At 44.4% G+C, this 72,089-nt stretch overlaps 1 protein-coding gene across 2 annotated transcripts; it reads right to left on the minus strand.

Moving 5' to 3' along the window:
• Nucleotides 1–27,743: 27,743 nt before the first annotated feature.
• On the minus strand, nt 27,744–49,988 carry LOC142665522 (uncharacterized). Of its 2 annotated transcripts, none has more exons than XM_075845258.1 (7): nt 49,910–49,988; nt 41,313–41,460; nt 40,119–40,286; nt 39,911–40,034; nt 32,977–33,074; nt 32,696–32,810; nt 27,744–28,734 (listed from the first exon to the last, which is right to left on the minus strand). In XM_075845258.1, exons 2-7 carry the CDS (start codon nt 41,433–41,435, stop codon nt 27,803–27,805), a joined length of 1,560 nt encoding a protein of 519 aa, XP_075701373.1. In that variant the 5' UTR covers nt 41,436–41,460; nt 49,910–49,988; the 3' UTR covers nt 27,744–27,802. The 2 variants fall into 2 exon arrangements, with proteins under 2 accessions (XP_075701373.1, XP_075701442.1); XM_075845327.1 differs by having other exon boundaries at nt 49,915–49,978.
• Nucleotides 49,989–72,089: the final 22,101 nt, after the last annotated feature.

Consider the following 72,089-nt stretch of genomic DNA (forward strand, 5'->3'; position numbering starts at 1 on the left):
GGGCATCAGGCAGTTCCTTTATAAAATTTATATATATTTGCCAACTCTTAAAGAGGACCTGTCACTAGGTCATATAAGTTGAACTGGTTATCTGACCTGAATAGCGCTGATTTCTCGATTCCAGCGCTGCTTTTATTTTTTTGTGTACTGAGCTGTGTTCTGGTGCTGTATATATGTACTGAGCTTTGTTCTGGTGCTGTATAGATGTACTGAGCTTGGTTCTGGGGCTGTTTTTATGTACTGAGCTTGGTTCTGGGGCTGTATATATGTACTAAGCTTAGTTGTGGTGCTGGATATATGTACTGAGCTTAGTTCTGGTGCTGTATTTATATGCAGAGCTTAGTTCTGGAGTTGTATATATGTTCTGAGCTTGGTTCTGGTGTTGTATATATGTACTGAGCTTGGTTCTGGTGTTGTATATATGTACAAAATGTTGTTGTGGTGCTGTATATATGTACCGAGCTTGGTTCTGGTGCTGTATTTATATGCAGAGCTTAGTTCTGGAGTTGTATATATGTTTTGAGCTTCTCTTTGGTGCTGTATATATGTATTGAGCATGGTTGTTATGATGAATATAACTCCAGAACCAAGCTCAGTACATATATATATATATATATATATATATATAACACCAGACCAAGCTCAGTACATATATACAGCATATATAAAGTACAGTGAAGTTTACCGCTCAGACGGCACTGGTAACAGTCCAATATCATTCAGTATAGACACTCTCTCCCAGAAAAATGCAGTGGACAGTCCGCAATCCAATGAGGGTGTGGATGGTAATTCTTATCCTTGTAGTTCCACCGAGCTCCTTATCGTCTCCCTCCACATTCAAAGAACTCCTGGTAGGAAAAGGATCTTATGTCTCTAATAGATGGAAAAAGGAAGACACATAGTGCAACACCCTCTGAAAAAGATTGCTCCACGCCAAGTTTAATCCATACTCACAGAAGTAACAAGAAATAAAAGCATCAAGGTAAGTAAAAATCTTTAAAATTTCTAGGCGGCACGCCAAACACTCTCGCCCGACCCTGGGTTTCGCCCTTCCGGCTTCCTCTAGGGCATGTGTGACGTGTCTAATTAACAGGTTTATATAGCCGCATATCATTTAAATTTACATAAATTTACATACATAAAAAATGGTTAAAAAAAACATATACACTCACAATGATCTCTGCAATATATAGAGATAATCTGATCTTACCATCATAATCGTATACATATATATACACTTTTATTATTTTTATATAAATGCCTAATCTCTTTAAAAAGTAAAAAAATATATATAATATATTATGCTAAACAAGCCTATTTGCCACCTTTATAGTTGGTTAGATTCCACATATCATCCCATATCCATTATATTGATTTTTATTTATATTTTATCAGTTGTTTTATATTTTTTCTGTCTCTAATTTTCCACTTAGTCTGAACTGTGGCCAATCTCTAAAGCTTCCAGAGCTTCAGTGAGCTGCAGCTAATCAGAACAATTAAGTTCTGCTGAGACAAGATCCCTTGGTCATAATGCTATGTGTGAACAAGTCTCTTACTAATACTATACATAGGGCATTTTTTGGCATAATTGTTTTCATAACATGGAACTACAAATATGGACCAGAATATCTATCAGATGGTATCTCACCAATATTAATAAATACTTGTATAAACAAAACAAAAAAACATTTTTATAAAAAACACTTCAATTCGAAGTCTGAATTGAGTCCTAAGGGCTGAAGCGTTTTTAATTGATAGATCCAAAAACTTTCTTGCTTGCTCATTTTTTTAATAAAATCCTCCCCCCTCCAATGATTATCAATTGTCTCAATAGCAAAGAATTTAGTGTCCTTGGGATCTTTATGGTGGAATTTACAATAGTGTGCTGACACACTATGGTCCATCTTGCCTTTTCTGATGTTATTACAGTGTTCTGCTATTCGAGTTTTCAATTTGCGGGCTGTACGTCCTACATATAACTGCCCACAGGGACACTGCAATAAGTATATAACCCCTTTAGTATTACACGTTGTAAAATGTTTGATCTCATATTTTCTTTTATTTTCGGCATCCATGAAAAAGGTAACATTCCCCTTTCTTTTATTATACCCCACTTCTTTACAAGCTTTACACTTGTTACAGGAAAAAAATCCTTTTGTCGCAATAATTGGTTTTGTAGGAGCTTTTATAAAACTATGAGTAATTTTATCCTTTATATTAGGTGCCCTACGATGTACAATACTAGGATTTTTGGGCAACCTAGATCCTATAACAGGATCGTTCCTTACAATATGCCAATTTTTTCTAATAATATTTCGTATCAATGAAGAACTTGTGGAATATGTGGTAATGAACGGAGCCCTTAATGTTTTATCATTATCATCAATTCTCTTTGTATGAAAATTATCAATTTTTTTGATGTTATCGCCAGAATGGACTGCGATTTCTTCTCTAACCTCCTTCAATGCTGACGACACCCTCTGTTCCTCATAATTCCTTTCTATCAAACGAGATTTAATAACTTGTGACTGTACATCAAAGTCCTCTATTTTTGTACAGTTTTTCTTTATCCTTTTAAACTGCCCTTTTGGGATATTCCGAAGCCAAGGTTTAAAATGGCAACTTGAACATTCAATATAACTATTACAGTCAGTAGGTTTGAAATAATTTTTGGTGTATAGTACATTGTTTTCTATAAAAATTTCCAAATCCAGAAAGCTAACTCTATTTTTATCATACTCTGAAGTAAAGGTCAGATTACATTTATTGTTATTAATATAATCTATGAAAGTTAATAAATTCTCTGTTGTTCCTTCCCAAATGATAACCACATCATCTATGTAACGTTTGTACAACTTTATGAATTCACAGAAAGGATTATTACTAGAGTAAATAAAAGAATCTTCCCAGACTGCCAGGTACAGATTTGCATAACTTGGTGCAAATTTAGCGCCCATAGCAGTACCGGCAGTCTGAAGGTAATAGACTGCCGGTACTGCTATGGGCGCTAAATTTGGGAAGGAACAACAGAGAATTTATTAACTTTTGCGACAAAAGGATTTTTTTCCTGTAACAAGTGTAAAGCTTGTAAAGAAGTGGGGTATAATAAAAGAAAGGGGAATGTTACCTTTTTCATGGATGCCGAAAATAAAAGAAAATATGAGATCAAACATTTTACAACGTGTAATACTAAAGGGGTTATATACTTATTGCAGTGTCCCTGTGGGCAGTTATATGTAGGACGTACAGCCCGCAAATTGAAAACTCGAATAGCAGAACACTGTAATAACATCAGAAAAGGCAAGATGGACCATAGTGTGTCAGCACACTATTGTAAATTCCACCATAAAGATCCCAAGGACACTAAATTCTTTGCTATTGAGACAATTGATAATCATTGGAGGGGGGAGGATTTTATTAAAAAAATGAGCAAGCAAGAAAGTTTTTGGATCTATCAATTAAAAACGCTTCAGCCCTTAGGACTCAATTCAGACTTCGAATTGAAGTGTTTTTTATAAAAATGTTTTTTTGTTTTGTTTATACAAGTATTTATTAATATTGGTGAGATACCATCTGATAGATATTCTGGTCCATATTTGTAGTTCCATGTTATGAAAACAATTATGCCAAAAAATGCCCTATGTATAGTATTAGTAAGAGACTTGTTCACACATAGCATTATGACCAAGGGATCTTGTCTCAGCAGAACTTAATTGTTCTGATTAGCTGCAGCTCACTGAAGCTCTGGAAGCTTTAGAGATTGGCCACAGTTCAGACTAAGTGGAAAATTAGAGACAGAAAAAATATAAAACAACTGATAAAATATAAATAAAAATCAATATAATGGATATGGGATGATATGTGGAATCTAACCAACTATAAAGGTGGCAAATAGGCTTGTTTAGCATAATATATTATATATATTTTTTTACTTTTTAAAGAGATTAGGCATTTATATAAAAATAATAAAAGTGTATATATATGTATACGATTATGATGGTAAGATCAGATTATCTCTATATATTGCAGAGATCATTGTGAGTGTATATGTTTTTTTTTAACCATTTTTTATGTATGTAAATTTATGTAAATTTAAATGATATGCGGCTATATAAACCTGTTAATTAGACACGTCACACATGCCCTAGAGGAAGCCGGAAGGGCGAAACCCAGGGTCGGGCGAGAGTGTTTGGCGTGCCGCCTAGAAATTTTAAAGATTTTTACTTACCTTGATGCTTTTATTTCTTGTTACTTCTGTGAGTATGGATTAAACTTGGCGTGGAGCAATCTTTTTCAGAGGGTGTTGCACTATGTGTCTTCCTTTTTCCATCTATTAGAGACATAAGATCCTTTTCCTACCAGGAGTTCTTTGAATGTGGAGGGAGACGATAAGGAGCTCGGTGGAACTACAAGGATAAGAATTACCATCCACACCCTCATTGGATTGCGGACTGTCCACTGCATTTTTCTGGGAGAGAGTGTCTATACTGAATGATATTGGACTGTTACCAGTGCCGTCTGAGCGGTAAACTTCACTGTACTTTATATATGCTATTTAGGGTATTTGTTGGATCATACCCAATTTAGTTTTGCCTGCTCCGGTCTGAGAGAGATTTTGTGGGTATTTGAGCCAAGAGAAACCACCATTATATTTACATATATACAGCACCAGTACAAGTACAGCTCAGTACAGAGATAATTAGCAAATTTAGTTTAACCCCTGCCATATAAGTTTGTACGGCATAAAACTACAGCTCCCAGTATAGCCAGAACGATGGTAAGGATATGCTGGGAGTTGCTGTTCCACAAAAAAGAACGATACACACATCATCTCGCTGCAGATCATACAGTGACTACAGTACTGAGAAATCACAGGGAGAATAAACATTTACATTTAGTGACTCACCAGTGACGACTACTCAGATTCTAGTCGTCATCTGGTCCAGAACTCTATGATGCCTTCTGGCCATGACCCATTTCTGTGGAAATGGATACATTTGCTGCTCAGATGTCTTCGGAAGCACACTTTTTCAACATTTCTGCACCTATAAACGAAGAGCAAATTCTTATGGTGCCACACTCTATGCCCCCAAATATAATAGTATCATACACTGTGTCCCCAAATATAATAGTGCTACACGCTGTGCCCCTGAATATAATAGTAACATACACTGTGCCCCTGAATAAAATTGTGTCAAACACTGTAAAGTAATGCACCACACACAGTGCCCCCTGTAGATAGGGCCCCTCATAGAGCCCTCTGTAGATAGTGCTCCCAGTAGAGCCCTCTATAGATAGTTATCCCCATAGAACCCTCTGTAGGTAGTAGCGTTCCCTGCAGATAGTGCCCTCTGTAGCGTTCCTTGCAGACAGGGCCCCCTGTAGCGTTCCCTGTAGATAGAGCCCCCTGTGGTGGTCCCTGAAGATCGGACCCCATGTGGCGTTCCCTGTAGATGGGGGCCTATCTACAGGAAATGCCACATGGGGCCCTATCTACAGGGAACACCACATGGGGCCCTATCTACAGGGACCGCCACATGGGCACGGGGGCTTTATCTACAAGGAACGCCACAGGGGTCTCTATCTACAGGGAACGCCACAAGGGGCTCTATCTACAGGAAATGCCGCAGGGGGCCCTATCTACAGGGAACGCCACATGGGGCCCTATGTGGTGTTACCCTGTAGATAGGGCTCCCTGTGGCGTTCCCTGTAGATAAGGGCCCCCTGAGGCGTTTCCTGTAGATAAGGGCCCCTGTATAGTCCCCTGTAGTTAGTGTTCCCTATATAGTCCCATGTAGTTACTGTTCCCTATATAGTCCCCTGTAGCTACTGTCCCCTATATAGTCCCCTGTAGTTACTGTCCCCTATATAGTCCCCTGAAGTTACTGTTCCCTATAGCTACTGTCCCCTATATAGTCCCATGTAGTTACTGTTCCCTATATAGTCCCCTGTAGCTACTGTCCCCTATATAGTCCCCTGTAGTTACTGTTCCCTATAGTCCCCTGTAGTTACTGTCCCATATATAATCTCCTGTAGTTACTGTTCCCTATAGTTACTGTCTCCTATATAGTCCCCTGTAGTTACTGTTCCCTATATAGTCCCCTGTAGTTAGTTCCCTATATATTCTTCTGTAGTTCTTGTTCCCTGTATAGTCCCCTATGTAGTGCCCTATAGTGCCCACAGTAGAAGGAAAAAAACATTTTCTTACCTGTCCCGTTGCCACTCCATCCTCCAGCGACATCAGTCCTCCTCCATCAGAACGATGTAGCGGTGCGATGACGTCATTGTCATCGCGCCGACTGCATCATCACTAAAGCGCCAAATGGCGAGGCATCATGTCCCTCGCCAGGGCAGCGCTAGTCAACTCAATTGTATCCACATCCTAAGGACATGGATACAATTAAGTGCAGGGGACCGGACCTATTCCGGCCTCCCGCTTCACCCGGTTCTGTGAACCGGCTGTCATTTTAACAACTAGTTCGGGAGAACTGGGGAAAACCGGCCGGATCCCACCCCTGCATATACATGCACGCACATGGGGGGGGGGGGGGGGTGAACATATGTCAGTACAAGGATATTTACTGATGGGGCTCTGTATCTAAGTTATCATTTGTGATACTGTCTGCTGGGCCATGTATCTAAGCCTTTCATGTGTGATACTGTCTGCTGGGGCACTGTATCTAAGTCCATCATGTGTGATACTGTCTGCTGGGCACTGTATCTAAGTCTATCATGTGTAATACTGTCTGCTGGGCATGTATCTAAGCCTATCATGTGTGATACTGTCTGCTGGGGCCATGTATCTAAGCCTATCATGTATGATACTGTCTGCTGAGACAAGGAGGGTATGTGGGACTACCTACAGGGGACTGCATGGCACTGTCTACAAGGGGGATGTATGGCAGTGGGAACTGTATGTGGAACCATACAGGAGGGTTGTGATACTATATACAGGGGGCATTGTGTGGGGCACTCTCTACAGGTGTCTTTGATTAGAGCCTTGAGACATAACTTGCTTGGGGTCCCAGAAATGCCAAATTTGCCCCCGAGGGTTAGTACAATGATACTTACTGCTGGGGCCCTGTATCTAAGCCTACATTCACACGAGCCTGACAGATTTACGCATGTAAAAAACTTGCGTAAATCTGGTCGTGTGCATGCATTTTGCATCCGTGTGCTTTGCGTGTGTTATGTGTTTTTACGCACTCCCAAGCACTTTTTTTCAGTGTAATTGAAGTGTGAAACACGGACAGGGATGTCACCCTTGTGCTGTCCGTGGTTTTCTTGCACCCATTTACAATGGGCGACTAGGTGCGTGAAAACGCACTAATATAGGACATGCAGTGTGTTTCACGCAACGGACACTTGCTGTGCAAAAACTCACGCATGTGTGAATAGCCCCATTGAAATTAATGCGTCCGTGTGTGTTGTTTCAACGCCCAGCACACGGACGAGAATCGCGCTCGTCTCAATGAGCCCTATGTACTGTCTGCTGGGGCCATGTATCTAAGCCTATCATGTGCGATACTGTCTGCTGGGGCCATGTATCTAAGCCTACCATGTGTGATACTGTCTGCTGGGGCCATGTGTCTAAGCCTATCATGTATGATACTGTCTGCTATATACACATACAAACACAGAGACACATACTGTATACAGAGGCACATACTGTATACACACAGAGACACCTACTGTATGCACACACATATACACACATAGACACACATAGACACTTACCATCTCTCCTTGCTGACAGGATCACAGGCTTCTTACAGGACGGGCTGTGGGCGGAGCTTCCTCCTCTGCTCCTCGGCTCTTGTTTACTCCGTGTATAACTAAGAGCAGAGCATAGAGTAGAGGCAGAGCCCAGTGGCGCCCCCTACATGCTGGGATGGTGCAGCGCCCTGTGCGCTCGCACACTCCTAAGGCCGGCCCTGCCTACAGGGGACACTGTGGCGCTATCTACATGGGCACTTTGTGTGGCACTGTGGCACTATTTACAGTGGGCACTATCTATGTGGGCACTGGTATTATCTACAGTGGGCAATGTGGCACTATCTACAGTGGTATTGCGTCACTATCTACATGGGCATTGTGGTGTTTTCCGGTGGCTGGGACAAAAACCCCTAACGAATAAAATTCATCAATTTTTTTAACGTCCATGAAATATGGATGCCAATTGTCAGTGAAAAACGGTCAGACGGCCGGGAAATGGATTCAAATTTTGAGACACATTGATGCAAAACAGCCATGAAAAACTAACATTTGATCCGTTGTTAAAAAAAAAACTAACTAAAAATAGCTGTGATATTCAAAGCCGTTCAAAAGATATTATCGCTTATAGAAGTGCATATCAGAAATGGAAAATTTGACCCTTGGTCATGAAAGGTAATAAAGTGCTAATATGTAGCTGGGGCATCGCAAAGCCCAAAAGGCATGATCAGAGATTCAAAATGTCCATACAGTGTATCCTACTCATCCCCAGATCTTCTGCGGACAAGATTGTGGGCTCCACGCAGGTCGAGCTTAGAAAAGATCTCGGCTGACCGTAACCCTGGAATTAATGGACGAGGGGAATGATTTTTAACATGCATCCCCTGTGTCTCCATGCCAGGGAACTGTAGGTATAACTTGTGCAGGAGGCTGTATGAGGGATCACAGAGCCCCTTATGGCTCTGTGCTAAGGTGCTGTAGACACTCCTCATGCAGGTGGCTATACAACCACATTCACATCTCTCTGTACCACTATAACTGTAAAGTGTCACTCACATGACGAATACAAGTATATCGGCAGAACTGGGGGATACACAAGTGTAATATGATGTAATTGTGTCTGTATTTCCCTCCGTACATGTATAACATCACAGACCACCTTCACACATCCCCCTGTACCACCACCATCCTGTAATATACACACTAGGGAGTCACTCACATGGTGGATACAAGTATAACTGCAGAACCGGGCAATACACAAGTGTAATATGATGTAATTGTATCTGTATTTCCCTCCGTACATGTATATCATCACAGACCATCTTCACACATCCCCATGTACCACCATCATCCTGTAATATACACATTAGAGGGTCACTCGCATAGTGGATACAAGTATGTCTGCAGAACCAGGGGATACCAAATGTAATATGATGTAATTGTGTCTGTATTTCCCTCTGTACATGTATAACATCACAGACCACCTTCATATATCTCCCTGTACCCCCACCATCCTGTAATATACACACTAGAGGGTCACTCACATGATGGATACAAGTATATCTGCAGAACCGGGGAATACACAAGTGTAATATGATGTAATTGTGTCTGTATTTCCCTCCGTTTGTCTTCGGGTACGCGTGGCGATTGTTTGTTCTCAAATTACATTGTTTTGCGGGAAGGTTTGGCGAGAGTTTCTGCTGTCTTACATTGGGTGTTCATGTTGGCTTGCTATAGGGTCACTCATATGGTGGATACAAGTATATCTGCAGACCATCTGACCATCTTCACACATCCCCATGTACCATCATCATCCTGTAATATACAGATTAGAGGGTCACTCGCATGGTGGATACAAGTATGTCTGCAGAACCGGGGGATACCAAGTGTAATATGATGTAATTGTGTCTGTATTTCCCTCTGTACATGTATAATATCACAGACCACCTTCATATATCTCCCTGTACCCCCACCATCCTGTAATATACACACTAGAGGGTCACTGTAACGTCTATGGCCACGGCCCGTCGTTCGGTCGTTAACCCCGACGGCCGTGGCCATGGACAGCTTACCTCCCTGCAGCGTCGTCCCCCAGGCAGGCGCCGGCACTCACTTCCGGATTCTGTGTGTATCCGGCGGGGGCACGCGCCCGCGCGTGCACGGCCTTAAAGGGCCAGTGCGCGCGTTTTTGCAGTAAACCTGCAATCTGGCCCAGGATGCCCTGGGCTATAAAAAGGGCTCTGCCCTCTTGCCCTTTGCCAGAGCGTTGTTAGTTTTCCCATTGTTCGTTTTGCTTATGGTCTCCCAGTGTCTTCCAGCCTCCCAGTGTACCTTGCTCCTGTATCCCGTATCCTGTTTCCGTGCTACCTAGTGCTATTGCCATGCTGTGCTACCTGCCGTGCTGTGCTACAGCCTACGCTGCCCTGCTACGCCTCACCGGACGACTTCCCACCGCCTGGTCCTGGATGTGCCCGTCTCGCCACTGCCTACGATTGCCTCAGGTACACTCGCTGAACTATCGAACTGTGTACTTACCGGTTTGGCCAGCTGCCATCCCGCTACGCGGTACGGCCCAATGGGTTCACACCTCGTACCGTGACAGTCACTCACATGATGGATACAAGTATATCTGCAGAACCGGGGGATACACAAGTGTAATATGATGTAATTATGTCTGTATTTCCCCTTTGTGCATGTATAACATCAAAGATCACCTTCACACCGAGTAAATTTTCCAGGCGTTTGTCTTCGGGTACGCGTGGCGATTGGTTGTTCTCCCATTACATTGTTTTGCGGGAAGGTTTGGCGAGAGTTTCTGCTGTCTTACATTGGGTGTTCATGTTGGCTTGCTATAGGGTCACTCACATGGTGGATACAAGTATATCTGCAGAACCGGTGGATACACAAGTGTAATATGAAGTAATTGTTTCTGTATTTCCCTCTGTACATGTATAACATCACAGATCACCTTCACGTCCTCCTGTACCACCACCATCCTGTAATATGCACACTAGGTGGTCACTCACATGACGGATACAAGTATATCGGCAGAACCGGGGGATAAACAAATGTAATATGATGTAATAGTGTCTGTATTTCCCTCTGTACATATATAAAATCATAGACCCCTAACACATCCCCCTATACACACTAGAGCAGGGGTCTCAAACTCAGTTGGGTAAGTGGGCCGCATATAGAAAAAATGGGAAGTTGACGGGCCGCATTACTTTAAAATTTAATACAATACAAAATTATTGTTAATCAATTAGTTATTTGAACTTCTATAACACTATATTACTATAATAATAGTAGATTACTATAATAATACCGCTAGGTTTAAAATTTGAGATATTTCTCCACGTGCTTATTTCAACACTCCAGTTTTCCAGTTTAAGTGTCGCTAAATGCAGTCTGGCAGCTCAGTTGGCAGCGTTTGGCAGACACACATGTCAAGATTGGGCAGCCCCTTTTTAGATAGTGCCACAGTGCCCTCTGTAGATGCTGCCACAGTGCCCTCTGTAGATGCTGCCGCAGTGCCCTCTGTGGATGCTGCCGCAGTGTCCTCTGTAGATGCTGCCACAGTGCCCTCCGTAGATGCTGCCAAAGTGCCCTCCGTAGATGCTGCCACAGTGCCCTCCGCAGATGCTGCCACAGTGCCCTCCGCAGATGTGGCCACAGTGATGTCAGGGGCTTGCCCAGAGCTGGATTCCCGGAGCAGAGCCGCCTGGAGCACTCTGCCTGGGATTCCAGCTCTGCTCCTGACATCACTGTCCATATATGGACTGAGATGTCAGGGGCAACCCCAGAGCTGGAGTCCCGGGCAGAGCGCTAGTAGGCTCTTCCTGGGACTCCAGCTATGCTCCTGACATCACTGGGTCTCCTGCTCTGGGGAAGCCCCTGACATCATTGTCGATGTATGGACAGTGATGTCAGGGAATTCCACAGAGTCCCGGAGCAAAGCCTATACTAGCGCTCTGCCCGGGACTCCACTCTGGGGAACAACCTGACACACCGTCCATATATGGACAGCGATGTCAGGGATTTCCACAGAGTCCCGGAGCAGAGCCTGTACTAGAGCTCTGCACTGGACTCCGGCTCAGGGGAAGCCCCAGACATAGCATGTCCAAACATGGACACCGATGTCAGGGAATTCTACAGAGTCCCGGAGCAGAGCCGATATTATCGCTCTGCCCGGGTCTCCGCTCTGGGGAAGGCCCTGACACACTGTCCATATATGCACAGTGATGTCAGGGAATTCCACAGAGTCCCGGAGCAGAGCCTGTACTTGCGCTCTGCCTGGGACTCCGCTCTGGGGCAAACCCTGACACACTATCCATATATGGACAGCAATGTCAGGGAATTCCACAGAGTCCCGGAGCAGAGCCTGTACTAGCGCTCTGCTCGGGACTCCACTCTGGGGAAGAACCTGACACACTGTCCGTATATGGACAGCAATGTCAGGGAATTCCACAGAGTACCGGAGCAGAGCCTATACTAGCGCTCTGCACGGGACTCTGGCTCTGGGGAAGCCCCAGACATCGCTGTTCATATGTGGACAGCGATGTCAGGGAATTCCGCAGTCTCGGAGCAGAGGCTATACTAGCGGCTCTGTGTCCCGCGGGCCGCGGATGACAGCCCCATGGGCCGCATGCGGCCCGCAGGCCGCGTGCTTGAGACCCCTGCACTAGAGGGTCACTCACATGGTGTATGCAAGTATATCTGCAGAACCGGGGAATACACAAGTGTAATATTATATAATTGTGTCTGTATTTTCCTCTGTACATGTATAACATCACAGACCACCTTCACACATCCCCCTGTACCACCACCATCCTGTAATATACACACTAGAGGGTCACTCACATGGTGTACACAAGTATATCTGCAGAACCGGGGAATACACAAATGTAATATGAGGTAATTGTGTCTGTATTTCCCTCTATACATGTATAACATCACAGACCACCGTCACACATCCCCCTGTACTATCATCATCCTGTAATATACAGTTAATTAGGAAAGTCTTCACTTTTTTCGCATTTTGTTATGTTGAGGCCTTGTGCTAAAATAAAAAAAAATTCACGTTTTCCCCCATCATTCTGCACCCAATGCCCCATAATGGCAAAGTGAAAACAGAATTATAGAAATCTTTGAAAATGTATTAAAAATGAAAAACTCAAATTTTGCATGGACATAAGTATTCAGACACTTTGACACTTGAAATGTAGCTTTGGGGGCCTTCCATTTATCTAGATCATGTTTTAAATGTTTCTACACCTTGATTGGTGTCCACCTGTGGTAAATTTATTTGATTGGACATGATTTGTAAAGACACACCCTTGTCTATATAAGCTCTCACAGCTGACAATGTATATCAGAGCAAAAACCAAGCCATTGGGAGGAAAGAACTCCCTGTAGAGCTCAGAGACAGGATTGTGTGGAGGCACAGAACTGGAGGAGGGTACAAAAAAATTTCTGCTGCACTGAAAGCTACTAAAAGCACAGTGGCCTCCATAATTCTAAAATGGAAGTTTGGAACAACCAGGACTCTTCCTAATGCTGTCCGCCCCACCAAACGAAATATTCGGGGGAGAAGGGCCTTGGTAAGAGAGGTGACCAAATGGGAGAAACTTCTAGAAGGTCAACCATCACTTTAGCACCCCACCAATCTGGGATTTATGGAAGAGTGGCCAGAGAGAAGTCTCTCCTCAGTAAAAGATACATAAAAGCCTGCCTGGAGTTTGCAAAAAAGCACCTAAAGGACTCTCAGACTGTGAGAAACAAGATTCTGTGGTCTGATGAAACCAAGATTTAACTTTTTGGCCTCAATTCTATGCATCATATGTAGAGGAAACCAGGCACTGCTTATCACCTGCTCAAGACCATCCCTACAATGAAGCATGGTGGTGGCAGCATCTTGCTGTGGGGGTGTTTTTCAGTGGCTGGGACAGGGAGACTGGTCAGGGTTGAGAAAAAGATGAATGGAGCAAAGTATAGAGATATTCTTAAATGAAAACTTGATCCAGAGTGCTCTGGACCTCAGACTGGGCCGAAGTTTCACTTTCGAACAAGACAATGAGCCTAAGAACACAGCTAAGACAACACTGGAGTGGCGGGGGGACAACTCTGCGAATATCATTGAGTGGCCCAGCCAGGGCCCTGACTTGATCCCAATGGAGCATCTCTGGAGAGACCTGAAAATAGCGGTCCACCGACGGTCCACATCCATCCTGACAGAGCTTGAGATGATCTACAGAGAAGAATGGCAGAAAATACCCAAATCCAGGTGTGCAAACCTTGTGGCATCATACCCAAGAAGACTGGAGGCTGTTATCGCTGCCAATGGAGCTTCAACTAAGTACTAAATAATGGGTCTGAATACTTATGTCAATGCAATATTTTAGCTTTTCCTTTTCAATAAATTAGCAAAGAACTAACATTCTGTTTTCGCTTTGTCATTATGGGGTATGCAGTGCAGAATAATGGGAGGAAAAACTGGAATGAGGGGGAAAAACTTATAGTGTCACTCACATGGTAGATACAAGTTAGTTTGTCTGCAGAACCGGCGGACACCATAGTCTAATATGATGTAATTATCTCTGTATTTCCCTCCTTACATGTATAACATCATAGATCACCTTCACACATCCCCCTGTACCACCACTATCCTGTGATATACGCACTAGGGGGAACCTCACATGATGGATACAAGTATATCTGCAGAACCGGGGGATACCCAAGTGTAATATGATGTAATTGTGTCTGTATTTCCCTTCGTACATGTATAACATCACAGACTACCTTCACACATCCCCTGTTCTATCACCATCCTGTAATATACACACTAGAGGGTCACACATATGATGGATACAAGTATATCTGCAGAACCTGGGGATACACAAGTGTAATATTATTTAATTATGTCTGTATTTTCCTCTGTACATATATAAAATCATAGACCCCTAACACATCCCCCCGTACTACCACAATTTTGTAATATACACACTAATGGGTCACTCACATGATGGATACAAGTATATCTGCAGAACCGGGGGATACACAAGTGTAATTTGATGTAATTGTGTTTATATTTCTCTCTGTACATGTATAACATCACAGACCACCTTCACACATCCCCCTGTACCACCACCATCATGTAATATACACACTAGAGGGTCACCCACACGGTGGATATAAGTATATCTGCAGAACTGGGGAATACACAAGTGTGATATGATGTAATTGTTTCTGTATTTCCCTCTATACATGCATAACATCACAGACCACCTTCACACATCCCCCTGTACCCCCACCATACTGTAATATAGACACTAGAGGGTCACTCACATCATGGATACAAGTATATCTGCAGAACTCCATCTATCCTAACAGAGCACACAAGTGTAATTTTATGTAATTGTGTTTATATTTCTCTTTGTACATGTATAACATCACAGACCACCTTCACATATCCCCCTGTACAACCACCATCCTGTAATATACACACTAGGGGGTCACTCACATAATGGATACTAGTATATCTGCAGAACCGGGGATACACAAGTATAATATTATGTAATTGTAAAGGATTTGCCTGACACAGCTTCTGTGTCGACGCCTGTGGTTAATCAGCCTGCATCTGTTCCTAGGTCTGCTAGAGTGACTCGATCTGCTACCACTCAGGCTGGTAGGCTGAGGAGTGGGAGAACCTATCACAGCCTGGCCAGACGGTCCTAGCTCTCACCCTTGGTCTATTTATACCTTAATTTGCTGCTTGTCCTTTGCCTGTGATTCTCTTGTTTCCTGGCTCTGCTGTTCCTGCTATTACCATTGACCTCTGCTTCATATTGACCCTGGCTTGTCTGACTATTCTCCTGCTCTGCTTTTGCTACCACGTGCTCTCCTGTTTTGACTCGGCTCGTCCACTACTCTTGTTGCTTACAGTTTTGCCGTGGGCAACTGCCCCACTTCCCTTTGCTTCTGTGTACCCTTATGTTGTTTTGTCTGTCGTGCACATATTGAGCGTAGGGTCCGTCACCCAGTTGTACGCCGTCGCCTAGGACGGGCCGTGCAAGCAGGCAGGGACTGAGTGGCGGGTAGATTAGGGCTCACCTGTTTGTCTCCCTACCCCGACATTACATAATCACAGGCCCATATACCTTTTCTACCCTGGTCCCTGACACAACTATGGACCCCCTTGAGGCCCTGGCTCAGCAAATGCAGGGTCTCTCCCTACAGGTCCAAGACCTGGCTCAGAGGTACAACCAGCGTGATGCGACCCAGGTAGTGCCCTCCACCTCACCTCTTGAACCCCACCTCAAGTTGCCTGACCGGTTCTCAGGGGATCGGAAGACTTTTTTCTCCTTTCGGGAGAGTTGTAGGCTCTATTTCCGTTTAAGGCCCCACTCCTCAGGTTCTGAGAGCCAGCGAGTGGGTATAATTATGTCCCGTCTCCAGGACGGCCCCCAGGAATGGGCATTCTTCTTGGCTCCTGAACTTTCTTCTGTTGACCTTTTTTTTTCCGCTCTCGGGCTCATCTATGACGAGACTGACAAGACTGACTTTGCCGAGAGTCAGCTGGTGACCTTACGTCAGGGTAAGAGACCCGTTGAGGAGTACTGTTCAGACTTTAGGAAGTGTTGTGTAGCTTCTCGGTGGAATAACCCTGCCTTGAGGTGCCAGTTTAGATTGGGACTGTCGAACGCCCTGAAAGACCTGTTAGTTAGCTATCCCTCTTCTGACTCTCTAGATCAGGTTATGGCTTTAGCGGTACGTCTTTACCGACGTCTCAGGGAACGACGACTTGAACGTTTTTGTGCCTTCTCCTCTGGCTCCCCTATGATGGCTCCCGAGGTTCCGTTGCTTCATTCTTCCACGGAAAACAAACTCTTTGCTAAATTCGAAAAATGTGTGTTTGGGGTGCAGGAGATACCATTTTTGGGTCAAATCCTCACTCCTAACGAATTCCGCATGGACCCTGCCAAAGTTCAGGCTGTGGCAGGATGGGTCCGCCCTGCCTCCATGAAGGCCTTACAATGTTTCCTGGGGTTTGCTAATTATTACAGAAGATTTATTGCTAACTTCTCGGTCATCGCTAAGCCTCTTACGGACCTTACTCGCAAAGGTGCTGATCTCCTCCACTGGCCTCTGGAGGCAGTCCAGGCTTTTGAGGTCCTTAAGAGGTGCTTTATCTCTGCCCCAGTGCTGATTCAGCCTAACCAAATGGAGCCATTCATCGTAGAGGTTGACGCCTCCGAGGTGGGAGTGGGTGCTGTCTTGTCCCAGGGTACTAGGTCTCTCACCCATCTCCGTCCCTGTGCCTACTTCTCAAGGAAGTTCTCCCCCACTCACAGTAACTATGACGTTGGCAACCGCAAACTTTTAGCCACTTCCTGGAGGGGGCTAGGCACCAGGTAACGGTCCTTACCGACCACAAGATTCTGGTTTTCCTAGAGTCTGCCCGGAGGCTAAACCCGAGACAAGCTCGACGGGCGTTGTTTTTTACTAGATTCAACTTTGTGGTCACCTATAGGGCTGGGTCTAAAAATATTAAAGCTGATGCACTGTCACGCAGCTTCATGGCCAGCCCTCCTTCTGAGGAGGATCCTGCTTGTGTTTTTTCCCCATGTATAATCATATCCTCTGTTGATTCTGACTTAGTCTCCGAAATTGCGGCTGATCAAGGTTCAGCTCCCGAGAACCTTCCTGAGAACAAGCTGTTTGTTCCCCTGCAATTCCGGCTAAGGGTACTCAGGGAGAATCATGACTCTGCACTATCTGGCCATCCAGGCATCCTGGGTACCAAGCACCTCATTTCCAGAACCTATTGGTGACCTGGGTTGCTTAAAGACATTAAGGCCTATGTCGCCGCTTGTGAAATTTGTGCTAGGTCCAAGACTCCCAGGTCCCGACCAGCAGGCTTACTATGTTCTTTGCCCATTCCCCAGAGACCTTGGACCCATATCTCAATGGATTTTATCACCGATCTGCCTCCATCCCAAGGCATAATGGTGGTGTGGGTTGTAGAAGACCGCTTCAGTAAGATGTGACACTTCGTGCCCCTCAAGAAACTACCCAATGCCAAGACATTAGCTACCTTGTTTGTCAAACACATCCTGCGTCTCCATGGGGTTCCTGTCAATATTGTTTCTGACAGAGGGGTACAATTTGTTTCATTGTTTTGGAGAGCTTTCTGTAAGAAGTTGGAGATTGATCTGTCCTTCTCCTCGGCCTTCCATCCTGAAACTAATGGCCAAACTGAGAGGACTAATCAGTCCCTAGATCAATATTTAAGGTGTTTTATCTCTGACTGTCAAGATGATTGGGTCTCCTTCAGTCCCGTCGCCGAATTTTCCCTTAATAACCGGGTCAGCGACTCGTCAGGGGTCTCCCCCTTTTTCTGTAATTTTGGGTTTAATCCACGGTTCCCCTCCGTTTCACCTGGTGGTTCCAACAATCCAGAGGTAGATGTCGTTCATCGGGAACTGTGCACAGTCTGGGCCCAGGTTCAGAAGAACCTTGAGGCGTCCCAGAGCATACAAAAGACTCAGCCAGATAAGAGACGTTCTACTAACCCCTTGTTTGTGGTCGGGCATCTGGTGTGGCTGTCTTCAAAAAATTTGTGCCTTAAAGTTCCGTCCAAAAAATCTGCTCCCCGGTATATAGGGCCATACAAGGTCATTGAGGTCCTTAACCCTGTCTCCTTTCAGCTGGAGTTACCCCCGTATTTTCAAATACACGTGTTCCATGCCTCCCTCCTGAAACACTGCTCCCCGTCCTTGGCTACCTCGAGGAAACCTCCGTTCCCTGTTCTCACCCCTGAAGGGGTAGAATTCGAGGTGGCCAAGATTGTGGACAGCTGGATGGTCCAAGGCTCCCTCCAGTACCTGGTCCATTGGAGAGGATACGGGCCTGAGGAGAGGACTTGGGTACCCGCCCGGGATGTTCACGCTGGGGTATTGCTCAGGAAGTTCCATCTTCGGTTCCCCAACAAGCCATGTCCACCTAGGAAGGGTCCAGTGGCCCCTCATAAAAGGGGGGTACTGTAAAGGATTTATCTGTCAGTTTCTGTGTCGACGCCCGTGGTTAATCAGCCTGCATCTGTTCCTAGGTCTGCTAGAGTGACTCGATCTGCTACCACTCAGGCTGGTAGGCTGAGAAGTGGGAGAGCCTATCGCAGCCTGGCCAGATGGTTCTAGCTCCCGCCCTTGGTCTATTTATACCTTCATTTGCTGCTTGTCCTTTGCCTGTTATTCTCTTGTTTCCTGGCTCTGCTGTTCCTGCTATTACCATTGACCTCTGCTTCATATTGACCCTGGCTTGTCTGACTATTCTCCTGCTCTGCTTTTGCTACCACGTACTCTCCTGGTTTGACTCGGCTCATCCACTACTCTTGTTGCTCACGGTGTTGCCGTGGGCAACTGCCCCACTTCCCTTTGCTTCTGTGTACCCTTGTCTTGTTTTGTCTGTCGTGCACATATTGAGCGTAGGGACCGTCACCCAGTTGTATGCCGTCGCCTAGGACGGGCCGTGCAAGCAGGCAGGGACTGAGTGGCGGGTAGATTAGAGCTCACCTGTCTGTCTCCCTACCCCGACATTACAGTAATTGTGTCTGTATTTCCCTCTATACATGTATAACATCACAGACCACCATCACACATCCCCCTGTACCACCACCATCCTGTAATATACACACTAGGGGGTCACTCAAATGGTGTATACAAGTATATCTGCAGAACCGTGGGATACACAAGTGTAATATGATGTAATTGTGACTATATTTCCTTCTGTGCATGTATAACATCACAGACCACCTTCACACATCCCTCTGTACCACCACCATCCTGTAATATACACACTAGAGGGTCACTCACATGGTAGATAGGAATATGTCTGCAGAACCGGCGGATACCCAAGTGTAATATGATGTAATTGTGTGTGTATTTCCCTCTGTACATGTATAACATCACAGACCACCTTTACACATCTCCCTGTACCACCACCATCCTGTAATATACATACTAGGAGCCACTCACATGATGGATACAAGTATATCTGCAGAACCAGGGGATACACAAGTGTAATATTATGTAATTGTGTCTGTATTACCCTCTGTGCATGTATAAAATCACAGACCACCTTTACACATCCCTCTGTACCACCACCATCCTGTAATATACACATTAGAGGGTCACTCACATGACGGATACAAGTATATCTGCAGTACCGGGTATACACAAGTGTAACTATGTAACAGGGGGATACACAAGTGTAATATGACGTAATTGTGTCTGTATTTCCATCTGTGCATGTATAACATCAGACCACCTTCACAGATCCCCCTGTACCATCTCCATCCTGTAATATACACTAGAGGGTCACCCACATGGTGGATACATGTATGTCTGCAGAACAAGGGGATACACAAGTGTAATATGATGTAATTGTGTCTTTATTTCCCTCTGTGCATGTATAACATCACAGACCACCTTCATACATTTCCCTGGACCCCCACCATCTTGTAATATACACACTAGGTGTCACTCACATGGTGGATACAACTATATCTGCAGAACAGGGGGATACACAAGTTTAACATGCTGTAATTGTGTTTGTATTTCTCTCTACATTTATAACATCACAGACCACCTTCACATATTCCCCTGTACCCCCACCATCCTGTAATATGCACACTAGAGAGTCACTCACACGACGGATACAAGTATATCTGCAGAACCGGGGGGGGATACACAAGTGTAATATGATGTAATTATATCTGTATTTATCTCTATACATGTATAACATCACAGACCACCTTCATACATCTCCCTGTACCCCCACCATCCTGTAATGTACACACTAGGGGTCACTCACATGGTGGATACAACTATATCTGCAGAACAGGGGATACACAAGTTTAACATGCTGTAATTGTGTTTGTATTTCTCTCTACGTTTATAACATCACAGACCACCTTCACATATTCCCCTGTACCCCCACCATCCTGTAATATACACACTAGAGGGTCACTCACATGACGGATACAAGTATATATGCTGAACCGGGGGATACACAAGTGTAATATGATGTAATTATGTCTGTATTTCTCTCTATACATGTATAACATCACAGACCACCTTCATACATCTCCCTGTACCCCCACCATCCTGTAATATACACACTAGGGGATCACTAACATGATGGATACAAGTATATCTGCAGAACCGGGGGATACACAAGTGTAATATGATGTAATTATGTCTGTATTTCTCTCTGTGCATTTATAACATCACAGATCACCTTCACACCGAGTAATTTTTCCAGGCGTTTGTCTTCGGGTACGCGTGGCGATTGGTTATCCTCCCATTACATTGTTTTGCGGGAAGGTTTGGCGAGAGTTTCTGCTGTCTTACATTGTGCGTTCATGTTGGCTTGTTGAGGAAGTGTCTAGCAGTGATTTATCTCTTCCTACGGATGCGACTGGTTTTCTCATGTAAACTTACATTTTTGGACAGGAGTGTCATGTGGCTCAATATTTAATCTAAATTTTAACAGTATATAAAGGTGTTGGAATTCTATAAACAAAAAAAATCAATACAAACTTGTTGAACAAAAGTACTCTCAGCTATGCAATTTCCTTATGCGGCTCAAATACCTGGAACTGTGCCTTTTTTCAAAAACAACCTCCAGCCGACGTTTATTATAAGGTCTCATTCACACTTGCGAGTTTGTCAGTATTTTGCATCAGTATTTGCAAGCCAAAACTAGGAGTAGGTCCAAAACTTTGAAGATGTGCAAATCTTTTAATTATACTTTTCTTTGTTTGGTCCCGTTTAAACAGATTTTTTTACGTGGTTTTTGCCACGAAAACTGAGGCAAAAAATAGCCAAAATTGCCTCCCATTGATTTCAATGGGAGGTGGAGGTGTTTTTTTTCCCACGAGTGGAAAAAAAATGCTCGCAGATAAAAAAAGAGACATGCCCTATCTTGAGGTGCTTTCTACCTCAAAAAAACCCATTGAAATCAACAGGAGACAGAAAAAAAACGCAGTGAACGGCCGCAGCGTTTTTTGACGCGTTTTATGCCAAAAATCGCTCGTGGTTTTTTCCTTTGCCTGCTGAAGAGGTAAAAAAAACGCGGCAAAAACCGCCTGTGGTGCAAAACCACTTAAAAAAAAAACGGAACTGAGTTTTCCAGGCAGAATTTTCTGCCTGCAAAAAACTCTGTGTGAACTCGGCCTTTATGTTTCACTCCTAGTTTTGGCTTATAAATACTGATACAAAATACTAACCAAAATATGTAAATGTAGCTTTACTGTCTACTAGCCTCTTATATGGGAGATTATTTCCCACTCTTCCAAGGAGAGCATGCACACACATTTTTACACCCCCCCCCCCACCCACCATATTGAAGGGATTTAGAACCAGGCTTTGACTTAGTCATTCATGAGCCCTCCATTTATTTATTTTTTTCCACCCATTCCTTGGTGGGTTTACTGGTATGGTTAGGGTAATTCTATGTTGCAAGGTCTACTTTGAGCGGAGCTTCAATCTTTCTGACAGATGGTCACACAGCCTCTGGTGCAATGTAGAATTCATAGGGGTGAGATTTTCTGGTGAAATGTGGGCTATAATTTTTGCCAAACATGTCTTCTGGCCGAACAACTCTATTTGCTTCTTCTTTCCATAGCAGATTGCTCGAAAAGTCCTGTCCTTTGCCTATGTGTTCATGAGCTCACTATAGTCTTGCCCTACGTTTTCTTAATTTTTTTGTCTTCAGACACACCCACAATATCGTTTTTATTTTTGCAGTCTTTTTGCAATGTTAGACATCAATAGTGGCGGAAGCTGCCTGTAGATCTCAAACAAATTCAGGGAGATTTCTCTCAGTATCTTGCGTTTTGCTCTCAGGCTGATCTTGCGGAGACGGACTGGACAGTGCCAATAGGCCATTGTCTGAAATTTCCACAAGTAGATGGTTTTCTGGACAGTGGAATGATTGACATACAATGGTTTGACCAGCCTGCCTTTCCTGAGTCATAGACATCCATAACCTTTCTGAAGGCCCCAGAGCGCTCTGGATCAGGCATGGTGATACCACACATTTCACCAACAAAGGGTAATCCAAACCATATGTCTGAGGTTCAAATAAGACACGTTCCTCCTAGTTCTACTCTAAGGGTATGTTCACACGATAGCAGGAATTTACGTCTTCAGACGTAAATGCTCCTCCTCACATTTTGCGAGACTTCTCTGACAGCCGTAAATTTTGAGCTGTGCTTCGAGTTCAATGAAGAACGGCTCAAATTACGTCTGAAAGAAGTGTCCTGCACTTCTTTTGCCGAGGCTGTATTTTTACGCGTCGTCGTTTGACAGCTGTCAAACGACGACGCGTAAATGACAAGTCGTCTGCACAGTATGTCGGCAAACCCATTCAAATGAATGGGCAGATGTTTGCCGACGTATTGTAGCCCTATTTTCAGACGTAAAACGAGGCATAATACGCCTCGTTTACGTCTGAAAATAGGTTGTGTGAACCCAGCCTAAGGCTGAAATTACACATTCAGGTTTCTGGTGCAGCTTTTTGAGCCAAAGCCAGGAGTAGCTTCAAAATAAATGGGAAATATAAATTAAGGACTTCTACTTCTCCTTCCTGTTGGATCCACTTCCGGCTTTGGTTCAAAACCACATACAAATTGCATCTAAAACGGCATGTGTCTCTAGTCACTTTCTGCCAAAAATACAGCTGTGTGTGAAAATATTCTGTGACTATCAACTCTAAATGGGTGTCATGTCCGTGGCTGCGGGCTGTCAGCTCCATTCCTCCCCTGACAGCCGCGAGTCGGCGAGCGCTGGCCAGAGCCTCCTCCTCAGGAGAAGCCTTGCGTCTACTCACCAATGCCGGATACCGTAGGGTGCGCGCGCACGCTCGTGCCCGCTCTTAAAGGGGCAGCGCGCGATCCAGACCTCGTTCCTAACCTCTGACTTGTGAGTACTCTGGACTATAAGAGGGGTCCAGCCCTCTAGTTCTATGCCTGAGCTTTGTTGTATCCCTAGTCTGTCTTGCAAATGGCCCCCTAGTGTTTCCTGCTCCCAGTGGATCCTGTTCCTGTTTCCTGTTCCTGAATCTAGTGTTGTGCTTGCTGTAGCCGTGCTGTATTCTACGCCTGACCTGCCTCTCCACACCTGTCGTCCACCTGCTGCTAAGTTCCTGCCTAGCTACTATCTGAGCTGCCACAGGTACCCTATACGAACTATAGACTTTGACCTGCGTCCTGTTGGCCAGCTGCATTACCGCCGAGACTACGGCCCAGTGGATCCACGAACCCCTCGTGACAATGGGTCTTGCAGAATCCATGTGCATACTGCAGAAACAACCCCATTCAGATGTATGGAACAATTTTCAGTTGCAGAACATTTTTTTGTAATGACATTTTTGCTACAAATTTGCCACGTGTAAATATATCCTAACGATGTTCTACTCATTTGTACCAAATTGGGAGCACCCAAATCTAATTTGATAACTACACTTATGAAATTTCCTTATCTGAAAAAATAAATAAAATAAAAGGATTTGTGAATTTTTCTTCAATTTGTTAGTGGTTTGGGTTGAATTCCATCACCATTATCTTTTTATACCGTTTGAATGAAGATCAAATAATATGTCCATATATGTTGAAAAAAACAAAAATATTCACAAGGGGTTTCCTTATACCGTCACTGTGGATTCTCCTGCCGTGTGGGTGAATTTATAAATAGAGTAATAAGAAGCGAGGTTCATGGTGACAATTCAGCTTCTCTGCTTTGACAGTAAACAAGTCTCTTCTCTTTTTCCTTATATCCACAATAGTTTTCCTCCATGGATCCCGGTCACAGTTGACCTCCGGTAAATACAATTTGAGTGTTTGGCAGATACAGGCTAATTTCACCCAAAAAAATACAACCAAAATCTTTTTTCAATGTCTGTGAATAACCGGATGCGTTACAAATCTTATAGTATTTCCCATATTCCAAACAAGAATATGATAATTGTAATGACAATATATGATAGAGACGGAAAACTAGTCTTGGGCCCTGTTCTTCGAGCTGGCTTAATTACCAGAGGAACAGGTTGACGGGTTAGGGTTTCCAGTAATCATGAAGGAGCTGTAGACTGCGGCAAAACAGTCCTCTAAAAGGAAATCCCCAGGAATTGATGAGATCCCAAAGAGATGTGATGAACGTATGCCTCTATATGGCTACCAATACTCCAAAAGTTTTTTAACCACTCTTTTGAGACAGGTGCTTTACCAGCCTCAATGCATGAGGCACTGATGATATAAATTTATAATAACAAAGACCTTTCAGTGATGGCCTCTAGTGCCCTTTTTTTTTTTTTAATGATCTGCTCTGATTATTAGTTGCTAGCTAAGGTCCTGTTATCTAGATTGGTCGGGGTGTAGAAGAGCACACAACCAGCAAACGGTTTATGGCAGGAAAGGCAACAGCTGACAATATTAGAAAACAATATTAGAACATCCAGGTGCGGCCCCGAAAATGCAAAAAAACATACGGTACTATCTTTCGATGTGGCCAAAGCATTTGACCGTGTCGAGTGGGAGTATGTGCAGGCTGTCTTAAGTTCAGTTTTAAACCGAGCTCCTTGAAATGGGTGAGGTTGCTACACTCAGGGGCCAACGCAAGACTAAACATAAATGGATCAGCAACAGAATCCTTTCCCTTATATAGGGATACCCGTTGTCTCCCCTCCCATTTTACTTGACAATGGAGCCCCTTGCGTTACACATACGTGCCAAACCAGACATAGAGGGGTACAGGTATGGCTCCAGGGAGGAGAAAACGCTACTAGAAGCTGCTGAAAAATCATGTTCCAAGGTAATGGGGGTAATAGAGCGGTTTGGCAATTACTTGGATGTGAAAGTCGGCTCTCCTCTATCTGGATAGGGTCGTGCCGGCTGAAACCCAGGATACTGATTTGGATTCCCCTGACAAGTTCAGGATTTGAGGGCTTATAATTACATAAAACATTGAGGAGTATGGTGTATAAAGTAACTCCAGAAATTAATAAAATCATAGATAAAACAATGGTTTGGTCGGCACCTCCCTATTTATATAGGGGAGAGAATTGTATTATTAATAATTATATTGCCTTACATTATGTACGTATTTCACAATTCAGCCATTTTAATCTCTGAAGGTTTATTCCGATCTCTGAACAGTATTATTCAAGAATTTATATGGAATAGGAAAAGTTTGAGAACTAAAATACAAATTCTTTACCTACCATAAAGAAAGACATGGGGGAATGGGTGTTCTGCATTTTAGGCTTTATTTTTGAATTTAATAATAACAACAATTAATTGGGTGGGGAGCAGTGTCTAGGCTATAAAACACTGAAATATTTGACATGTTTTCACTACTAGAGAGAGTGGAATTATAAATACACACACTGCATTAAGGATACCAAAAATTGGAGTAAGTAAAAGTAAGGAAAAGTTGACTAAGTCCCCATTCACATCGCGTTTCTGCTATCGGCCGGGTGTATACGTTTTTAAACACTAAAAAAGTATTGAAACGTATAGCTCGGCATATACATAGAGTATAATGGGTCAAACGTAGACCAAAATAGCATCCGTTTGGTCTACTAATTAGCGTATACTCTGTACTTCAAAAAACCGTATACGCGACATAACGTTTTTTTTAGCATTGATCTCAATAGACGACGTATGCAAAACGTAATGCTATACGTTTATATACAGTAAATCTATCCAGGTTTTTTTTTTTTTTTTTTTCTATTTGTGTTCACTTTAAGGGTATGTTCACACGGCAGCGTCCGTAACGGCTGAAATTACATTGCTGTTTTCAGGAGAAAACAGCACCGTAATTTCAGCCGTAATGGCATGTTGAGGCGCTATTTCGCTGCGTCCATTACGGACATAAATGGAGCTGTTTTTCCATGGAGTCAATGGAAACCGGCTCCATTTACGTCTGAAGAAGTGACAGGCACTTCTTTGACACGGACGTCTTTTTTACGCCCCGTCTTTTGATAGCGGGGCGTAAAAAAATGACCGTCTGCACAGAACATCGTAAGACCCATTCTAATGAATGGGCATATGTTTGCCAACGCTTTGGAGCCGCTATTTCGGACGTAATTCGGGGCAAAAATTCCCGAATTACGTCCATAAATAGTGTGTGTGAACATACCCTAAAAAAAAAAAAGTATACTTTTTTTTTAGGTAAAAAACAGACTGAAACTTATACCGACGTATGAGTGTATGCTAAACGTACACGCTATAAAAAACAGACGTAAACAGAAAATGGTACTACGTTTGTATACATTTTTAATGGTCCATGGTTTTATAAAAAAACTTATACGCCCGGCAGATAGCACAAACGCGATGTGAATGGGGCCTAAGGTTGCTAGGATATTTATTTTTGAGCCCATGGAGTGGGGGCAGATGGGAACAACTCAGGTCATTGAAAACGGAAACATTTTGGTATAAAAAGGACGTGCACTATATTACTCAAATGATATATAGCAATGGGGTAAAGGAATTTGGAGATTTACGGATGGAGTTTGAACTAGACAATAAAGACATTTTTTTTTTTTACTATGCACAGCCAAGACATGCACTTAAGGAACAAATGGAGAAGAGCCATTTTACAGAGGCGACTCCAAGGCCACAGAAACTCAGATAAGGAAGGAAGCTTTGTCAAATATGGAAGGAAGCTTTGTCAAATATCTGTAATATGAGTAATACGTCTAATAATGGGGACGAGTGAACATCAGATTCTAAAAGATGGAATAGAGCCGATGAGGAAAACCTCTGAAAAATGAACAAGGACGTATTACTAAGTCACTAAAAAATAACTCGTACTACTCTTCTCAAACGTACACTATACATATGGCTTATTGTATGCCGAAAAGGCTCAATTTGGGTTAATTTTGCAAGTAGTATATTGTTCTTAAATTGCTTAATTTAATACTTTTGCACACTATTAATTTAAAAAAAAATCAAAACAAGAACATGGTTTCATCTGTGAATTTCAAAATATAATTTCCTTATAAAACATTCCCCACATTTAGAACATTAAAATGGCTTCTCCCCTGTGTGACTTCTCTGATGATCCCTAAGCTTCCCTTTAGTAATAAAACATTTCTCACATTCTGAACATGAATATGGCTTCTCTCTTGTGTGACTTCTCTGATGTTTAACGAGATTTGATTTATCTGTAAAACATTTTTCACATTCGGAACATGAAAACGGTTTTTCTCCTGTGTGAATTTTTTGATGATCCCTCAGTTTCCCTTTAGTAATGAAACACTTGCCACATTCTGAACATGAATACGGCTTCTCTCCTGTGTGAATTGTCTTATGTTTAACAAGATTTGATTTATCTGTAAAACGTTTCTCACATTCTGAACATGAATATGGCTTCTCTCCTGTGTGACATCTCTGATGTTTAACAAGACTTGATTTTTGTATAAAACATTTCCCACATTCTGAACATGAATATGGTTTCTCTCCTGTGTGACTTCTCTGATGTTTAACAAGACTTGATTTATCCTTAAAACATTTCTCACATTCTGAACATGAAAATGGCTTCTCCCCTGTGTGAATTCTCTGATGTCTCACGAAATTTGATTTCTTTATAAAACATTTCCCACATTCTGAACATAAATATGGTTTCTCCCCTGTGTGAATTCTCTGATGTTTAACAAGAAATGATTTCTCTGTAAAGCACTTTGAAGATTCGGAGCAGGAGTTTGGCTTCTCTCCTGTGTGACTTATTTTCTGTGTAAACAGACCTGAGCTTTTTTTAAACTGTTTACCACACTGAAACCTTTTACCCGCTTCCTGGCCTGTACTTGTGGTAACAATCTGTGATTCTTCAGAAGGTTCTTTATTAGTGGAATTATATGATAGATCTGTACTGTGAAGTTCTGGATGTACATTAAGGGTAATGAGGGTTTCTCCTGTAGAGTGCTGCAAGTTTCCTTCAGAGTTCTTACTGGAATTTTCTGTTAGGATTAAAAATGCAATTCTGGTTTATTTTATTTATTTTTTTAAACCCACAACGTAGGCAAATTTATAACATATTACAAACACACATGCAGTTTTCGATGCAGTTGGAAGTACCTTTTGAGCCAAAGGCAGTGGTGGATCTAGCAGGAAGGAGAAGTAAATGCCACTAATTTTTAATTCACCTGTTGTTTTGGCACAAAAAACTGCACCAAAAACTGCCACAAATAAAAAACACCTATGTGAGTCCAGCCTTTAAAGCTTTGTATAACTTTTTAATTGTCCAGGATTCTGATCTACACCCAGTCACCACTTATTACACAAACCTTGACTTTATCAACCTCAAAACTTTGTAAAGCACAACGTTGTCTGGAAATCAGGCCTGTCCTCTGCCAACACATTTGTCCCTTCAATACCAATTGGGCATCACTTTAATACAACAACCTAACTTAATATTGTTATTGACAACATAATCTTGGCATCTGTGTTTGCAACACTCGCTCTCCTCTCGCTCACGGGCAACTGGATCCTCATTCAGGCCAAATGGTCCTATGTTGTAAAGCATGGAACACTAAAAAAACAAAACAAAATAAAAACAGCAGCCAAGCATATATAAATATATAAAAGTACAAAAAAAATTGCACTAGGTGGAATCCGCTTAAAAAGAATCTCTGCACATTTATTTGCTAAAACTTATAGCATAACCACTTATCTTAAAGCATGCCATATTACACAACGGTATGCAATCCAGAATCAAACCCAACCAGTTTTGTCTATTTTGGCTTCAGTAGGGGTATGTTGCAGGGGTAAAAAGTAGCCAAATAAAAAGCCCTGACCGGAATCCCTGCCGGGTCAACGGTACACAAGAACAATATAAACATATTAACAATAAGAAGGGGTCATCCCTGGTTTAGTTTTTTAACTCTAAATAAAAAAGTTGAAGTCTAAATCTATATAAAGCTCAACATGGTGACATCATTTTTAATAGGAAAATATATTCAGTTTCTTTTTGGGATAGTGAACGTGTAGTATCCCCTTCCCTCCAATCCTGTTCCACCTTACATATGGCCATAACCTGTAGGCAACTGGGATCTTAATTATGAGCATTAGCAATGTCTGCTGATACCCTGTGACAAAGTCTTAGGCCAGGAACACACACACAATTTTTATGCAGTTTTTGTTGCCAAACACAGAAGTAGACACAAAAGAAGGGAGCTGCATCCGTCTTTTTATACCTTTTCTTCTTTTAGGATCCACTTTTGGCTTTGGCTTAAAAAAACGGATTCAAAAATGGCATGTGTGATCCTGAACTTATGGATATTATTGAGATGCTCATTTAGGAGAGTCTTTACCTTCTTACCGGTTTGGCCCACAAACTGCAAACCGCAACTGCATGGGCAGTGCAACAACATTTTGATTATTACATTGCAGACCACCATCTATTTTATTGGGTAGGAAAATTATTTCTATTTGTGCAAAAAAATTAAAATGTTCTTACATACTTTGCATCTTTTACAAGAAGAGAAACCCTTTATACGTTCTCCATTTTTTTGTTTAGGTACCTTTAAGGGACTCTTAACTAGTCCATCTGTAATAATTCTAGCCCTCCTATATACAACATTTGGTATATAGGGGGCAAGATTACAATATTTTTTTAAAACACGCCAGTATTTTCCCAAAATAGTTTTTACTGTATTTCCAAATCTGTAATAAGAGGGAAAATTGTGGTGTCCTTTTTACTATTTTCCTTTTGTTTCTCGGAGGCTTCCTCCCTATTAATCTCGATCTATTGCTTCGACTTCTCCTAACCCCAAAATCTTGGTCTTAATATAGAATTAGACTTAACCTGTTTTATTGGGAATTTAAAAAACAAAAACAGCAATGCCGCCTCTTATTGTTATTAATAGGTTTACATTGTTCCTTGTGTACCATTGACCAGGAAGGGATACCGATCAGGGCTTTTTACTTGGCTACTAGCAACCCCAGGATCATACCCCGACGAAGCCGAAATGGGCAAAACTAGTTGGGTTTGATCCTGGATTCTATATCGTCGTGTGAGATGACATGCTTTGAAACAAGTGGTTATCCTGTAAGTTTCAGCAAATAAATGCACAAGGACTCTATGAGCGGATTCCACCAAGTGTATTTTTTTTTTCTTCTCTATATATTCCTCCCTCATAATATCAAGATTGAGGATCTGAACCACTCGGCTTGTATTTGTCGGTGTTCTGTGTTTTCCAACTTAGGGCCTCTGGCCTGAGTGAGGATCAAGTTGCCCATGAGCAAGAGGAGAGTGAGCGTTGCAAACACGCCGGAGAAAGGAAAGTGGTGGAGACCTTTGCTTTGAAAACAGGCGGTGGTGAGATTTGTATCAAGGACCGCCACGTATTGCTACGTATTTGACATCGTATCGTTCGCGATCGTCAAGCTCTGAGTGCATGACCAAGCGTGTCTGGTTTAGAGCTTGTAGAATTTTTTTATATTGCTCTACCCGACACGAACGGGATTGTTACTTTAAATATAGAACTACTGTATAATGAGGATCTTTAGTCTCAGCGGTTATTAATAGGGGATTTGTAGTGGTTGACCCCAATAAATGGAGATCACCAAAACGTATGTTATTTAAAATTATTTCTATCGACTATCCCAAAATGATGCGAACCTTTTCCTGCAAAATAACAAACATGCAGATCTGTGGCAAAGTATATATTTCCTGCATAATGACATACATACACATGTACTGGTATTTATGGTGAATTCACATGTGGCAGATTTGTTACAGATATTCCTGCGACTAAAAATTATTTGTACACATGTGAAAACGGTTGTTTCTGTGTTAAGTTTCTGCAAACCTTATACAGATGAATGGGAAGGTCACAGAAATTTCTGCAACAAATCTGCCCTGTGTGAATTCCCCCTTAAGGCTGCATGCACACGTCAGTATTCTGGTCAGTATTTTCCTTCAGTATTTGGAAGCCAAAACCAGTAGTGGAACACGAGAAAAGCTATAATAGAAAGATTTGCACCTCTTCCGTGTTTTTGAACCCACTCCTGGTTTTGGCTTCCAAATACTGAAGCAAAATACTGAGCAGAATACTGACGCTCCATGAACACGACTGTGCCGCGGACAGCCGGCCATTTTTACGGGCCGTGCTTCCATTATCAAGTATAGGAACACAGTCTGTAAAATAAAAAAAATAGTACATGTCCTATTTATCTCGGCCGGTTTCTGTGGCACGGACAAACGGTCATAGAAATTAATGGGCCCGTAATTACGGGCGATTTTATGGTCTTATGCATGGGGCCTAAGCTTCCTTCACAGTTATTTTTCTGCATTTTTTGGGGGGGATATGAAGTTTGAGCGTTCTTTTTCTAAGAGTGTCTTTTAATTCCCACATTTGTATGGTGTTTTCTTCTGGTGTTTTCCATGTCCTATAGACATGACTATGAGAAAGTGCCAGAGAAAATAAAAAGAAGGGGCAAAACCCAGAGCATGCTGATTTTTGAAAAATATGCCATAAACCCAAAAAAAAGCACACCATAAGGACAAAAAAAAAAAAGGCACAACACCACAAATAAAAAAAAACATTGTTTATAGTGCATTTTGTAACATCTGGTTGCAGTGTTTTGGGAGAAAAAAAAAATACTCTTACAGTGTTAATGCAGGAAGTGTATCAGCATTGATTGTGGCGTTTAAGTGGTTAAATTGAGTTTTCTCCGATTCCGGCCCTTAGTGCAGCTAATAATGACAGCAGGTGCCCCCCAAAATCTGATGCTAAGCCTAGTGCATGACCGGATTCATAGAACACCTTGTAGAGAACTTCTATGTGCAGTGACAGCTCCCTCAGGTCCTGCACTATGTATAACACATTGTCTGAACTGTTATGGTAATGTAGAACTAAGGAGGAACCCCACCTTAACAAGCCTCCCAATTCACTTTCTAAATTCATCATTACTTACCTGTGGTAACAACTCCTGGAATTTCCTCCTCCACTTCACTCTTACACGGTTGATCGCCCCTCACCCGCTCTTCTTCTGCTTCATCCTCCACTTTATTATTAGTCAGATCTTCCCCCTGATTTCACATATGTAACAATTCATTACAATACAGCAGAGAGTGCGAAGAATCTAACAGATCAACATAAGAAACCACCAAAACCTATGACCACATCTATGACCGCAGGACCAAAAAGCTCCACAAACCCCTATATAGATCTGGTATAGCGCTCAGCTTCATCTACCTGATGAATCTCTGGGACATTGTGACTTTCCTCTGGACAGTCCTGGGAATACAGAGGACTGGGACATCTCGATGGTGGATTTCTCCTACTGGATCCATCTGTAGGAAACACACAGTGACTGAATACACGACTATTGTATATCTGTCTATATATCAGACACTTCACTCTACGCTTTCAATTCTATGTTTTATAAATCAGGGCCGAAATTACAATGTTGTTCTCCTCACCACCTGCAACGCGGACCCAGCGCCTGTAAGACGGGGAACTAATGTTTCCCTGCTCCGCCACAGTATTCAATTGTGTCCTGAGGATGTCCATACAATTCAAAGTGGCAGGGGACCTCTTAAGAGCACCCGGTCAACAAAAAAAAGTGCTAGGGAGGTGCATTGGAATAAGAGAGGGAACCCACGGTGAAGACCCTCATCTATTATCAGTCAGACAAAGTACCTGTAGGTAGGAAACCAACTACTGCACACAAGAGATGGGAAACCACTGATGTGGAGGAAGCTCTACGTTTATAAAACCACATGTTTCCTTTCCCTGGTGCCATTATGGCGAATAAAAAAAAAAAAGGAAAATATACAATGCATGCGGAAAGTTTTCAAATCCTTTCAATCTTTTCACATTTTGTTATGTTGAGGCCTTGTGTTAAAATAAAATTAAAATTCCAGTTTTTCCCATCATTCTGCACTCAATACCCCATAACGTGAAGTTATGAAAACAGAATGTTAGTCATCTTTCCTAATTTATTGAAAAAGAAAAACTGAAATATTGCATTGTCAGAAGTATTCAGACCCTTTACTCAGTACTTAGTTGAAGCACCATTGGCAGTGATAACAGCCTCCAGTCTTCCTGGGTATGATACCACAAGGTTTGCACACCTGGATTTGGGTATTTCCTGCCATTCTTCTCTGTAGATCCTCTCAAGCTCTGTCAGATTGGATGGGGACCTTCGGTGGACAGCCATTTTCAGGTCTCTCCAGAGATGTTCGATTGGGTTCAAGTCAGGGCTCTGGCTGGGCCACTCAAGGACATCCTAAGCCCTCCTGTGTTGTCTTAGCTGTGTGCTTAGGGTCATTGTCCTGTTGGAAGGTGAACCTTCGGCCCAGTCTGAGGTCCAGAGCAGTCTGGATCAGGTTTTCATTTCGAATATCTCTGTACTTTGCTCCATTCATCTTTTTCTCAACCCTTATCAGTCTCCCTGTCCTAGCCACTGAATAACACCCCCACAGCATGAGGCTGCCGCTTCACTGTAGTAGTGGTATTGTGCAGGTGACGAGCAGTGCCTGGTTTCCACCAGACATGACGCTTAGAATTGAGGCCAAAAAGTTCAATCTTGGTTTCATCAGACCACAGAATCTTGTTTCTCACAGTCTGAGAGTCCTTGATGGAAAGATATACGGTAAAAGATCATGAACCATGCAAAGCGCTTCAGTCATCAGGAATAATTTGGAATGGCCTGATGAAGATGCTGGTACACATAGCCACAATAAAGCCGTTATCTTTTGTACACAACGGTGATTCTTTTATCTTTTTTCTTTAGGTATTAAAAGTCCTCGAGGTGCTTTTTTGCAAACTCCAGAGGGCTTTCATGTGTCTTTTAGTGAGGAAAGGCTTATTTCTGTCCACTCAACTGTAGGCCCAGATTGGTGGAGTGCTGCGATGATGGTTGACCATTTAGAAGCTTCTCCCATCTGCATACAGGATCTTTGGAGCTCAGCCAGAATGAACATTGGGTTCTTGGTCACCTCTCTTACCAAGGACCTTGTACCTCGTTTACTTAGTTTGGTGGGGCGGCCCGCTCTAGGAAGAGTCCTAGTTGTTCCAAACTTCTTCCATTTAAGAATTATGGAGGTCACTGTGCTCTTGGGAACTTTCAGTGCATCACAATTTTTTTTGTAGTCTTCTCCAGATCTGTGCTTACACACGTTCCTGTCTCTGAGCTCTACAGGCAGTTCTTTCCTCCTCATGGCTTGGTTTTTTCTCTGATATGCATTGTCAGCTGTGATACCTTATATAGACAGGGGTGTTTCTTTCCAAATCATGTCCAATCAAATGAGTTTACCACAGGTGGACTCCAATCAAGGTGTAGAAAGTTTCAAACATGATCTAGAAAAATGGGAGCCACCGAGACCTAAATTTGAAGTGTCATAGCAAATGGTCTGAATACTTATGTCCAAAGGAAATTTTAGTTCTTCCTTTTTTAAACATTTGCAAATAGTTCTAAAATTGGTTTCATTTTGTCATTATGGGGCATTGAGTGCAGAATGATGGGGGAAAACTTGAATTTTTTTTTTAATTTTAGCACAAGGCTTCAACATAACAAAATGTGAAAAAACTGAAAGGGTCTGAAGACTTTCCGAATGCACTGGATAGTAAGTTGTATGTTGCTTGTAGAGTGACTCGTGACTGCCAGACATGAAGGGAGAACTATGGGAAAGACACTATGACTCCCGCTATAGAAATAGGAATTAGTCCTACCAGTAATTGGTTTTCCAGGAGTCCATCATGACAGCACTACAGGAAGCTGTTCTCTTGAACACAGAGGTTAAGATGTCCCTTCCACTTCCACCTTTTAGAGTTTTCCGAATTACAACACTAGGATGAATGCAACCAGATTTATTGAAACGAAGACACAAATCCACATATGTTAATTTCATAAAGTAGATCAGATAAACCACAAGGGAGGGAATTCAGGGAGCTGTCATGACGGACTACTGGAAAACCAATTGCCGGTAAGGTTAATTCCTAGTTTCTAGGATGTCCCTCTTTACAGCACAATAGGAGCAGTACCAAATAATTAGGCATAGGAGGAGGGGGGACAACAGCTTGAAGGACATCACGTCGGAAAGCAGAGTCTTGATTAGATAGCAAATCAAGTCTGTAATGTATGCAAAAGGAATGGATATTTGACAACGTGGAAGCTCTGCAGATCTGATTAAATGAAGCGTCTGCTCCTTCGGCCCAGGATGTTGATATGACTCTGGTAGAGTGGCCTTAACTTCCAATGGCTGACTAGATATTTGGATTATATAAGAACCCTGTACAGAAGTTTTCAATCATCTTGATTTAGTGCTTTTAGGGGCTTTTCCCCCGTGTTCTTTCCTCCATACTGTACGAATAAGATGTCATCAATTCGCCATGGATTCGTTACTTCAAGTAAGTTGAGAACCGCTGGTGTTTTGTCGAGGGTGTAAAACAACTTTTCTTGGTGGTATTTTGGGGTATTGCAGAATGAAGGAAGCACAATGTCTTGACTCTGAGGGAAGGAAGAAACAACTTTCAGGAGAAAGATGGGTTCTAACCTCAACATGAATGTAAAAAGGCTGAATTCTTTGGCCCTTTTTGCTGTAGTAATGGTTAGGGCCTTTTCACATCAGTGTAGGGCTTCCGTTCCACCTTTCCGTTGGAGGAACCATAGCTTCTGTTTGCATTACCGTTGATTTCAATGGTAACGCTTCCGTTGCATTTGGTTTCCGTTGCATAAAATTTCAGGGTTTTTTTGCAGACACAATAGCGTAGTAGACAACGCTATTGTTTCCACGGAAAAAACAAACTTTACAGGATGGAAACAAACGGAAACTAACTGAAAATGGAAGCTATGGTTTCCGTTTAGCTTTCCGTTCGATTCCATCCAACGGAAAGATCGAAAGGAACGGATGAAGGATGAACACACCCTTAGAAGAAAAGCTGTTTTAAAGGGAACCTAACTTCAGGTTTTATAAATGAAGAGGTTCAAAAGGGAGCCATACAGAGACCATAGTGATCAGAATGTAGGGAGAAAGTCTTCAAGGAATCCCCTTTTTTAGGATGGTGGAGAAAGTCACCAAATCAGAGATGTTTTTACTATTGGAGGAATAAAGATTTTTGCATTTAGGGAATTTTTGTCTCGATCTCAAGATGACAGAATTAGATGTTGAAGGGTACGGGAATGGAACTGGCTCCATGTGACAGTTGGAATAGACAGAAGTCCCAAAGTCTGTATCCCTTCTCTCAGGGAGAATCTATTTTTCTTCTGGATTGACAAGATTTTCATACTTATGTCCTCCTGTTTTGAATGGGGAAGGAAGGGGTATTGAAGGAAGGAATACAGACAATCCAATTCTTTGATGCTGGAATGAGATCTGATTTTTTTTGTAATTGATGATCCATCCTAGATCTCTAAGAAAAGGAAGGACCAAAGAGAAATGTCCATGAAGAATGCTGGAAGAAGCTGCTATGAGGAAGAAATCATCAAGGTAAGGGACTATGATGACTTCTTACTTTCTCAGGAATGCCATTCTTTCTACGATCAGCTTTGTAAATACTCGTGGGGCTGATGAAATGCTGAAAACCCTAAAATTCTTAGTGGAGTACGGGAGAATCCTTTCGAACTGCAAATCGGGGAAATCTCTAATACCATAGATGAATTGGGACGTGGTAATATGCGTCTTTTAAATCTACTGTGTACATTACTGCATGTTCATTTATTAGAGGAATGGTTACTCTGAAAGATTGTTCAAGTATTTTAGGTTTATTATGGTTCTGTATGAACCATTGGGTTTCCCAACTAGAAAGAGTTTTGAGTAATGGCCTTTGAATTTGAAGAATATTGTTTGACTTCTAATAATTTTGCATGAAGAACACTTGACTGAAGTTGAATAATCTGGAATTTATCTGGAGGAAGATTTTCAAACTATTTTGTATCCTGAAATAATTATTTGCAAGACCCATGTATTCTGGATAAATTCTGTCCACTTGGATTGGATAGAAGCAGTGGTCCCCCCACTGTTACGACGTGACTGTTTTACGGAAGTTAGAATTTGGATTGTGGATGAAGTTCCGACCTCTCCCACCTTTGGGATAACTCCACATTCCACATTTCCCTTTTACTCTGGTATGTCTAGCTGGAGGATAGGGCTTACGATAGGACAGCATCCCCTGACCATGTGTTCAGCCACAAAGCTGTCTAGTGGAGTTAGATAAGACTGCATTTCTAGCCGCAAACCTGATAGATTTGGCCGAGGCATCAGCCAAATAGTCTGTGGCCATCTTTAATACAGGGATATCTGTTCTCTAGGAGTTTTAATCTTGGTGATTTTCAGGTTAATATATCCAGATGAACATGGATCTGGCCACTGCCATGTTAGTTTTAAAGAGTCTAGAGGATGCTTCCCAAACTTCTTCAAAAGGCCGTCAGCTTTGCTGTCCACTGAGAAAATATCTCTATTTTCGGAATTTCCTCCCACTGTTGCATCCTTTGGAAGGGTAGTCAATTTTTTAATTCTCTTGAAACGATGATACATTTTTCTGCCTGTTTTCACTCATCAAGGATAAGGTCTTTCACATTTTGATTCACTGGAAAGAAACTTCTCTTTCTAGTCCTAAGGCCCCCCGGAACATCTTGCCTTGTATGGAACAGGGCTGACGGACTCTTCAATATTCATAGTCCCTCGGATGGCATTCAAGATGATATTCGTACCTTCAGATGAGAATATTTTTTATCATCATTGACTTCTTGATCTCCCTCGGAAACAGAATAGGATTGTTCTTCTGATTCATAGCTGAAATTCATTTGGATCCTTGGTCTTTCGCGTTACAGTGACCTTGATGGAGTACATTGAGACCGGGCTATAGTCGACATAGTAGATTGTACTTCACCTTTTAATCATGGACCTCAGTTCCATCATAAATAAGGGATGTTCCTCTTTAACAAGTTTCACAATACAATCTTGACATAGTTGTTTTTTTATATGAAATCTTTTTGCACATACAGCACAATGTTTTGCCTGTTTTTTGGGGTCGATATTTGTTTTTTTAGGGAGGTTCCTTATCTCTCTAAAAATACAGAGGTATAGCAACAATATAAGGTAGGTATAGTAATTACATATATAAGTATTCCGGGAAAGAAATTTACATGGACTGTGTCAAGATCCTGCACAGTGTCAACATGAGCAACAGACCACAGATCAGACTGGCACATTTAAATAGCTTTTAGGCAGCAACTTACCTACCACATCCACCAGCCAGCGTTGTCAGCTTCTCCCCTGATCTATAATCTTTGTTCTTCATTTCGTTCCCCGGGGAAGCTAGAGAGGAATACAACAACCGAACTTCCGATGCACGCTGATTATGCAAGTCTTCCAAAACCGGAAACAGCAAGAAGAAATTACTGCCACTGAGAGAATTCAGAGGACTGGTGGGTGACTGCTTCTCAGACTCGATGGAGCCCTGTACAGCAGGGTCACGAATCTAGCCTGGGGGAGAAGAAGAGTCCACCTATCAGCCCAGGCCGCCAGATGAATCCAGGTAAATGAAAATGGAAAAAAAATAGCAGGGAGCACCTCTCTGCGGCTGTCCTCTGTAGGGACAGGAAAAACACTGTAGTGTGGAGGTGAGAGGGGCCTTTCAACTTCTCTGTGTTCCTACTCCTACAGAGGTCAAGAGTACAACCTCCTGTAGTGCTATCACGAGGGACGTCCTGGAAAGGAAGCATCATTTCACTTCACATTGTAGATTTCCATCAGAGGTATACATCAGGAGGGTTTCTCAACATATACCTCTGACAGAAGGCTCTGACGTATGTCACTGTATAGTCATTTACTGGCATACATTGCCCAGGAGCTCCCAGAAAAAAAGAAAACCAAAAAAAACCCCAAAAAAAACACACTGCGTAGAAAAAAAGCATAGTCTACTATACTAGCCCGATGGATGCCAAAAGTACATTCATGACATCCGTCGAGTGAATTGAGACTTATGGATTTGTTGGATGTATACAGGAAACACAGCGCTCTATCGTGACATCAAAGAGCCGAAATTGTGGAGCGCCTACATTACATGTCATTGCACACACGTGTATATGTACTGCATATGATGGTATTAAGGCTTCAATACAGATAGTGAACACAGTAATGGCCAACTAGACTCTAAAATATATATAAATAAATCTTGTCACCTTGTGATGTGCGTGGCCGGTAGTTCTCCATCATGACCTCCTCATACAGATCCTTGTGTCCTTCTAGATACTCCCACTCCTCCATGGAGAAATAGACAGTGACATCCTGACACCTTATAGGAATCTGACACACACAATGAAACCGTCATCACCCAGACACCTCCAGTGCTGTTACTGTAGAATTTCCCAGCATTCCCAGCAGTGTCACCTCTCCAGTCAGCAGCTCCGTCATCTTGTAGATCAGTTCTAAGATCTTCTTCTCATGTATCCGGGAGAGAGGGGGAGGCTCTGTGATGGGATTAGTGCTCCATCCTCCTGACTCCTGTATGATGGGAGTTGTACAGTCACCCGGTGTCTTCTTCACTATTGTGTACTCCTGTGTATGGAGAGAGACACTTAGAGAACTGAACACTGTATTCCCCCCTCAGTAGAAAGAGGGAGATTGTGAGCCCGCTGGATAGAGCTCTAGTGACCCCAAATCTGTAATATTGGAGACCTATTTTCTCAATGTCTTTTTATAGGTGAGAACGGGGCTAAAGATGACTACAAGAACGGTGGAAGGTCTGAAGAATAAAACGTCTCAGAAGAGACATAGGGTTTGTCTGGGCATGCGGCGGTTTTTCATACTATGACCTATCCACAGGATAGGACATCAGTACATGATAGGTTGGTGTCCGACACGCAGACCACGCACTAATCAGTTGTTCTGGCTGCCTCCAGGCACAGTATTTTGGTTGTGCTGCAGCTCTGATTCTCTTCAAGTGAATAGGAGTAGAGTTGCAGAACTGCAGCTATAAAGTGTACAGAGCCATCTGCTTCCAACACCAGCCACTGTATGACATCCGGTGCCTAGAGACAGCCGGAACAGCTGATCGGTGCGGGGTCCAGTTGTCGGAACCAAATCGATCATATACTGATAACCTATCCTGTAGATAGGTCATCATTATGGAAAACTGCCCCATGCACAGACAACCCCTTTTAAGAACGTAATTTGTATCTTCTGGAGGAAAGAAGGAAATGGGGGGACATGATGGAAACCTTCACATATGTTACAGGAGGAAAGAAACTAAACAAGTACAAATGGCACAATCGGACCTTAGTTGTGGGGGGGGGCTAGATAGACCATGTGCTCTCCTCCTGCCGTCATCTTCTATGTTTCTATATAGATGTCATCCTGATCCCTCCTACTTTTCATTCTCATTGCTCTACAACATTACTATTGCTGCATTGGTGACATGACACATAACTGACCATATTGGTGGCTGATCTTCAGCTTTTCTGCTGTTGGCTTCTTGCCGTCACTTGGAAGGTCTGGACGCCGTTATACAGGACACTGGATTCTTCCTATTATGTATTGTCCCTTCACTATGTGTGACTTGTTCTATAATGTAGAAAAGTTTACCTCTCCGCTCAACAGGTAGATGATCTCCAAGGTGAAGTTTAATATTCTTCTGCTCATCTCATTCTTGTCCTTGTCCATCCTTGGTGGGTGATTCAACAGAAGGAACGTTGTGGACGAGAACATGTGGAGGATCTAGTACTGCAGACACCTTTAAGAAAGGAGAAGATGGAAGTCATACAGGGGACAACATAATGTGTGAATTACAGAACCTCACTTATTGATCATTGAGAGAAACATCTACTCAAAGCTGTCACCACATGGAATAAAGGGGTATTCCCAACACGGACATTTCTCCCCAGGACATGCCAGAAATGTCTGATAGATGCGGCTCCACCTCTGGCCGTGCTCGGCTGTTTCCGTAACTCCTACAGAAGTGAATGGAGAATCGTGCACATGTGTGGTCACCTCTCTATTCATTCTCCGTCTGGATACAGTGGTCATCTAACAAAAAGTTTGGGAGACCCCATTCTCAGCATAGGTGTGGATCCCAGAGTTTAGACCCACATCTTTCAGACATTTATGGTATATACTCTTAAGATGTATTTATCTTTATCTTTTTTAACACATTTACGTGCTGTGGTGTCCACCTTAGTTATACTAAGACCTTGCGTGCAGAGTCTGCCGAACGATCTAATGCCTCTAGTCCAGTACGAGTGGTATTATTTTTTATATCCCAAAATAAAATAAAAAAAGTCTTCTCTCTTTTTGCGCTCTGTAAGGCATTATATAGCTCTGATATTTATTATACCTTACTTTTGAAGGAGGTAAAGGAGAAGCTCAGAAGCCCCGATCCGCAATAAAAGAATGTGACATTTCTTGTATGATTGTGACCCCTTCGTACAAGAAACCACTTTTCCATCCATGCACCGAGAGAGTGGTTAATGAAGAATCCTCCTCTCTGCTACAATACACAATACATCAGAGGATGACTCAGGAAGAAGTGGACTCAGCCCTTTCTCAGAGATATCGGCCTTCCTCTCTGATGCCTTCAACTTCGAGACAAAACTCCTCTGACTCTTCAAGTCTTTAAGAGTCACCACGCAGATCGAAGAACCTAAATCAGTACAGGATCAAAGGTTTGAATTCAAGAGAAGGAAGCGTGTTCCCAATCCATAAGAACATTAAGAAGCTAATCCGAAAAGGATGCTCCGATCCAGAAAAAAAGATTTTTTGTTTCCAGGAGCTTCATAGGCAAGTAATTATTGGCAGAGGAAGATTCGGAGAAATGGGACAAGACATCAAGAATAGACGCACCAGCGGCTCGAATCTTAAAGTGTTCCTCACTTCCACATGAAGACCAGTGTCTACTAAAAAAGATGGTAAATAAAGCCGATGGCATCCTCACACACCTGGAAGTGTAGAACAGTAGAATTCATGCCAAGTATCGCTGCCACATGTACATAAAATCATGAATTACGATTACAAGAGACGGACGATCACTTATAGATGAGTGCACCCAAAAAGCAACTCCTTAATAAATGCGTAAGATTCGCGCAGCTCACAGTTAGAGCGAATTTACACGAACGTGTAATAAGTCCGTGCAACGCGCGTGCTTGTCACGCGCGTCGCACGGATCTATGTTAGTCTATGGGGACGTGCAGACTGTCAGTGATTTTCACGCAGCGTGTGTCCTCTGCGTGAAACGCACGACATGTCCTATATTTGTGCATTGTTCGCGCATCACGCACCCATTGAAGTCAATGTACAAACATACAGAGTGTCATGATGGCGGCTGCGCGAAAATCACGCAGCCGCGCACCATATGATGCTGCCACACGGAGCTGTTAAGTGCATTTTGAGCTGCAAAAAGGCCGCGTTTTTTGCGCGCGTAAAACGCACACGCTCGTGTACATTCGGCCTTAAGATCACGAGATTCCACACATTAATTCAGAAGCTGCATTATTTTTTATCGTTATATATATCATTATTCTACAGGACCCACCAATAAAAAAGTTTGTGTCCTCCAAAATCACTCTACAAGACAAGGGAGAAACCCTGACCACCAATGATGTAATAATGTAACGATTCCAGATAGTAAAGAACCATGGGGGAATTATTGAGCCTTTCCACATCAGTTTTCTAGAGTAGAAAATGCCCCAAAAGTTTTTATGCCGCGCTTGAAAAGTTCAATTCCACATCGCGCCATAAACGTCACGAACGGCCCCTCAACACCCGCATGCGTGCTACGTTTATGAATTGGTTGCAGCCATGTTGGGTGCTGGCATCGACAATAAACAATGCCAGCAATCTAATGTAAAAAGAGTTACTAATCCCCCCAATGCATAGGAATGCGCAGTATACATGAAATATAGATGATGCCAAATTATATTGATCAATAGTAGCCACAGAGGTCATCCTCTATAGAACGGCCCCCACTGTTGAGGAAACATAAACCAAAGTCACCTATACCTAACTAATTTTAAGTATGCCAAGCATGTGCAGAAGGAGACCCGATCCTTTCTGCACATGCTTGGCATACTTAAAATTAGTGAAGTATAAGTGACTTTGGTTTATGTGCCCACAATATCCTTTCCCATAGATATGTATTGCTAATAATCATAATGATGTTCTTCGTACGATAGAGGTTGCTCTGTGTGGGATGACCTCCATGGGGATCAGGGATTATAAATATATACTAACTTTGATTATGTTCCCTTTGTGTCTTAATAAAGAATTTTGTATTTTTCTCTACAATGGATGGATATTCTTTATTATAGCATCAAGGGAAGTTTATGTCGGTTTATATATCTTGTATGGGTTCCCATGTGCAGTGATTATGGGTTAATTTTATTACCTCACATACATGTGGTATTCCTTCTCAGTTTAAATAATAAGTGATGACGGATTAACTGGGTGATCCAGAGCTCCTGGTAACACAGTGATGGAGGAATACCTGACTGATGCAGGGCTCCTGGTAACACAGTGATGGATAAATACCTGAGTGATGCAGAGCTCCTGGTAACAGTGATGGATAAATACCTGAGTGATGCGGAGCTCCTGGTAACACAGTGATGGAGGAATACTTGAGTGATCCGGGGCTCCTGGTAACATAGTGATGGAGAAATACCTGAGTGATCTGGGGCTCCTGGTAACATAGTGATGGAGCAATACCTAAGTGATGTTGAGCCCCTGGTAACACATTGATGGGGGAATACCTGAGTGATCCGGGGCTCCTGGTAACATAGTGATGGAGCAATACCTGAGTGATATTGAGCCCCTGATAACACATTGATGGGGGAACACCTGAGTGATCCGGAGCTCCTGGTAACACAGTGATGGAGGAATACCCGAGGGATGTAGAGCTCCTGGTAACACAGTGATGGAGGAATACCTGAGTGATGCGGAGCTCCTGGTAGCACAGTGATGGCGGAATACCTGAATTATGTGGAGTTCCTGGTAACACAGTAATGGAGGAATACCTGAGTGATGTGGAGCTCCTGGTAACATTGATGGGGGAATACCTGAGTGATCCGGGGCTCTTGGTAACACAGTGATGGAGAAATATCTGAGTGATGTGGAGCTCCTGGTAACACATTGATGGGGGAATACCTGAGTGATCCGGGGCTCCTGGTAACATAGTGATGGAGCAATACCTGAGTGATATTGAGCCCCTGATAACACATTGATGGGGGAACACCTGAGTGATGCGGAGCTCCTGGTACCACAGTGATGGAGGAATACCCGAGGGATGTAGAGCTCCTGGTAACACAGTGATGGAGGAATACCTGAGTGATGCAGAGCTCCTGGTAACACAGTGATGGCGGAATACCTGAATGATGTGGAGTTCCTGGTAACACAGTAATGGAGGAATACCTGAGTGATGTGGAGCTCCTGGTAACATTGATGGGGGAATACCTGAGTGATCCGGGGCTCTTGGTAACACAGTGATGGAGAAATATCTGAGTGATGTGGAGCTCCTGGTAACACATTGATGGGGGAATACCTGAGTGATCCAGAGCTCCTGGTAACACAGTGATGGGGGAATACCTGAGTTATGCGGGGCAACTGGTAACACAGTGATGGAGGAATACCTGAGTGATCCAGAGCTCCTGGTAACATAGCGATGGAGGAATACCTGAGTGATCCGGGGGTCCTGGTAACATTGATGGAGGAATATCTGAGTGATGTGGAGCTCCTGGTAACACAGTGATGGAGGAATACCTGAGTGATCCGGAGATCCTGGTAACATTGATGGAGGAATACCTGAGTGATGTGGAGCTCCTGGTAACACAGTGATGGAGAAATACCTGAGTGATGCGGAGCTCCTGGTAACACAGTGATGGAGGAATACCTGAGCGATACAGAGCTCCTGGTAACACAGTGATAGAGAAATACCTGAGTGATGCGGAGCTCCTGGTAACATAGTGATGGAGGAATACCTGAGGATCCGGGGCTCCTGGTAACATAGTGATGTAGGAATACCTGAGTGATGCGGTGCTCCTGGTAACATTGAAGGAGGAATACCTGAGTGACCCGGGGCTCCTGGTAACACAGTGATGGAGGAATACCTGAGTGATGCGGAGCTCCTGCTAACACAGTGATGGCGGAATACCTGAATGATCTGGAGTTCCTGGTAACAGAGTAATGGAGGAATACCTGAGTGATGTGGAGCTCCTGGTAACATTGATGGGGGAATACCTGAGTGTTCCAGAGCTCCTGGTAACACAGTGATGGGGGAATACCTGAGTGATGTGGGGCTACTGGTAACACAGTGATGGAGGAATACCTGAGTGATCCGGAGCTCCTTGTAACATAGTGATGGAGGAATACCTGAGTGATGCGGAGCTCCTGGTAACACAATGATGGAGAAATACCTGAGTGAACCGGTGCTCCTGGTAACACAGTGATGGAGGAATACCTGAGTGATGCGGAGCTCCTGCTAACACAGTGATGGCGGAATACCTGAATGATGCGGAGTTCCTGGTAACAGAGTAATGGAGGAATACCTGAGTGATGTGGAGCTCCTGGTAACACAGTGATGGGGGAATACCTGAGTGATGTGGGGCTCCTGGTAACACAGTGATGGAGAAATATCTGAGTGATGTGGAGCTCCTGTTAGCACATTGATGGGGGAATACCTGAGTGATCCAGAGCTCCTGGTAACACGGTGTTGGAGGAATACCTGAGTGATCCGGCGCTCCTGGTAACATGGCGTTGGAGGAATACCTGAGTGATGTGGAGCTCCTGGTAACACAGTGATGGAGAAATACCTGAGTGATCCGGGGCTCCTGGTAACACAGTAATGGAGGAAAACCTGAGTGATGTGGAGCTCCTGGTAACACAGTGATGGAGAAATACCTGAGTGATGTGGAGCTCCTGGTAACACAGTGATGGAGGAATACCTGAGCGATACAGAGCTCCTGGTAACACTGTGATAGAGAAATACCTGAGTGATGCGGAGCTCCTGGTAACATAGTGATGGAGGAATACCTGAGGATCCGGGGCTCCTGGTAACATAGTGATGGAGGAATACTTGAGTGATGCGATGCTCCTGGTAACATTGAAGGAGGAATACCTGAGTGACCCGGGGCTCCTGGTAACACAGTGATGGAGGAATACCTGAATGATGCGGAGTTCCTGGTAACAGAGTAATGGAGGAATACCTGAGTGATGTGGAGCTCCTGGTAACATTGATGGGGGAATACCTGAGTGTTCCAGAGCTCCTGGTAACACAGTGATGGGGGAATACCTGAGTGATGTGGGGCTACTGGTAACACAGTGATGGAGGAATACCTGAGTGATCCGGAGCTCCTGGTAACATAGTGATGGAGGAATACCTGAGTGAACCGGTGCTCCTGGTAACACAGTGATGGAGAAATATCTGAGCGATGTGGAGCTCCTGTTAACACATTGATGGGGGAATACCTGAGTGATTCAGAGCTCCTGGTAACACGGTGTTGGCGGAATACCTGAGTGATCCGGAGCTCCTGGTAACATGGCGTTGGAGGAATACCTGAGTGATGCGGAGCTCCTGGTAACACAGTGATGGAGAAATACCTGAGTGATCCAGGGCTCCTGGTAACACAGTGATGGAGGAAAACCTGAGTGATGTGGAGCTCCTGGTAACACAGTGATGGAGAAATACCTGAGCGATATCGAGCTCCTGGTAACACAGTGATAGAGAAATACCTGAGCGATGCAGAGCTCCTGGCAACACAGTGATGAAGAAATACCTGAGAGATCCAGAGCGCCTGGTAAAACCGTGTTGGAGGAATACCTGAATGATGCAGAGGTCCTGGTAACACAGTAATGGAGAAATACGTGAGTGATGCGGAGGTCCTGGTAACACAGTGATGGAGAAATACCTGAGTGATGCGGGGCTCCTGGTAACACATTGATGGAGGAATACCTAAATGATGCGGAGCTCCTAGTAACAGTGACGGAGGAATACCTGAGTGATGGGGAGCTCCTGTTAGCACATTGATGGGGGAATACCTGAGTGATCCAGAGCTACTGGTAACACGGTGTTGGAGGAATACCTGAGTGATCCGGAGCTCCTGGTAACATGGCGTTGGAGGAATACCTGAGTGATGTGGAGCTCCTGGTAACACAGTGATGGAGAACTACCTGAGTGATCCGGGGCTCCTGGTAACACAGTGATGGAGGAAAACCTGAGTGATGTGGAGCTCCTGGTAACATTGATGGGGGAATACCTGAGTGATCCGGGGCTCCTGGTAACATTGATGGGGGAATACCTGAGTCATCCAGAGCTCCTGGTAACACAGTGATGGGGGAATACCTGAGTCATCCAGAGCTCCTGGTAACACAGTGATGGGGGAGTACCTGAGTGATGCGGGGCTACTGGTAACACAGTGATGGATAAATACCTGAGTGATGAGGAGCTCCTGGTAACAGAGTAATGGAGGAATACCTGAGTCATCCAGAGCTCCTGGTAACACAGTGATGGGGGAGTACCTGAGTGATGCGGAGCTCCTAGTAACACAGTGATGGAGGAATACCTGAGTGATCTATAGAGCGCCTGGTAAAACCGTGATGGAGGAATACCTGAGTGATGCGGGGCTCCTGGTAACAGTGATGGAGGAATACCTGAGTGATGCGGAGCTCCTGGTAACAGTGATGGAGGAATACCTGAGTGATGCGGAGCTCCTGGTAACAGTGATGGAGGGATACCTGAGTGATGCGGAGCTCCTGGTAACAGTGATGGAGGAATACCTGAGTGATGCGGAGCTCCTGGTAACAGTGATGGAGGGATACCTGAGTGAATTTGATTTATGGCTTCCTGTAATGTGTGGAAATCTCTGAGCACGTGAGTATAAGATGAAGCGACAGATTGTGCTGCGGCTGAAGAGATGTGTCCTCCATGTTGGTATTAATGGGCGGTGTACTGTAGAGTCTCAGTCAGATTCCCTGTGGGGCCTACAAATAAGTCACCAGTGTGACCAGTGACCACTGAGGAGATCTGGGAAGAAGGTAGCAGCTAGTCATCGAGCCATATTGTACCAAGATAGTGAGTGACCCCCACCGTGACCCAAATGAAAAGAGAGCAGAAGTGACATCCTCACACACATTACATAGATGGAGGGGGGACTCCGGGGAGGTGACATCCCTGCCCCCAGTCTTAGATCCCATGCACAAACTTATTATTGCGGCTGCAATTCACCCGCAAATCTGTGGGTGAATTGCGCCCCCATTCATTTCAATGGGCCCATGAACACTACCGTGGCTTCCATGGTCTGTGCATTGCCCGGGAGCCTGGATCGCAAAAAGATAGGACATGCCTTATTACGGCCGCATTTTGCAGTCCAGGCACATTGAAATGAATGCATACGGCCATGTGCATGGCGTGCGATTTGCGGGTGGCCCGCGGGTGACACTCTGCGGCCGTCCGAGCCGCAAGACACTGCCGTGCACACCACTACGGTCATGTGCATGAGGCCTTATACGGATTCCTCAGTTCATGTGCCCAGAAGTGTAAGGGAGTGATCAAATAAAACCCCAGGTTAGATTAATCTCGTGTCCATATCTGTATTTATAGCAGAATCCTATTACACACTGATGTCACCGCCACAAACAATCATAAGACCGCCGAACACACACTGATGTCACCGCCGCGCGCGCACACACACCACCGCCGAACACACACACGAATGTCGCCAATGAACACACACGGATGTCACCAATGAACGCGCACCGATGTCACCAATGAACGCGCACCGATGTCACCAATGAACGCGCACCGATGTCACCAATGAACGCACACGGATGTCACCAATGAACGCGCACCGATGTCACCAATGAACGCGCACCGATGTCACCAATGATCGCGCACCGATGTCACCAATGAACGCACACGGATGTCACCAATGAACGCGCACTGATGTCACCAATGAACGCACACGGATGTCACCAATGAACGCACACGGATGTCACCAATGAACGCACACGGATGTCACCGCCGCACGCACAGAAGTCATCTGATGTCACCGCCGCTGCACTCGATTCACCTCTGCCATTATGGCTGATAACAAAAAGAATACCCGACCAGCGCCTGCTCTATAATATGCTGACATTACCGCTACATGATGGCTGATAACAGAGAGTACAACCGGCCAGCGCATGCTCTATAAAATGCTTACCTTACCGCCTCTGCATGGCTGATAACAGAGAGAACACTCGACCAGCGCTGCTCTCTGCTTCATTCACGGAAATAGCTGAAGGACCTGTGATGACGTCACCACCATATGACAGGGGCAGGAGGGGCGGAGCTTATCAGTGGAGGGGAGAACTGATGGATGAAGGCCCGTGGTAATGATCCCGTGACATGAGAGGCGGCACTCTGTGAGGGGGCGGGGCTCCCGTGCTGTGTGAAGTGATGACCATCACGTAATATGAGGGGGCGTGGCTCCTGTGAGGGGGCGTGGCTCCTATGCTGTATGGAGAAGCGATGGATTCAGTGTTTTCTTCTATAGGTTGTCAGCAATTGTGTGAGAGCTGGAGCCAGGGGAATGTAGCTGTAGTCCTTTCTTATACCCGTCCCTGTAATGTCCTCTGATATCTAATAATAATAGTCTGGACATGCTGGGAGTTGTAGTCCTTTCTTATACCCGTCCCTGTAATGTCCTCTGATATCTAATAATAATAGTCTGGACATGCTGGGAGTTGTAGTCCTTTCTTATACCCGTCCCTGTAATGTCCTCTGATATCTAATAATAATAGTCTGGACATGCTGGGAGTTGTAGTCCTTTCTTATACCTCCTCCCTGTAATGTCCTCTGATATCCCATAATAACAGCCTGGACATGCTGGGAGTTGTAGTTCTCTCCTCTTATACCTCCTCCATGTCACATCTTCTGATATCCCATAATAACAGCCTGGATATGCTGGGAGTTGTAGTTCTCTCCTCTTATACCTCCTGTAATGTCCTCTGATATCCCATAACAACAGCCTGGTCATGCTGGGAGTTGTAGTTCTCTCCTCTTTTATACCTCCTCCCTGTAATGTCCTCTGATATCCCATAATAACAGCCTGGTCATGCTGGGAGTTGTAGTCCTCTTTTATACCTCCTCCCTGTAATGTCCTCTGATATCCCATAACAACAGTCTGGACATGCTGGGAGTTGTAGTTCTCCTCTTTTATACCTCCTCCCTGTAATGTCCTCTGATATCCCATAATAACAGCCTGGTCATGCTGGGAGTTGTAGTCCTCTTTTATACCTCCTCCCTGTAATGTCCTCTGATATCCCATAATAACAGCCTGGACATGCTGGGAGTTGTAGTTCTCTCATACCTCCTCCATGTCACGTCTTCTGATATCCCATAATAACAGCCTGGACATGCTGGGAGTTGTAGTTCTCTCCTCTTATACCTCCTCTATGTCACGTCTTCTGATATCCCATAACAGCCTGGACATGGTGGGAGTTGTAGTTCTCTCCTCTTATACCTCCTCCATGTCACGTCTTCTGATATCCCATAATAACAGCCTGGACATGCTGGGAGTTGTAGTTCTCTCCTCTTATACCTCCTCCCTGTAATGTCCTCTGATATCCCATAATAACAGTCTGGACATGCTGGGAGTTGTAGTTCTCTCCTCTTATACCTCTTCCATGTCACGTCTTCTGATATCCCATAATAACAGCCTGGACATGCAGGGAGTTGTAGTTCTCTCCTCTTATACCTCCTCTATGTCACGTCTTCTGATATCCCATAATAACAGCCTGGACATGCTGGGAGTTGTAGTTCTCTCCTCTTATACCTCCTCCATGTCACGTCTTCTGATATCCCATAATAACAGCCTGGACATGCTGGGAGTTGTAGTTCTCTCCTCTTATACCTCCTCCATGTCACGTCTTCTGATATCCCATAATAACAGCCTGGACATGCTGGGAGTTGTAGTTCTCTCCTCTTATACCTCCTCCCTGTAATGTCCTCTGATATCCCATAATAACAGTCTGGACATGCTGGGAGTTGTAGTTCTCTCCTCTTATACCTCTTCCATGTCACGTCTTCTGATATCCCATAATAACAGCCTGGACATGCTGGGAGTTGTAGTTCTCTCCTCTTATACCTCCTCTATGTCACGTCTTCTGATATCCCATAATAACAGCCTGGACATTCTGGGAGTTGTAGTTCTCTCCTCTTATACCTCCTCCATGTTACATCTTCAAATATCCCATAATAACAGCCTGGACATGCTGGGAGTTGTAGTTCTCTCCTCTTATACCTCCTCCATGTCACGTCTTCTGATATCCCATAATAACAGCCTGGACATGCTGGGAGTTGTAGTTCTCTCCTCTTATACCTCCTCCATGTCACGTCTTCTGATATCCCATAATAACAGCCTGGACATGCTGGGAGTTGTAGTTCTCTCCTCTTATACCTCCTCCCTGTAATGTCCTCTGATATCCCATAATAACAGTCTGGACATGCTGGGAGTTGTAGTTCTCTCCTCTTATACCTCTTCCATGTCACGTCTTCTGATATCACATAATAACAGCCTGGACATGCTGGGAGTTGTAGTTCTCTCCTCATACCTCCTCCATGTCACGTCTTCTGATATCCCATAATAACAGTCTGGACATGCTGGGAGTTGTAGTTCTCTCTTATACCTCCTCCATGTCACGTCTTCTGATATCCCATAATAACAGCCTGGACATGGTGGCGCTGAAGCTTTGGGGGATTATAAGGCATCAGCATGGGATTTTTTGTTTTAAGTCCGGAAACCTCCTCGGAGCGACATCCCAGAAAAATAAAAGCCAATTATTAACTCCTTAAAGTTGAAGCCATTTTTTTATTTTGTATTTTTCCCTCCCCGCCTTCTATTAATCATAACTTTTTTGTTTTTCCGTCAATAGAGCGGCGTGAGGGCTTGTTTTTGCGGATGAGTTGTAGTTTCTATTCTCACCATATAAAGTACTGGGAAACTGAAGAAAAATTCTCTGTGGGGTGGAACTGGAAAAAACTGTGATTCCTCCATTTTCCCTTGGGTTTCGTTTTTATGTCTTTGACCGTATGGTAAAAACGACAAATGAACTTTATTCTGCTGGTCAATATGAAATGGCGATACATTTATATAGGTTTTTTTAATGTTTTACTCCTTTTACAAAGAAAAAACTATTTATTAGAAAAAAACAAAGTTTTTTTTACACATTCTGAAAGCCATAACTTTTTTATTTTTTCGTTGATTGAGTGTGGGGGCTTCTTTTTTGTTGCACGAGTTGTCGTTTTTATTAATACATATGATCTCTTGATCTCTTTTACCACTAAGTTGACCAAAAAACAGCGATACTGGCGGTTTATATTTTTTCTGTTTACGGCGTTTACCGTACGCATTTAATAATGGTATATTGTAATATTTCTGACTATTATGGATGCACCGATACCAATTTTGTTTATTTTTACATTACTTCAGAGGAAAAATGGTAAAAGGGGGGGGGTTTGAACTTTTAATTTTTTTCATTACTAACAACTTTATTTACATTTTTTTACACTTTTTATTAGTTCCACTAGGGGACTTGAACCAACAATTGTTAGATCACTGTATTGCAGTATATTGTCATTCTTTCCAGCTTCCACAGGCAGGGCTTAACAGAGGTAGAGTGAAGGCAGACCTGGAAGCCTTCATTAGGCCCCTGGGCTGCCATGGTAACCATAAAATGCCTCTGATGCTGCGGTCACGATTGACCGCAGCATTTGAGGGGCTAAACGGCCAGGAACAGCGCGATCGCTGTTCCTGGCCATTAGTGCCGGGTGTCAGCTGTAAAACACAGCTGACAACCACAGTATATGGAGCCGGCTCAGTGCATGAGCCCGCTTTATACTTCTCCCCATCCACCATGACGTGTACTTACGTCATGGTGCGTGAAGGGGTTATGGTGAGCACCCATACAAATCATTAACCATTTATATAACACAGAACACGATTCCCACCAACAAAATAGATGGCATTTGTTTTAATATTGGAGACTTTATTGATATTTGGCTATGGCACCCTCGACACCAAAATACATTACAAGGTCACATGATACCTGAACATTCCATGACATCACAAGACCACATGATACCTGAACATTCGATGACATCGCAAGACCACATACCTGAAAATTCAATGACATCACAAGACCACATGATACCACAACATTCCATGACATCACAAGACCACATGATACCTGAACATTCCATGACCTAATTTAGCGTCCATGGCCGCGGGCTGCCAAATTTACTCACCCCCTGACGGCCGCAGCTATGGATCTGAGAGAGCTGGCTCGCATCTCCTTCCTAGAAGACGCCAGCGCTCACTTCCGCTCCAGTCCACTGTGTTCCATAGGGTGCGCGCGCGCACGCTCGTGCTCGGTCTTAAAGGGCCAGCGCGAACACATTTGGAAATCATCATCAACTACACATGATTTCCTGGACTATAAGAAGGGCCCTGCCCTTCTGATCCTTGCCTGAGTGTTGTTAGGGTATCCCATGTCAGTCTTGCAAATGGTCCCTTAGTGTTATCCCGTTCCAGTTTTTACCCATGCCCTGTTATCCTGCATCCTATATCCTGTGCTGTGTTCTTGTTCCTGAGTCTATTAGTGTTGGAGTTGTGTCTTACTGCACCTGCTGTCGTTTGCCACGTCCAGTGTCTTCTGCCACGTCCAGTGTCGTCTGCCACATCCAGTGTCGTCTGCCACGTCCAGTGTCTTCTGCCATGTCCAGTGTCGTCTGTCACGTCTAGTATTATCCGCCACGTCTGGCGCAACCTGCTGCACCCACCTCCATCCGTACTGAAGCCTCGGCCACTGTTTGGACTAGTTCAGGTACCCGTGTGTTACGGCCTGCTATAGACTCTTGTATAGACTGTGACTAGGCCAGGTGCCTCTCCGCTACAGCGGACGGCCTAGTGGGTCCACATACCCTGTGATCGTGACACATCACAAGACCACATGATACCTAAATATTCCATGACATCACAAGACCATGTGATACCTGAACATTCAATGACATCACAAGACCACATGACACCTGAACATTCCATGACATCACAAGACCACATGATACCTGAACATTCCATGACATCACAAGACCACATGATACTTGAACATTCCATGACATTACAAGACCACATGATACCTGAACATTCCATGACATGACCCTCCGGCGGCCGCAGCCATGGATCTGTGAGCGCTGGCTCGCATCTCCTTCCCAGGAGATGTCAGCGCTCACTTCCGCTCTGGTCTGCTGTGTCCCGCAGAGTGCGCTCGCACGCTCGTACCCGGCCTTAAAGGGCCATTGCGCGCACATGGGAATCATCATCAATTAGCCCATAATTCCCCTGGACTATAAGAAGGGCCCTGCCCCTTTGCTCATTGCCTGAGTGTTGTTAGTTTATGCCATGTCAGTCTTGCAAATGGCCCCTTAGTGTTATCTTCTTCCTGTTGTTTCCCGTTCCCTGCTACCTGTATCCTGTGCTGTGTCCTTGTTCCCTAGCCTGTTATTGTTGGAGTCGTGTCCTACTGCACCTGCTATCATCTGCCACGTCCAGTGTCATCTGCCACGTCCAGTGTTATCCGTCACATCTGGTGCAACCTGCTGCACCTGCTGTAATCCGCCACATCTGGTGTAACCTGCTGCACCCACCTCCATCCGTGCTAAAGCCTCGGCCACTGTCCGGACTATTCAGGTACCCTAGAGCAGGACTTTGTATTGATTGGGTGCTCTGTTTGGCCAGCTGCCTCCCCGCTACGGCGGTGCGGCTTAGTGGGTCCACATACCCACAGACCGTGACAGTACGCTCAGGCCAGTACGCTCAGGCCATGGACCCCGCTGGTCAACCTGAGACCTTGACGACACAAGCCATGCTGGCAGAGATGCAAGACCTTCAGTCACTCCTCCTGTCGTTGAACGCCATTGCACATCGGCCGGTTGGTCAAGCCACAGTCGCCACTGCACCTATTCCTGCTGTACCTCCTGCTACACCTCGTGTCTGTACCAGTGCCAATCCCCTATGCTTCCTGCCGTTACCTCCTTGCTATGATGGAGACACGAGGTTGAGGGGATTTCTGAATCAGTGTCAGATCCACTTCAGACTACATGCCGGGGCCTTCTCTGATGACGCTACTATCGCCTTCATAATCTCTCTCCTTACTGGCAAAGCCCTGGCATGGGCAAATCCTCTGTGGGAACCTCAGGGAGCAGAGAATCGTGTCTTGCAGTGCTTTTTATGGACTTCCTGTTCGATATTTGAGGAACCTGGGAGAGTTTTTTCTGCTGCTGCATCCTTGCTGACCTTACACCAGGGAGACCCTCCGTGGGCGAGTATGGCATTCAATTTCATACCCTGGCGGCCGAACTAACCTGGAACAACGAGGAATTGGTGGCCACAATCTGTCATTGACTGTCTTCTGGGATAAAAGACGAGCTGGCCACTCGCGATCTGCCACCTACCCTGGACGATTTCATGCTACTAGCCACCCGGGTTGACAGGAGGATCCGGGAGCGTTCCCAAGAGGTTCTCCGGGAGAGAGGATTTCCTAGGCTGGATTCTACTTTCCAGCAATCTCTACTGTCCTCTTCAGTTGTCCCACCAGAGGAGCCTATGCAGATGGAGCGGGCCAAATGGTCTACCCAGGAGAGACAACGCAGACGCTCACCAGGACTTTGTATTGTGGCCTCGGACGCCATGTTGTGCGTTTGTGTCCCCACAGGCCAGAGAGACCCAAGTGCCGAGGATTGGTTGGAGAAAGAACCCTAGGTGGAACGGTACCAAATAAAAGATTAAATTCTAAGCTGACCATTCCTGTGATCATAGTGTGTAGTGAGAAGACGCACCAAGTCTATCCGGGTCTGCGGAAAACTTCATCCAAAAGGATCTAGAGGATCATCTCCACTTGCCCACAGTTCCTCTGGAGACATCTTTGGCCGTTGCCTCAGTGAGGCCTGATTCACACGAACGTGTTAAACATCCGTGAGACGGCCGTTGAAACAGCGACCGTCCCACGGACCTATGTAATTCAATGTGGCCGTTCAAACAGCCGTTGTTTCAACGGACCGTGTGAAGGGTCCGTGCGAAAATAGGACATGTCCTATCTTTTCACGCATCCCTCCATAGGCTCTCGAATATGGTGGATGCATGACATCATTTCCCGCAGCACTGAGCACGGATGCACCTCGGACATGAAAAACTGCAGTTTTTCACGTCCAAGATGCGCAGCGCTCGTGTGAATCAGGTGTCAATGGACTGCCTCTGCCCGATCTGATTGTATCTGAGACCAAGCTGCTGAAGCTCCAAGTTAGTGCCCTTCATTCAGAACTGATTTTGTTTCTTGTTTTGCCTAAAGCCGGCATTCCTGTTCTGCTGGGTCTGCCTTGGCTTTAACTACATGCCCCAGTCCTGGACTGGAATTCTGGAGAGGTTCTCCAATGGGGCTCCAAGTGCCTCGGTCGCTGTCTGTTGCAGATCCATCCTGTCCAGCCTTCCCTGCCTCAGTCATTGGCAGGATTACCCCCTCATTTCGCTCAGTTTGCGGATGTCTTCAGCAAGAGGGAGGCTGAGACACTGCCCCCACATCGGACTTAGGACTGCCCCATTGAACTGGTTCCAAATGCCTCTCTTCCCCGTGGATGGGTATATCTCTCTCCTTGCCAGGGGCTCAATCCCTGTCGGCCTATATCAATGAGAATTTGGAGAGAGGTTTCGTACGAAAGTCTTCCTCCCCATCCAGGGCCGGGTTCTTCTCCGTTAAAAAGAATGGTGGATCTCTTTGACCCTGCATTGACTATCGTGGTCTCAACCAGATCGTGGTCAAGAACAAATACCCGTTGCAACTTATATCCGAACTGTTTTACTGTATACGAGGTGCCAGGGTTTTTTCAAAATTAGACTTGCGTGGGGCTTATAATTTGATCTGAATCCATCAAGGTAACGAGTGGAAGACGGAATTCAACACCCGAGATGGGCACTACGAATACCTGGTGATGCCCTTCGGACTCTGTAACGCTCCTGCGGTCTTCCAGGAATCCGTCAATGATATCTTCCGAGATCTCCTCTATGTATGTGTTGTAGTCTATCTTGATAATATTTTTATTTTCTGTTCAGATCCGACGACTCATCGGAGTCATATCCTTCAGGTTATACTGCGATTAAGGGAGAATCGTCTATATGCCAAGCTGGAGAAGTGCGTCTTTGAAAAGAATTCTCTGCCCTTCCTGGGCTACATCATCTCGGATCAGGGTCTCAAGATGGATCCTGAGAAAGTAAAGTCTGTTCTGGAATGGCCACGTCCTCAAGGCCTGAGGTCCATACAGCGTTTTTTGGGATTCGCCAACTTCTACCGGCAGTTTATCCCAAACTTCTCATCACTGACGGCTCCCATCTCTACCCTTACCAAGAAGGGTGTGAATGCCAAGGTGTGGACTCCAGAGGCAGAATCTGCATTTAATAGCCTCAAGAAAGCCTTCACTTCAGCCTCAATCCTCCATCATCCTGATGTGTCTCGGTAGTTCTCATTGGAGGTGGACGCTTCTTCTGTTGGTGCAGGTGCACTTCTGTTCCAGAGGAGTTCCAAAGGAAAGGCAGTAGTAAGTGGTTATTACTCGAGACTTTTTTCCTCTGCAGAGCACAACTACTCTATTGTGGATCGAGAGATACCGGCCATCAAATTGGCTCTGGAGGAGTGGAGACATCTGCTAGAGGGCGCAGCTCACCCCATCCTGATCTACACCGACCACAAGAACCTCACCTATCTCTAGTCGGCCCAACGACTAAACCCCCGTCAAGCCAGGTGGTAACTGTTCTTGACCCGTTTCGAATTTGTGCTCCACTACCGTGCCGCTGACAAGAATGTGAGGGCCGATGCCCTGTACAGGTCATTTGAGATGGATGACAAGGTGGAGTCCCTTCAAAGTGTCATAGACCCGTCCTGCATTGTCACTGCCAATCCTTTGCAGGTTAGAGGCATCCCTCCAGAGATGACTTTTGTTCGGTTGGCAGACAGGAAAATAATTCTCCGCTGGAGACACAGCTCTAAACTGGCTGCGCACGCTGGTGTTCGTAAAACCCGAGACCTGAGTACTCGTCATTTCTGGTGGCCCATGCTACCCAAAGATGTTGTGGCCTTTGTCTCTACTCACTCCAAGTCCGTCGGTCTGCTCAAACCTCTGCCTGTACCCAATGCACCCTGGCAGCACATTGCAATGGACTATGTCACAGACCTTTCTCCATCAGCAGGATGCAACACTGACCTTCCTCCCTCAGCAGGATGCAACACTGTCTTGGTGGTAGTGGTGGATCGGTTCTCGAAGATGGCACATTTTATCCCACTGACCGGCCTACCTTCTGCTCCCCGACTGGCGAGTCTCTTCATTCAGCACATCTTCCGCTTGCATGGCTTGCCCCTTCACATCGTGTCTGATCGTGGGGTTCAATATACCTCAAAATTCTGGAAAGCCCTCTCTAAACTCCTGGATATGAGATTGGACTTTTTCTCAGCCTATCACCCCCAGTCCAATGGACAAGAAGAGAGGATTAACCAGATCATTGAAAATTATCTCCTCCACTTCATCCGCATGATAACTGGGTACAGCTTCTTCCATGGGCCGAATTCTCGTATAACAACCACACAAGTGAGTCCATCACTTCCACACCATTCTAAATTGTATACAGTCAACATCCTAGAGTCCCTCTTCTTGTGTCGGCTACATCTCAGGTACCCGCTGCTGACTCTGTATTTGGGGACTTTCTGCAAATCTGGCAACAGACCCGGTCCTCTATTTTGCTGTCAGTCGATCGCATGAAGTGAAAAACGGATATAAAGAGAAGAGAGCCTCCTCAGTATCTTCCAGGTACCAAAGTCTGGCTGTCCTCACGGAATATTCGTTTAAAGGTGCCTTCATACAAGTTTGCTCCTAGGTTCCTCTGACCTTTTGAGATACCACAAAAGATAAACCCTGTCTCCTATAAGCTTCGGCTGCTTCATACCCTCAGAATCCCCAACTCCTTCCATGTATCCCTCCTGAAACCAGTGGTCCTGAACCACTACAGTAAGACTCTCAGTCCCGCAGTTGCTCCCAGCCGTTCATCTGATGTGTTTGAGGTGAGGGAGATCCTGGAATGCAAAAGGGTAGGAGGAAGGACTTTCTATTTGGTTGACTGGAGAGGGTTTGCTCCTGAGGAGATGTCCTGGGAGCAAGAAGAGAACCTCAGTCCCTCTGCTCTCATTAAGAAGTTCATTTCTCACTCTGGCCCCAAGAAGAGGGGGCGTAAGAGAGGGGATACTGTAGCGTCCATGGCTGCGGCCGCCATGGACCGTACACCCGATGGTCCTGTGTCCCGTAGGGATTCCCCTGGACTATAAGAAGGGCCCTACCCTCTTGCTCATTGCCTGAGCGTTGTTAGTATTCCCATGTCAGTCTTGCAAAATGGTCCCTTAAGGTTATCCTGTTCCCGTTGTTTCCCGTGCCCTGCTACCTGTATCCCGTGCTGTGTCCTTGTTCCTGAGCTTGTTAGTGTTGGAGTCGTGTCCTACTGCACCTGCTGTCATCTGCCACGTCCAGTGGCATCTGCCACGTCCAGTGTTATCCGCCACGTCTGGCGCAACCTGCTGTCATCCGCCACGTCTGGCGTAACCTGCTGCACCCACCTCCATCCGTGCTAAAGCCTCGGCCACTGTCTGGACTATTCAGGTACCCTAGACCGGGACTTTGTATTGATTGGGTGCTCTATTTTTTAGCCAGCTGGTTAAAGGCTTGACAAAGATCCCACTGAGACGGATCGAAACGTTGCCTGCCTAAGGGGTGAATAAACACATCACCTTTTTCACAGTTTTCCCTGGAGTGCTGTCTCTTAATTTTTTGGATTATTATACTGGGTAATATGTATACTGAATGATATGTACACTGAGTGATATGTATACTGGGGGATATGTACCCTGGATGATATGTATACTGGTTGATATGTATGCTGGGTGATATGTACACTGGGTGATATGTACACTGGGTGATATGTACAGTGCGTGAAGTGTACACTGGGTGAAGTGTACACTGGGTGATGTGTACACTGGGTGATGTGTACACTGGGTGATGTGCATACTGGGTGATATGTATACTGCGGGATTGTAGTGAACATAAAACTGAATTGTTTTTTTTTCCTTTGCTAGAGCGGAAAATCTCATAAATAGACAAAGACATCATCGGAAGATAAAGACACAGTCAAGTCTTAGAAATTAGGTTAGATTACACCGTGTTCCAAATTATTATGCACATTGAATTTAAGTGTCATAAACATTTAATTATTAGTTTTTCAATTAAACTCATGGATGGTATTGTGTCTTAGGGCTCTTTGGATCATTGTAATCAATCTCAGACACCTGTGATAATTAGTTTGCCAGGTGTGCCCAATCAAAGGAAAACTACTTAAGAAGGACGTTCCACATTATTAAGCAGGCCACAGGTTTCAAGCAATATGAGAAAGAAAAAGGATCTCTGCTGCCGAAAAGCGTGAAATAGTGCAATACCTTGGACAAGGTATGAAACATTGGACATTTCAAGAAAACTTAGACGTGATCATCGTACTGTAAAAAGATTTGTGGCTGATTCAGAGCACAGACGGGTTCATTCAGATAAAGGCATAATGAGGAAGGTTTCTGCCAGACTAATTAATAGGATTAGGAGAGCAGCTGCTAAAATGCCATTGCAAAGCAGCAAACAGGAATTTGAAGCCGCTGGTGCCTCTGGAGTCCCGCGAACCTCAAGGTGTAGGATCCTCCAGAGGTCTGCAAGTGTGCATAAAGCTATTATTCGGCCAACGGTTGCACTGGGCTCAGAAATACATGAAGACTAATTTTCTAACCGTGTTGTTTACTGATGAGTGCCGTGCAACCCTGGATGGTCCAGATGGATGGAGTAGTGGATGGTTGGTGAATGGCCACCATGTCCCAACAAGGCTGCGACGTCAGCAAGGAGGTGGTGGAGTTATGTTTTGGGCTGGAATCATGAGGAGAGAGATGGTAGGCCCCTTTAGGGTCCCTGACAGTGTGAAAATGACCTCTGCAAAGTACGTAGAGTTTATGACTGACCACTTTCTTCCGTGGTACAAAAAGAAGGACCGTGCCTTCCGTAGCAAAATTATATTCATGCATGACAATGCACCATATCATGCTGCAAAGAATACCTCTGTGTCATTGGCTGCTATGGGCATAAAAGGAGAGAAACTCATGGTGTGGCCCCCATGTTCCCCTGACAAGAACCCTATTGAGAACCTTTGGAGCATCCTCAAGCAAAATATATATGAGGGTGGGAGGCAGTTCACTTCAAAACAGAAGCTCTGGGAGGTTATTCTGACATCCTGCAAAGATATTCAAGCAGAAACTGTCCAAATACTCACAAATTCAATGGATGCAAGAATTGTGAAGGTGATATCAAAGAAGGGGTCCTATGTTAACATGTAACTTGGCCTGTTAAGTTTTTTTTTATTGAAAGAGCTTTTGATTTCTGTAAATATGACCTCCTGATGCTGCAAATTCAACAAATTACCATTTTAGTTCTCTTTACAACCTTTAAAATGTTTTGATCTCTGTTGTTGTTAAGGATCTGCCAGGGACCGCTTCTGTATCTACGCCCATATGTAATCAGTCTGCACCTGCTTCTATGCCTGTGAGACTGACTCCATCTTCCACCACTCAGGATGGCAGGCTTAGGAGTGGGAGAGCCTATCACAGCCTGGCCAGACTGAGCTAGCTCCCGCCGTCTGTTTGTGCCTGCCTTTCCTGTTCCTCCTTGCTTGTGGTTCTTCTCCTTTGGTTTCCTGGCCCTGCTGCAGCTTCTTGATCTATTTGACCCTGCTTCATATTGACCCTGGCTTACTGACTACTCTCCTGCTCTGCGTTTGGTACCTCGTACACTCCTGGTTTGACTCGACTTGTTCACTACTCTCCTGCTCTCGGTTTGGTACCTCGTACACTCCTGGTCTGACTCGGCTTGTTCACTACTCTCCTGCTCTGCGTTTGGTACTTTGCACACTCCTGGTTTGACTTGGCTCGTTCACCACTCTTGTTGCTCACGGTGTTGCAACTGCCCCTTTTCCCTTGCTTCTTTGTAGCCTTGTCTGTTTGTCTGTCGTGCAATTATTGAGCGTAGGGACCGTCGCCCAGTTGTACCCCGTCGCCTAGGGCGGGTCGTTACAAGTAGGCAGCGACTGAGTGGCGGGTAGATTAGGGCTCACTTGTCTGTTTCCTTACCCCCATCATTACATAATCACAAGCCCTTGTACCTAGTCTACCCTGGTCCCTCACACTACTATGGACCCCCTTGAGACCCTGGCTCAGCAAATGCAGGGTCTCTCCTTACAGGTCCAGGCCCTGGCTCAGAGGGTCAACCAGCCTGACGCTACCATGGTAGTGCCCCTCACCTCTTGAACCCCACCTCAAGTTGCCTGAGCGGTTCTCAGGGGACCGGAAGACTTTTCTCTCCTTTCGGGAGAGTTGTAAGCTCTATTTTCGTTTAAAGCCCCACTCCTCAGGTTCTGAGAGCCAGCGGTTGGGTATAATTATGTCCCGGCTCCAGGACGGGCCCCAAGAATGGGCCTTCTCCTTGGCTCCTGACGCCCCTGAACTTTCCTCCGTTGATCTTTTCTTTTCTGCTCTCGGACTCATTTATGACGAGACTGACAGGACTGCCTTTGCCGAGAGTCAGCTGGTGACCTTACGTCAGGGTAAGAGACCTGTTGAGGAGTATTGCTCTGACTTTAGGAAGTGGTGCGTAGCTTCTCAGTGGAATGACCCTGCCTTAAGGTGCCAGTTTAGGTTGGGTCTGTCAAACGCCCTGAAAGACCTGCTAGTTAGCTATCCCTCTTCTGACTCCCTAGACCAGGTTATGGCTTTAGCGGTACGACTTGACCGACGTCTCAGGGAACGACAACGTGAACGTTTTTGTGTTTTCTCCTCTGACTCCCCTATGATGCATCCCGAGGTTCCGTTGCTTCGTTCTTCCACGGAAGACTCGGAGGTACCTATGCAACTCGGGGCCTCCGTGTCCCCCCAACAACGTAGAGAGTTCCCATCTCCGTCCCTGTGCGTACTTCTCCAGGAAGATTTCGCCCACTGAGAGTAACTATGATATTGGCAACCGCAAACTCTTAGCCATTAAATGGGCATTTGAAGAGTGGCGCCACTTCCTGGAGGGGGCTAGGCACCAGGTAACGGTCCTTACCGACCACAAGAATCTGGTTTTCCTAGAATCTGCCCGGAGGCTAAACCCGAGACAAGCTCGATGGGCGTTATTTTTTACCAGATTCAACTTTTTGGTTACCTATAGGGCTGGGTCTAAAAATATTAAGGCCAATGCACTGTCGCGTAGCTTCATGGCCAGCCCTCCTTCGGAGGAAGATCCTGCTTGTATTTTGCCTCCAGGTATAATCATTTCCTCTATTGATTCTGATTTCGTTTCTGAAATTGCTGCTGATCAAGGTTCAGCTCCCAGGAACCTTCCTGAGAACAAGCTGTTTGTTCCCCTGCAATTCCGGCTAAGGGTACTTAGGGAAAATCATGACTCCGCACTATCTGGCCATCCAGGCATCCTGGGTACCAAGCACCTCATTGCCAGAAACTATTGGTGGCCTGGGTTGCCTAAAGACGTTAAGGCCTACGTTGCCGCTTGTGAGGTTTGTGCTAGGTCCAAGACTCCCAGGTCCTGACCAGCGGGCTTACTACGTTCTTTGCCCATTCCCCAGAGACCTTGGACCCATATCTCCATGGATTTTATCACCGATTTGCCTCCATCTCAAGGCAAGTCGGTGGTGTGGGTTGTAGTTGACCGCTTCAGTAAGATGTGCCACTTTGTGCCCCTCAAAAAACTACCCAATGCTAAGACGTTAGCTACCTTGTTTGTCAAACACATCCTGCGTCTCCATGGGGTCCCTGTCAATATTGTTTCTAACAGAGGGGTACAATTTGTTTCTTTGTTTTGGAGAGCCTTCTGTAAAAAGTTGGAGATTGATTTGTCCTTCTCCTCTGCCTTCCATCCTCAAACTAATGGCCAAACTGAGAGGACTAATCAGTCTCTAGAACAATATTTAAGGTGTTTTATCTCTGACTGTCAATATGATTGGGTCTCATTCATTCCCCTCGCCGAATTTTCCCTTAATAACCGGGTCAGTAACTCGTCAGGGGTCTCCCCCTTTTTCTATAATTTTGGGTTTAATCCACGGTTCTCCTCCGTTTCACATGGTAGTTCAAACTATCCCGAGGTAGATGTCATTCATCAGGAACTGTGCACAGTCTGGGCCCAGGTTCAGAAGAACCTAGAGGCGTCCCAGAGCATACAAAAAACTCAGGCAGATAGAAGACGTTCTGCTAACCCCTTGTTTATGGTCGGGGATCTGGTGTGGCTATCGTCAAAGAACTTGCGCCTTAAAATCCCGTCCAAGAAGTTTGCTCCCCGGTTTATAGGGCCGTACAAGGTCATTGAAGTCCTCAATCCTGTCTCCTTCCGACTGGAGTTGCCCCCATCTTTTCGAGTACACGACGTGTTTCATGCCTCCCTCCTTAAACGCTGCTCCCCGTCCTTGGCTCCGTCGAGGAAACCTCCTGTCCCCGTTCTCACCCCTGAGGGGGTAGAATTCGAGGTGGCCAAGATTGTGGACAGAAAGATGGTCCAAGGCTCCCTCCAGTACCTGGTTCATTGGAGAGGATACGGGCCTGAGGATAGGACTTGGGTACCCGCCCGGGATGTTCACGCTGGGGTATTGGTCAGGAAGTTCCAGCTTCGTTTCCCCAATAAACCAGGTCCATCTAGAGAGGGTCCGGTGGCCCCTCATAAAAGGGGGGGTACTGTTAAGGATCTGCCAGGCACAGCTTCTGTATCTACGCCCATAGGTAATCAGTCTGCACCTGCTTCTATGCCTGTGAGACTGACTCCATCTTCCACCACTCAGGATGGCAGGCTTAGGAGTGGGAGAGCCTATCACAGCCTGGCCAGACTGAGCTAGCTCCCGCCCTCTGTCTGTTTGTGCCTGCCTTTCCTGTTCCTCCTTGCTTGTGGTTCTTCTCCTTTGGTTTCCTGGTGCTGCTGCAGCTTCTTGATCTATTTGACCCTGCTTCATATTGACCCTGGCTTACTGACTACTCTCCTGCTCTGCGTTTGGTACCTTGTACACTCCTGGTTTGACTCGACTTGTTCACTACTCTCCTGCTCTGCGTTTGGTACTTCGTACACTCCTGGTTTGACTCGGCTCGTTCACCACTCTTGTTGCTCACGGTGTTGCCGTGGGCAACTGCCCCTTTTCCCTTGCTTCTTTGTACCCTTGTCTGTTTTTCGGTCGTGCACTTATTGAGCGTAGGGACCGTCGCCCAGTTGTACCCAGTCGCCTAGGGCGGGTCGTTGCAAGTAGGCAGGGACTGAGTGGCGTGTAGATTAGGGCTCACTTGTCTGTTTCCTTACCCCCATCATTACAGTTGTGCCTAATAATTTGACACAGTGCATTTTTAGTTTTTTACTTCTAAAAAAAAAAACGGTTATCATTAGGAGATTTGTTCAATAAAATTTGCATTATACTCCAACGGTTAATGGCTTGAAGATTATACTGACTGTCATTTGCATCGACTATTTAGGAAAATCAGCGAAAAATAACATTTGCATAATAATTTGGAACGCGGTGTAAAGGTGTTTTCACATAAACAACATTCATCACTTATCCTACAGGACAGGTGATATATGTCTGATCGCTGGAAGTCCCACCGCTGCGACTCCAGTGATTGCTAGAACGTAGGTCTATGTCTCCCCTGTGTATATAGAGTGTCAGTGCGCCTGCGGCACCACTGCTCCACTCGCTGTCTATGGGACATACGGATATCTCCAAGTGGTCACTCCTGTGAACTATCGCTCGACCTGCTTTCCCGTAAACGCTGAGCCCCTAGCGGTCGGACCTCCAGCAAACAAACATCACCTAAAAAATTTTGTTTCTGGGAAAACAGCTTTTAGATTTAGATCTATCGATCTATCTCTCTTCCATCTATATTTACGTCCCTCTATATCATGATTTCTCTCCAGATCTTTCTCTATCACTATTTATCTATTAATACATTTTTCTCTATGGATATATCTTCTCCATCTTTCTGAATGGTAGTTGTGGACATTTGTCAGCAGTGACCATCAGATAATCCTCACACAATCTCCAGTTTTATATTGTAAACGTATTAATTCTCTCTAGAACGTCATGAAATATTGACTTTATTGGCGGGATCCTCACTTTAGCGTTGGACGTCCCAGCAATAATTGATTCTGAACTGTCTGATTCTGATACATTGTAATGTAGACATGTCACATTGTATTGTATGTTATAACCAGACTCTGATTTATGTCCAGATGTAGTAGGCAGACGATAGATCTTATCCAGGGTGATATCCGATCGCCACATATGGGGTCAGGAAGGAATTATTTTACCCTCTTAGAGACAGATCTCCGGGGGTTTTCTTCGCCTTTCTCTGGATCATTGGGTTGTGGCTCTTACCTCCAGACCTTAGAATGATATTTGTCCTTTATAACAATTGCAGGACAGTCAGTTTGGCTGTCACAAGGAGTTTACACTCCCCAGGTCATGAATTAAGAGTCACAACTCTCAATATTTAATAAAATAAGAAAAGTAATTATTTTTATGACACTTCTGCTTATTGCTAAAACCACCGTCTCTCGTGTCATTATTCTCTGGAATTCGTCCATAACTCAGGTATAATATCATAGAGAACAGAGGGGCAGATTTATGTAGACTAGTGTTCCATATACCAGTCTAAATCAAAAGTTTGTTGGAGTAAAGTGCGGCAACGTTTTTGAAAGGTGCATGCCTCTTAATAAATTTGGCGCATTTAGAGTCAGGAAAGCAAAGTGTAAATTTGCGGTACAATTTGCAACATTTTCTGGCGTAAGAAATAGTAAATCTGTCAGACCGATTGTGGCCCCAGCCCTTTACAATTAACCCCGCCTAATATTCAAAGGTATTGAGACAAGAAAAGTCGCAACATTTTGCACAAATATGGCTTGCGGCAAAACGTCAGAAAGCTGACGTAACACGATTGATAAATCCCCTGCAGGATCATTGGTAAACCTCCATATTTCATGAACATCTGTAGAACCACCTGGCCAGTCCTCACTCCAACATCCACCATGTCTTGCAGTTTAGAATATCTGGCCCAGGATTTCCAACTTTTTTACCATAAAATAACGAACAGAGTAAATAAGGGTGGTGGTTTTCGAGTGTGGCGGCTTAACCCAGAGTGTGATTTGAAGGTGGGAGCCTGAAGAGGAGCCACAGGGGAAGTGAGTGTTGATTTTTTTCTTAAGTTTTTATAAAATAAACCTAGAAAAGAATAAATACACACTGGAGCACGGGTACTACAAGTCCCAGCACAGCCTAGAAAAATAATAAATACAAACTGGAACATTGACATACTACAAATCCCAGCATAGACTAGAAAATAATGAATACACACTGGAACACTGAGGTACTATAAGTCCCAGTATAGCCTAGAAAATAATAAATACACACTGTAACATAAGTCCCAGCATAACGCAGAAAATAATAAATACACACACTGGAACACTGAGGTACTATAAGTCCCAGCATAACCTAGAAAATAATAAATACACACTGGAACACGGACGTACTATAAGTCCCAACATAACCTAGAAAAAAATAAATACACACTGGAACACTGAGATACTACAAGTACCGGCATAGCATAGAAAAATAATAAATACAAACTGGAACATTGACATACTACAAGTACCAGTATAGCCTTAAAAACAATAAATACACACTGGAATACTGAGGCACTACAAGTCCCAGCATAGACTAGAAAATAATTAATACACACTGGAACACTGAGGCACTACAAGTCCCAGCATAGACTAGAAAATAATGAATACACACTGGAACACTAAGGCACTACAAGTCCCAGCATAGACTAGAAAATAATGAATACACACTGGAACACTGAGGCACTACGAGTCCCAGCATAGACTAGAAAATAATGAATACACACTGGAACACTGAGGTACTATAAGTTACAGCATAGCCTAGAAATTAATAAATGCACACTGGAACATTGAGGCACTACAAATCCCAGCATAGACTAGAAAAGAATATACACATTGGAATATTGAGGCACTATAAGGCTGGGTTCACACAGAGTTTTTTGCAGGTGGAAAATCTGCCTCAAAATTACGTTTGGAATTTTGAGGCAGATTTTGCTCTGCCTGCACACCGATTTTTGCTGCGTTTTTCGCCCGCGGCCATTTAGCGCTGCAGACAAAAAATGAAGCGAAATATGCTTCATTTGCCTCCCATCGATGTTAATGGGAGGTCAGAGACATAAACGCCCGAAGATAGGGCATGTCGCTTCTTTTTCCCGCGAGACGGTTTTTCTGCTCGCGGGAAATAAAAATGCCTCCGCCTCCCATTGAAATCAATGGGAGGCATTTTCGGCCGTTTTTTTATGCGGTTTCCGACGCAGTTTCCGCATCAAAAAACGTGTAAAAAAACTGTGTGAACTGGCCCTAAGTCCCAGCATAGATTAAAAAAAGAATACATAAACACAGAAACATTCAGGCACTACAAGTCTGGCTAGGCCTTTGGTCTCAGTAATGCTCCAGCTGTTTATGACGTTTTCCTAGATCTCCTTTAGGGTATGTGCACACACACTAATTACGTCCGTGATTGACGGACGTATTTCGGCCGCAAGTCGTGGACCGAACACAGTGCAGGGAGCCGGGCTCCTAGCATCATACTTATGTACGATGCTAGAAGTCCCTGCCTCGCTGCAGGACAACTGTACCGTACTGTAAACATGATTATACTACGGGACAGTTGTCCTGCAGCGAGGCAGGGACTCCTAGCATCGTACATAAGTATGATGCTAGGAGCCCGGCTCCCTGCACTGTGTTCGGTCCGGGACTTGCGGCCGAAATACGTCCGTCAATTACGGACGTAATTAGTGTGTGTGCACATACCCTTACAATTGTGCTGTTGTGTATTTGGAGGACATATTTATTTTCTCCCCCGATGTCGACACTCATCACAAACAAGTGTGAATTGTCTTGCATCGTCTCATCTCATTGTCTTTATGCCAAGCTCGAGAAGTGTCTTTTACCTTTCCGAGGTTATAACATTTCAGATTAAGGTCTTCAAATAGACCCAATGAAATTGTCTGCAGTCCAAAGTGGCTTCATCCTTAAGACTATGTTCACACGCTTAGCAAAAAAACGTCTGAAAATACGGAGTTGTTTTGAAGGGAAAACAGCTCCTGATATTCAGGCGTTTTTTATTCAAACTCGCTTTTTACGCAGCGTTTTTTTACGGCAGTTTTTGGAGCTGTTTTTCTATACACCGCGTTCCAAATTATTATGCAAATGTTATTTTTCGCTAATTTTCCTAAATAGTCGATGCAAATGACAGTCAGTATAATCTTCAAGCCATCAACCGTTGGAGTATTCTGCGAATTTTATTGAACAAATCTCGTAATGATAACAGATTTTTTTTTAGAAGTAAAAAACTCAAAATGCACCGTTTCAAATAATTATTTACAACAGAGATCAAAACATTTTAAAGGTTGTAAAGAGAACTAAAATGGTAATTTGTTGAATTTGCAGCATCAGGAGGTCATATTTACAGAAATCAAAAGCGCTTTCAATGAAAAAAAAACTTAACAGGCCAAGTTACATGTTAACATAGGACCCCTTCTTTGATATCACCTTCACAATTCTTGCATCCATTGAATTTGTGAGTATTGGGACAGTTTCTGCTTGAATATCTTTGCAGGATGTCAGAATAGCCTCCCAGAGCTTTTGTTTTGATGTGAACTGCCTTCCACCCTCATAGATATTTTACTTGAGGATGCTCCAAAGGTTCTCAATAGGGTTGAGGTCAGGGGAACATGGGGGCCACACCATGAGTTTCTCTCCTTTTATACCCATAGCAGCCAATGACACAGAGGTATTCTGTGCAGCACGAGATGGTGCATTGTCATGCATGAAGATAAGTTTGCTACGGAAGGCACGGTTCTTCTTTTTGTACCACGGAAGAAAGTGGTCAGTCATAAACCCTACGTACTTTGCAGAGGTCATTTTCACACCGTCAGGGATCCTAAAGGGGCCATATACAGTAGCAGCAGAGTGGATGAGATTTGAACAAATCTCATCCACAGGCTGCGTAAATGATAGGTGGAAAAAATGCTCAAAAATTGACCGGTGGTACAGTTTTTTTTAATCAGCATGCCAATTATGTTTGCGTAATCTTTGATGCTGGTCTTCCCAATTGAATTCAATTGGGAGGTAAATCCCGCAACAAATAGCAGATGCGATTCCATCTGCAATTCCACCGCAAAAATCGCAACTCAGAATAAAATAATAATCTTATTCTTACCCAGAATTCTTTGCCTCTTCGTTCAGGCTGGCCTCCTGGATGGCGTTTCTTCACATGTGACTGCTGTAGCCAATCACAGGCTGCAGCGGTCACATGGGAATGAAATGTCGTCCCAGGGGTGAAGAATGTCAGGACGTGTCATCATGGTAAGTATATTCATTTTTTTTTTTTCAGCACAGGATTTTTCCACAGTGGACGTTCCGGACGGAAAACTGCACCACAATTTGGTGTGCTTATTCAGCTAGAATTCCTTGCACCGACCAGGGCGGATATGCTGTGTGCTTTTACATGTATCTGCTCTGTATGAACATAGCCGAAAAGTCACTTGAATAAGTAGTGAAACGTCTTTATGATTTCTAATACAATTTCTGGAGCTTTTGACCCGTACATTAATCTTTTACCTGACAATGAACCTGTAATATTGATCTGACAAACGACCACCAAGAACTTAGATGTGTCAACTGAGACCAAAATCAGCAGTAAAAATCTATTAGCTGGAACAACTTCACAATATGGAAAATATGAAAGCACTGATGAGACATGAACTCAGGATCCTGTATACTAGACAGGAACTTTATCCAACTAAGCCAGAGCTCCACTATATTTATACTATATTGTATTGTATCATGGTAACCCCCTTAAAGGGAAACTGCAGAGTTTCCTACTGCACCTAATCATTATGGAGTTTTTGTTAATCCAGCTCATGTTTTCCTTTATAGTAGCTGAAGTGTAATGCAATGTTTTTTAAAATAAAAATAAAGGCCCCATGGACACAAATGTAAAAACGCCCGTAATTACGGCACGTTTTTACGGGCCCATGGACTTCTATTGGCCACGGGTACCTCCCCGTATGCTTACGGGAAGGTGCCCGTGGCATTGAAAAATATAGAACATGTCCTATTTCAGGCCGTAATTACAGCACGGGCAG

This window comes from Rhinoderma darwinii, chromosome 1, assembly GCF_050947455.1.
Source record: "Rhinoderma darwinii isolate aRhiDar2 chromosome 1, aRhiDar2.hap1, whole genome shotgun sequence".
In the NCBI taxonomy this organism is placed as follows: Eukaryota; Metazoa; Chordata; class Amphibia; order Anura; family Rhinodermatidae; genus Rhinoderma; species Rhinoderma darwinii.

What these genes read in the sequence shown, in the direction of transcription:
- LOC142665522 (XM_075845258.1), bottom strand. Translation starts at nt 41,435, where the DNA reads ATGTTCTCGTCCACAACGTTCCTTCTGTTGAATCACCCACCAAGGATG. An exon ending in CCGGCCACGCACATCACAAG is followed by an intron (nt 33,075 to 39,910) that starts GTGACAAGATTT and finishes TGTTTCCTACAG; the next exon opens with ATGGATCCAGTAGGAGAAAT. An exon ending in TCCAGGAGTTGTTACCACAG is followed by an intron (nt 28,735 to 32,695) that starts GTAAGTAATGAT and finishes TAATCCTAACAG; the next exon opens with AAAATTCCAGTAAGAACTCT.